This window comes from Chroicocephalus ridibundus, chromosome 2 (genome assembly GCF_963924245.1).
Source record: "Chroicocephalus ridibundus chromosome 2, bChrRid1.1, whole genome shotgun sequence".
In the NCBI taxonomy this organism is placed as follows: Eukaryota; Metazoa; Chordata; class Aves; order Charadriiformes; family Laridae; genus Chroicocephalus; species Chroicocephalus ridibundus.
In genome coordinates, this window is record NC_086285.1 from 121,790,054 (window position 1) to 121,862,142 (window position 72,089).

The 72,089-nt window shown below is 38.1% G+C and overlaps 2 protein-coding genes across 5 annotated transcripts in view; one reads left to right on the top strand and one right to left on the bottom strand.

The window, feature by feature from the left end:
• The window catches only part of LOC134510759 (cation channel sperm-associated auxiliary subunit delta-like), a 2,145-nt gene extending 1,504 nt beyond the window's left edge, over positions 1 to 641 (top strand). Inside the window, 1 exon segment of the mRNA XM_063323994.1 lies at positions 1 to 641. This exon segment is cut by the window's left edge and continues 888 nt beyond it. The gene's annotated coding sequence lies outside the window, so the exon portion shown is untranslated.
• Positions 642 to 3,212: 2,571 nt separating this feature from the next.
• On the bottom strand, positions 3,213 to 59,499 carry TRAPPC8 (trafficking protein particle complex subunit 8). Of its 4 annotated transcripts, XM_063326776.1 has the most exons (31): positions 59,096 to 59,499; positions 52,391 to 52,585; positions 49,614 to 49,697; positions 46,625 to 46,714; positions 45,137 to 45,311; positions 44,595 to 44,748; positions 43,352 to 43,439; positions 41,604 to 41,851; positions 39,889 to 40,004; positions 38,585 to 38,735; positions 37,176 to 37,276; positions 35,580 to 35,685; positions 33,731 to 33,862; positions 31,388 to 31,612; positions 30,207 to 30,315; positions 29,253 to 29,447; positions 28,930 to 29,060; positions 27,804 to 27,878; positions 26,977 to 27,103; positions 25,862 to 26,019; positions 24,595 to 25,037; positions 21,313 to 21,460; positions 19,904 to 20,000; positions 18,945 to 19,013; positions 18,792 to 18,832; positions 16,855 to 17,040; positions 16,173 to 16,274; positions 9,509 to 9,556; positions 7,942 to 8,087; positions 6,312 to 6,401; positions 3,213 to 4,267 (listed from the first exon to the last, which is right to left on the bottom strand). In XM_063326776.1, the coding sequence occupies exons 1-31, from the start codon at positions 59,250 to 59,252 to the stop codon at positions 4,033 to 4,035; spliced, it is 4,422 nt and encodes a 1,473-aa protein (XP_063182846.1). In that variant the 5' UTR covers positions 59,253 to 59,499; the 3' UTR covers positions 3,213 to 4,032. The 4 variants fall into 4 exon arrangements, with proteins under 4 accessions (XP_063182846.1, XP_063182847.1, XP_063182848.1 ...); XM_063326777.1 differs by lacking the exon at positions 9,509 to 9,556; XM_063326778.1 differs by lacking the exon at positions 49,614 to 49,697 and having other exon boundaries at positions 59,096 to 59,498.
• Between the last annotated feature and the right edge of the window lie 12,590 nt (positions 59,500 to 72,089).

Consider the following 72,089-nt stretch of genomic DNA (forward strand, 5'->3'; position numbering starts at 1 on the left):
TATTTTGAAATTGAAAAGGGAGATTGTTTTACAGTGGCTTATACTTGTTAATCTGTTTTTCCCATTATTTTTTTTTCCCCTCATTTTTCATTCTGAATTTTTCACTGACTATGTGGCTAGTCCTACTCGTTTCAGCAGAGATAGTTTAAAAGTCTTTCCAGTACAAGTGCATGATTTCAGAAATAAGACAGCTTTTAAATTTAATTTTAGGAAGCATTTTTTAAATTAAGTGGACTTCAGGGGATTTCCTACTAATCAGTATCAATCCAGGCTGTGTGACGAAGACCAATTATCTCCAAACTTCCCAACTTGAAGCTGTAACCAACTCCTACAGAGGGCGCAGCTTTTCACTCAAGCTGAATATGAGGAGAAAATCACCTGTCTTAATACCTGTACTGTGAAAGCCCAGCATCCTCTAGAATTTCTACATCCATTGTAAGGATGGATTTTTTTAATGTATTTAAAGTAATTTGGTAGGCATTTTCCTAAGACGACAGTAATAGTCAGTTAAAATTAAACCAGCCACAATAGTAAGGAAATGGGTATTTTGTCTACAAGTTAGACAACAATTAACACTGCTTTTGCTATGAACTATTTCAGACAACTATTTTAGAATCCTGTGAATCTGCAATACCTATGACTTCTAGGTATTCATTGCTAGTTAAGGCCTTATTCCATTACGTAGAATGTTCACACAAGATGTAAATAACGTAGTTTAAGATAGAGACATTAAAGATGGGTTTCCGTCATAAGTAATTTAAGCTATAAATTAAAGTTCAGGTTTTTTTGCCTGTTTCAACGCATAGAAGAGTTTAGTTTAAAAGTTAAGACTGGCGACAAGTTCTGAGAACTCCACACCTATATCGGCATAAACAGTCCTTCTAAAAAAGTTTTAAAATGAAGTACAGAATCCAAGAGGAATATTACATTTAGTATGATTTCCACCATTTTTTAAAAGGTGGACAGGGTTGATGCTTGAGACCAGAAAAGGCACAAGACCGTGCTGTGAATTCATAGTCATCTCCTAGATCAGTAAGAGGAATCACAGAAATCTCCAGGTAACTATTATAACTGAAGCACAAAATGGAGCCTCTTCATGAAGCTTATATAGGAGATTCTGGGCTTTCCTTCTGCCGTACCAGCAGCCAGTCTAATTGCAGGAGTCATTAGAAGCAGTCTTTGTTTGCCCACAAAATAATTAAAGGCTCCGTCTCTTTTAGTAACCACCAATTATAATTACTCCAGAATTTGTGACCGCCAGCCTGAACAACAAATTAAATGGAGCTTCAAGGTGCACGCAGACTTTTAACAGGCAATACCTGTTCACAGAAAATGTTTGTCTCCCAGGGCTTGTCCTTGTGCTGCTCTGCCCGGCTTCTTCCTTTTTGTCTGGCTTCAAGCTGCGAGATCCCATCCTTCTTCCCACAGTTTCTCTAAACCTGCCCCTTTCCTTTTCAATCCTTCTGACAAGCTTCCTTGCTTTCACTAGATGTACCCCAATGACAGCATTCATCTTTTAAAAAGCCAAATTTTGGTCCTGCTTGGTTCAGCAGTTGGGCACATTCCCTTGGCAATTGTTCTGCCTACAGGCACCATCCAGACATCATCCTTATTTTTCATTATGGTGAAGGCCCTTGGTTTTCACTTGGAAAGCTGTGTCCAACTCTGCTCCTCTCTTCCTCCTTCCCCTCCCCGTTGGCTGAGGTCCCCATTGCTCTTTCATGAGACACACTCAGACCGTTCCCTCTGCACGCTTTCTACATTCTCTCTAACTCTTCATGGCATGCAGCTTTCTCAGCACCCTTGTCACACAGTGTCACAAACAAAGCAATTGAAGCTGATTTTTTTGTACCATTCAGGCACCTATTCACTTCTATTACCTCCTGGCAGCATCTAATATTCTTAAGCAGCTTTATTTGTAAGTACTTTGGAGACATGACCGTTCATACGAGCAAAATACCACTAAGTTCTCAGAAACATCAAGAAGGGTCTCCACACAGTATGTCCTTCAAGCCAAGCTACACAATGTGTTATCACATTTTTTTAACCTAGATTAGCACTAACGGACATGGCAAGTATTGGTTTACTTAATCTAAAAGTTAGAATCACTGACAAGTAATATACCAGTCAGCAGTACCAGGACAGCCTGGTAGTTTCTGCGGGTAGTCAAGCCTGCTCTTTACAGCGGTGCAACTTTGAAATCACAGAAGATACCACTTGTCTCTACCAGTTTCTTCTGACAGGCTGAAAAGCAGTTAAACTTCTCACAAAACTCTCGTGGAGACATCCTCTATCAGAATAATGTGACTTGTGCCACTGAGTATTTGAACAAGTCTTAAAAATTCACCAACTGTGACTTAGAATATTGTGGCCTACAGCTGAGTAGCTGAATGGCATCAATGATGGCTTCTCTTTCCCTAAAAAGAGTGCCAAGATGTAAAGAGGACTGCTGACATAGCTTAAGGCTACAATGCCAAGAACCATTGAGAAAGATCAGTCTGCCAATCTGCCCAAGAAAAGAATAACTCAATTCCTGAAGCAACGTATTCATTGTTAGATAATACTCAAGTATTCTATTGATTGGTTACCATGGTCCACAGCCATATAAGTGCGACTATGAAAGGACACGAGCTGTGCATGTGTTCTAAGGCTTTTCAGGAAGTCTTAAATCCCAGAGACAGTCATACAGTAGTACTGAACGAGCAAAAATGGAAACCTTGTCTAAAAAGAAAAAATGCATCTGAAGGCAGATGTACAATATTGTCCTATTAAGAAATTTCCTTCAGCCACAAGATAGAGCAGCCTGTCAGAAGCATTAGGTTTATTTAGCTGCTCAGTTTTCCTTGTACTCAGCTAACCCATCATAAACTGTAACTCCCAACTCCGAGCTGGTTTTGCTGTACCAGATTGCTTCACACAGCCCTCTCTACCTTCAGCAGCTATTACTCAAATTAAAAATCCCCAGCACACCACAAGTAACAGACTTCCCAGACTTCTGGGTTGTACCTGGGAACACCGGATAAGAACTCAAAAGGCAAATACAGCAGCCGCTACAAGTTTTGATGTACACCAACGCTACACATGGCAACAGGGCAGGAACTTCACCTGAGCAGAGAGGGCCACAATGAAGACAGTGCAGAAAACATATGTAACCAGTATCAGCACCTGTAGATTGCCACAGCTGTACGAAAGGAAGAAGGGTCACAAATCTGTACAGTGAATATGGTGTATGTTTTATTCTATTTACAGTACATTTGTTATAAATATAATACATTTCTTGAAAATCTTGAGTAGATTTTTTTTAAAACAGATCAATTGTTATAGTTACATAATAAAGTAAGTGACAATTTAAATGACAATCTCATGGTTGTGAAATAGTGCATTCTGCATTGAGATGAATGAGAAAATACTCAAACTGGTTGAAGAAATTAATTTTTTTTTAAACACCTTAGGTGGGACTTGTATGTAAACCTTGAAAGGTCACTAGCTTCCATAAACATGAGAACTCAAAACAAGATTTTAAACTAAAGAACTGAGAAACAAAAATGGATTTGAGAGACCTTATTGACCGTCACAGTAAGGTTGGGATTTATCATGACTAATGGCTTCAGACAGGAAAAAGCCAATGAGGGTTTCTTCCTGAACCGTATCCTAATACAGCCACAAATATTAAACACACCATGCTGGAAGTTGTAACAGCAGTCAAGCTGCATTTTTGACAGGGCATAGGACATACAAATATGTTCAGATCTGGACTTAAAGTGTATTTTCTGTTATGAGTATCTTAATTACCAGAGAAGAAATATATTATAAAAGGATAGATGTATTTTCAGTCCAACGTGCGTTGCATTGAGAAACAAAGTGACAAGTCGTCTGAATATTTCGCTATTTTTTCTCCTACGCAATCTTTAGTAACAAGTTAGATGTTTGAGGTGCTATTTCCAAAAACTGCAGCAAAATGTCAACCAGCAATATAAGAAAAGAATCCCATTTATTTTGTTTTTTAGTGTGATTTTTTTCCCCAGGAAGTGGTCAGATATTATTGATAATAATCAGTGCAGGCATGGAGTTCTGCTGACTCGTTTCAAACAAAGTAACTTGGTCCGCTAGCTTGGCAAATACTCTGGGGGTTCCGAGATTATAGACACCTGTATGAACAAAGCAAGCTTTCAGCTGCAAGCTATAGACCTCCTGGCTTTTTAGTTGAAGCTTGTACTGTGTTTGCCCAAGCCATGTAAAAGATCCATGGATTTCTAATGCTTCTGGGCTGAAAGAGAAGATAACAACATTATTTGTCTGCATTTGAAGCATATATTACCAGTTTACATCATTCCCTCTGAGCTCCAGTTTTCCCAAGATAGAATGCACTGTGTCCCCCTGACCAGTGCATTACAAAGATATGCTTGTTTATGCTTCCTGAAAACTTATTTTCAGAAGTCAGGAGCTGGGAACTTAAGTTACTATTCTGGCAGCCTTTGGATGTGAGAGTGCCCGCTGCCACTTGTCTTTGATGTCTTGGAACTTGCTGAGTCTTTTTGACTGCTTGCCTACAATAACTTCCCTTAAGTCACCACCTTGCCCAAATGCATTGTGCTTTTTTTGTTCCACACACGCCCCTTATCTTTAATCTCAAAGTTTTTCTAGCAAGACAAAGCTAGATTTTGAACAGGTAACAGTTGTGACCATAGGTATAGACAGAACTGCGCTTAACATTTTATCGAGATATTAAATGCAGCTTCAAAAAAGGTCATGTCTGTACGGCCTCTTTTCTACTGCATCCACATCCCCACAAACATATACACACACTGAGACAGATTACCTAAGGTACCCTTGGTTATCTTTATGCATCCCTACGTCTACCCATCAGCTAAATTTAACTCTGGGTCCTTACTTATTACCACATACTTTATGTTCTCTGACTCACACTTAACATGCTCATTGCAGCAGCTCTCCCCTTGGCTCAAATGAATCAGTACAAATCTTTACAGCATTTATTTTGTTCCTAGTATACTGTATGTTACATACAGAACATTACTTATATGTAGAATGATGAATTCCAGTGCATTCCTAGCTTTCTACAGAACAGGCACATAACACTAACAATAGACATCGTAAAAAGATCCAAACCGTCAGTTTTAGGAATTCCTATATAAGGCATTCTTATGCCTGTCCCAAGAGTTAGAGTTAAATCAGAGTTTATGTCACACAGACATTATCAACAAGGATATACACTTCTTCAGAGACGTTGCATTAATAAGCTGTGGGGGTGTTGGGGCTTTGTCTGTTTTTAAGATGTTTCAGAGCACATAAACTACAATATCCTTCCAAAGACATGTTTTACAATGCTGTTATAAAACATCATTGCCTTGTGAAAAAACACCAGATCAGTGAATACCTTCCTATTCTTAACAGATAAATAAACCAGAAGGCTTAAGTCTTCCGTCCTCTGTTTCTGAACCTGTGTTCAGAAGGCTCTGTGCTTTTAACTTCTTACTTGCCTGGGTGGACTGTTGGCAAGAAGCCAATGGTCCCCCATGACTAAGCCTACCTGAGTGTCTTCAAGAATCTGCCTCCCTCCCCAAGAATATTCAGTCAAGAATATCACAGTCTGTTCTGTGGTAAGCAGATCAAGTAGCATTATGTCTACCAGGGGCAGAAGGCAGGGAAGAGGAGATGCCACCTGAATTACACATGAGTTTTAAAAGAAGCAGAAGAATTTACAATGGTATATCATGGTACTGAATTCTCTCTCCCACCAAAATCCTTAGTAAAGCTTTTAGAAGCGATTCACAAAACATTTCCTCAGTGCTAATATTTTTGCACATAATACTTCAGTTCTAAGAAAAAAAACTAGTCATAAGAATCAGCTGATAAACCTAGGGGAAGCATTAAAAATACCTTTGGCTTTTATACTAAGACAAACTGCAGTAGGATGTACTTGTTTAAGCTTCAAAAGTTGTTCTCTACAAATTACTTGATATTTTAAAAATGAAAACTCGACAATGTATGTTTAATAAAGTAAGGCTACTGAAGATCAAAAGCATTTCCACTTTCCCAGAAAAGCTCTGCAGAGTTTAACTATTCAAGAGTCACAATTCAACTAGCAGTAGTCAGAACCAAAGTAAAATTTGAGCACTGACTGAAGACTCCCATTTGACTGTATGAAGTCTTTATCACCTTCCATTCTTTCAAAGAAGCCACTGTTGAAAAAATCCTATTCTAGATCTTTAATATAGTTAAAACATTAAAAGACTCCCCAAAACTAAGAAGCATTCTCAGAAAGTATTTCTAAATTAACATTCATACATTACCTTGCTGTTTTATGCCTCAAATCAATCATCACATCTACAACAGCCTGGGAACAATTGGAAAGTAGGAGAGTGACAGGTACCAGACAGAGGCTGCAACGAGAAATAGTTCCATAGTAAAGGAAAAATGTCTGACTCTGGATAGTCTTAATTATACTCTTAAATAGTTAAAATAAATTCCAAGTATGATAAAATTAACATGCAGTTTTCTATTACGCAACAGTCAGTGTACACAGCAACATAATCACTTACATTGACTAGAGCAAATTATAGTAAAAGCTATTAGTTGAGGCAAACAGCATTGGCTCAACTGAGGCAAATGAAGTTACCACCCTCCTTTGCCCAGCTGAGAAAGGCTAGCAAAAGCATAAATACCGCCTTATTTTACAGGAAATCTACTGTTATGACAAGAGACATTTCAGAATGAGATAACGTGGTCTAGTATGCTATTCTCTGAACTGCTGTTTAGTACATTTTGTCTAGATACTTTTCTTCTGCACAGCCTCTTGTAAAGGAACTGCCTAGTTTTAGCCAGAACAGTGCCCAAACGGAACAGACAGCACATACACATTTAGTGTTAATTTAAGACTTTACCCTGAATAAAATTAATACAGTTAGTTGATATTCAGCTTGTTCACAATTAGTATGATTGTTTTTAGAAATAATGCTGCAGCAAGAAAGACCGCAAGATATTCACAGGCAGGTACACAGACTACTGCAGCTGCACCAGCTCTATGTATGCAACGAGGGATTGCCATTGCTTAACAGTTTAAATATCCTAAACTTGACCAACAAGAAAAGAACAATTACCAACTTCAACAAATAAGATATGAACTTGTTAATTCATGCTTTGTAACTGACATTAAAATATGCCACGTTATAAAACATTTAAATGATAGGTTTTATAAAGAAATCCCTTTCTTTTTGCAACTTACTTATATTAACTGAAATTTCAGAAAAAAGTTAACACAGTAGAAGTTATCAGATAAATCAACTCAAACATAAATAGGTATCTTTATGTTTTGAGTCCAGTTCATTTCATATCTGGAAATAAATCCAGGGGGCTTTGTTCATGTATTTTAATTTTGAAAGATTAGTGGATTTTACAGGCCCCAACTAATTCACTCCAGCAATCTACTTTTTTTACAAAGGTTAATTCTGATATTCCTCCAGGTGACAAGCCCCAGTGATCTGATTTGTTACCATCTTTTTTTCTGACATAAATCAGAACCACGTGCAGCTAATCTTGGCAAGTCAGATGCTGTAGACATAACAGTTCTTTTGACTTAAAAGTGCCTCTTACTTTCTGTCTAGCTTCTCAGAGTAGTCACACTGGTTACTCTGACACCAAAAATAAACAAAGGCAGCAGAGTATTTATTTTTCTTTCGGTAAGTTTGATAACATTACTTGTTAACATTAAAACTGTGAACTGTGGTATTACAGCCTGTTTCTCTACACGAAACTGCCATTTTACCTATAAAATTCTGAAGAAGTGAGCTTAAGAATTGAGCAAGATTTCATCTTTGCATACCAGACTTATCTTTTGTATCATAACCCACAGAGCATCTCTCAAGAGGACTTATGTCAAATTAACAATATTTCAAAAGTTTCTAAAGAAAACATTGTACTAACCTTTTTTGCTGAAAAGAATGATTGAAAGACTCTGGATAATGAAGACTTGTCTTGATAAGATTAGAAAGCTGCTCTGGTGTTGGTCTAGCAGGTACTGGTGTGTTTTCTGGTCGAAAAAACTTTAGGAGAACCATTTCTGGTAATTCCTGAAACACAAATTCAGAATGACATTTAAAATACTGATATAAGGTACGGTGCAATGCAACACAAGAAATCCAGTCACAGAAGCCACGATTTTCCATTATGAACTATAACTCCAGGGAAACAAGTCTACAGAATCATGACACTTACAGTTTTTTTCCCCAATGTGTTTTGTATTTAAGCATGCTAGATGAGGAATTGATATGACTTATCTGTTACCTTATTTTCAGACAGATTTCACAGCTGCTTGTGAAAACACGTCCATGCAAGTTTCACAAAAGCATGCTATTGTTGCAGTAGTTTGTTAGTGTTTGGTTTTTGTTTTGCCTCTAGGAAAAAGGGATAGCATTTACACAATTCCCTGTTCAGCAGCTGTACCTAAAATAACCCCAAAATATCCATCACCTGCCCTGGGAAGTTCACAACAGGAAAACCAATGTCCAAGTTTCCCAAAACAGATACAAAGTAAAGCAAACAGAAGTTTATAGGAAGATGCTAGCAACGACAGAAGGATTTAATGCAGAGTATCTTAAAAACTGTATAGCAAGCTCTTGCAGATATGGAAGTTACCTTTGTCCCCAGCTGAAAACCCAAGTCAAGCACTGACACACTACTTGGGATTCATCCTAACCCCGTGGGCAGAATCAATCTCTGAAGCAGAAGAAATTAGATGATACAGAAAGATGCAACACCAAATGAGGCAATCAGGCTGCATTTGGTCCAGCATTCCAGCGCTACTGTAACTCTGTCCAACATCATCTAATCTGTTTTGCAAGCAGGATTTATTCAGGAAGGGACTGACTTTTAGTATACCCTTATGAATCTATTCTGCAAAAAGTACACCTTTAGAAAAAAAAGAAATTTGCAGCAATAAGCATGACTGACTACTAGAAGCGTGTGAAAGAATATTTTAAAAAGCCATCAATAAGTCAGTACAGTGTAATAAACTAATACTTTTCATTTAAGGGTGATGGATTGTACCTTCTAAATTGAAAAGAAATACTATCGGCAACAAAACCTGACTCAAAGTAACAGACACACTGGGTATTCTGCAATATGTATGAACGTCTCAGTCACTGTTCGCCTGTGCTGGTAATACCAAGACAACATCAAATATTTTATCAGGTTTGCAATTCTTTCCTCTTGAAAGAAAGAGTAGTTTTCTTAAAAAGTAATTTGAGAAGAAAAAAGATATTTCACAGTAACAATGAAATATATTTTAAGCATTGAATGAATATGGTATTTCCACCCTACCCTATGGTTATCTAACTTTATGAAAATTGACAACATGAAACACCCGAGAGATGAGATTACAGGTTTTCATTTAAATTATCTTTCTCCTCAAATTACAGTCCAACCAGTTATTCAATGCCCTCAACCACATATCAATATCCTACGCACTGTAGTTTGCCCTAGAGTCAGTTACCTGTTCCAAGTCCTCCCAATCAGAATTCCCGAGTATTTTTTTAAAACCCTACAAAAGACAAATACGAAGGTTTATCTCTACAAATAGACAAGAACATCATGAAATGCAGCAGGAACATTTACTGGTGAAAGTACCAGAGTGCCATTAATATTTAAAACCTTTAGTTCTAATATCACACCTCTGTTGAAGGACTGGAAAGCAGTAAGATTAACCATTTACCATCATAGAGCTAAACCTTAATTCCAGTCAGCCTCTGGGTGTCAGATTCAGAAAAGATATCTGTCTCTCCAAATTCAGCTGCTCAAAGGCTAGTTTTTTTGCAATTGTGTACCTAGAACAAAGGCTAAAACATGACATTTAGTACATGATTCTCTTACCTAATGGTTCAGCACAGAATTAAGCACTTCCAAATACAGCTGTGCGTACAGATCAGGAGCTAGAGACAGCTAATAAGAAATGCTAAGTTTAAGGATGCATAAAACTCCTGCCCTACTCTGGAGCTTGGGAAATTGGATCAAGGCTTCAAAAACGTGTCCATACCTACTTGGGCACCTGTATCCTCCCTTCAAGAATATGCACAAAGCAGGTAACAGCCTCAAGTCTTTAGGTTATTTACGCTTAGAAACAAAATAAAATAAAAAAAACAACTGAGAAGTAAACAGATAGCATTTTGTTGCTGAACTCCTAGAATACCAGTCCAAAGGGAGTACTGCCTTTTTTAAGCCAATAACAAGAATTCCGACACCTAAAGTCTGCTTGTTGACCCATTATGGTTCCTTCCAAAGACTCCAGAAGTGCCGCAGGTTCCAATAGACAGCAAACACCATATACAAAAAGGCCAAAACAATGGTTAAGATGTTCCCTTTAAAAAATTGCTTAAGGTGTAATTTGAAGGTCTCATTCATACATAACGGTAGAGGTACAGATAACTTGACTGGAAGAGCCTTCATCATAAGAAGAGTTTGGAAGAACTGTACACGGTGGAGTTACTGTTTTAAATTTCATAGCTGCATTTTTATGCTTTTTGGTTTTTGACTCAAAGCACACAAAGGGCAGCAGCACCAGAACCACACTACTCCCACAGTTGCTTTCCAAGAGCTACATACACACTGTGCAACTGGTGCTAGGAAAGTTGTTTCTATTCTTAGAAAAGTTTTTGCTGCCCCTAGCCATTTACAAAGGCTAGCTTCAAACAAATACACTTAAAATTAGACACAAGCCTACTGTTCCAAGTAGAAGAGTCTCCATATCTTCGCTTATTTCGTAGTTACAAAAAAGCCTGGATCTTTAGAGTCTGATGTTTAGCTACTTTGAAACAAAGTTACATACTATCACTTACACTTCTGAAATTACATATTAGTCATTCACACTGGATTTAGATATCTCCTGCAACTGCACTAAGCTAAAAGTTTGAAAAGTCAGAACTTACACCATTCAAAACATCTTTTGCATTATCTGATAGATGCAATAGACAAGTCTGTCTATAACGTATTCTTTAATATCTTAGAATGCACTTTCAAATTGAAAAGTTCTTCCTTTCCATCAGATGGATGGAAGTGATGGTATCTTTACGTGCAATCATTTTAAAGGATTTTTCTACATAATTTTAGACAACTTGAAGTTTTCAATTTCAAAACCAGTCTTCTCAATGACTTGGGCAATGTGCTCTTAAACGTACTAGGAGAAATTAAGCACCACAATTTGATTTCCAAGTTATATGGAAATTCAGCATATTTGCCCTATAAATCACAAGTTACACGCAGCCAAAAGGATTATTAACATGCTCAGTCAAGTATGAAGGACCAATATGCACAGCATACAAGAAAATCTACATAGGAAACTCTGGAACAACGCTAAGCATAAGTAAAAGCAGAATATATGAAGGCAACACATAAGACAGAGATCCCAAGTGATGTGTCTTTCTCCCTCTCCTATTTTAGAACAGAGAACTTCCATTTCAAAACCTCAGTTTTAAGTCGGTTTCCTTTACCATGTAACTCATCTACATTTATTCTAGCTCCTAACTATAGAAACGACGACTCCAGGAATAGTATTTTACTAAGACACCAGTAATAATGCATCTGAAAGCATAAATATTGTCATCAGCTCTGCAGTCCATCAATGGGTAAAGCATCAGATACAATTTTTCGCCTATTTCGAATATTTCATTCATGACAATAACGTAAGCCAGTCCTCACAAAATCGGTACAGTAACTGGTACATTAATTCAGAGTAAAAATGTACACTTCAGCTCTTGATGTTTACTCTGAAGAATTTTGCTTTCCCCCCACTAAGCCTGTTTAAAGCTGTGTTTGACTCAAGTATCCCTCCCCATGAACTCTGTAAAACAAAAAAAATATGAACTAGCATAACATGTCACTTCCAGTAATTCACTGTTAGGAAAAGCAAAATTATTTAAACCCTACCCTCTCCTACCTTTCAAAATTCCTACTTCCAACTGAACTACTGCTGCCTCACTAAGTTACATCTACATTAAGAAGCAGTGTTACCAAAAATAATCATCTCTCAAATGCAATGCTGACAACAAGCCTGCATCCGTGCTAAATGCATTTATGGATTTTACTTTGGGCTAGCACTGGTCTAATCCCCAGGACTGACTGAGCAGCACAGAAGCACACCATGTGCAGTCCTGGAGCATATCTAGATTAATTCTGCCTGGCAGCTCTCCACTTTGTGCGTTACAAGACCACTTCACAATGAAAACAGAGTGCTGTACATGGGGACAGTCTCTTAAAAAAAAGTATGCCTGATCTAAAACACACTCGTAGCCACTTTATCTCATCTAGACTTCAGTCAAAACTAAGTTTACACTCACATGCTAATGTATTTCAGAAGTATGGACACAGTATTCACAGTATTCACAACATGCCAGCATGCCCAAGTGACACGCCTCTACTAGATTGCTTCTCACCTTTCATCAGTGTGAAGGCTTTGCCAATCCTAAGCGTGGCAAATGCCCCAGCCCCACACTACTACTTCCATTCCACCGCATTACACTGTGCTTTTCCTTTTGGATTGAATTCATCAGATCAGAAAAATATGGAAGACAGCAATAATATTGATCAACAGCCCTGAATGAACAGATGTTTAAAGTATCTGAAATTTTAGTCCTTTTACTAAGTTATGGTAGAGAGGTCAAGAACAAGAGACAGAATAGCTGTAATTCAAGTGCAATCGCAAGTTGACCTTCAGTTAAAACAACCTGATTCCTGAACGCAAGTTTCAGAAGAGAAACGGAACCCATAGCAGTATCAGTGTCAAAAAAGAACAGCCATTGGTTACAAATACACAGCTAATTTTTATTAGTGAGGCTTTTACTATTTGGACTCTAACAGCTACTGCTAACACATCTTCACACCTATCCACTTTAACAACTTACGTGATTTATTCTTCACACACCATTGCTAGTGACTGTAATGTATCACTTTGTGGCACCTTTTGTGGTTTGATTCAAGGAAATAAACTATATTTAGCATTTTTCCCTACCTTTAGCAAAAGGCTATTTTTGCAAAAAAAAGTGAGAGAAAGGATAGGAAGATAAATGTAAGGTTTTCTATATGAAGCTTTTCAGCAAAAAATATGAAGCTTCTATATGAAGCTTTCTATATGAAACAAAGAAATGCTTTAACAGAGTCAATATTCTTTAAGTGTTCCTTCAGCATACTATGTGTTACAATTCCAAACTTCTAGAACATAAAGATGCAAGTAGTTCATCACATCGCTTGATAAGTCTACTGTGTCCAGTAACCTATGCTCAAAAGCAATGCCATGGAGTTAAATAAAAAAAACACATTGTAGTGTAAAAGAAAAAATTGTATTCCATGGCAGAAAATTAGTAAGCTTCAAAGTCACAGTTATCATTGTCTCGGTTAGAATGAAAAGAGTTCAGCATTCACAATTCTGTTTTGAACACGGGAAGAAAAAGAAGCACATGTATTTTGACCTTCCAAGTAAAATCGTATAGAATTTTACTGTTATTTTCTTTCTTTTTACAGACCCACTGCTCTTCTACTACACTGCTTTCCTGCAGCTTTGTTTCCCTGAACAGTTCTAGAAGCTTCTATAAATCCAAACTAAATCCTTAAAAGCTGGCAAAGAATTTGTCACAGAGATACCATAGTCAAAGCAGCAGAAGCCAACCAGTACATACAATTTAACCAACATATAAAGCAAGCTATCTTAATTTGTTCAACATAGTTATTTGATGAATTCAGCTGAGAATTGAGTCATTTCTCAGAGAGCTAAAAAAAAAAAAGAGAAAGGGGATACAGAGAGAAGTCTTGTTTGTGTTTTCTCCATGTCTATTGTGAGACTGTTCTTGGCTGGGGATGGCTATATTGCCAGACAAAAATTCCTTTCCTGGTTGCAACAGCAGGAAGTAGAAGCAGCCCAAATCAAGAGGAAAGTTGCTGAAGAGAAATACATGGAACAGACTCTTGCATCCTAGGTGACACCCTATTCATAATCTGCAAATAAATCTATTTTTTCAGATCTGAACAGTTCTTTATCATTTAAGAACTGGTAACCAACATGTGTTGGTAAAAAGCATGTATCTCCATCTCCCTCTGCTGTCTAGAGGACAGAAAACAACTTCTATACTGTCATCACAAGACATTCAGGAACAGTCTAGAGTTTCCAACCCTGTTTATGACTTAGAGAATAAATACAGATTTACAAGACAAACTACTTGAATGTGATGTTATAAGTCTTGAAACTATATATTGGAAGTGTTAAGATAGAAGTAACTTTTGGGATTTCCCCCCCTCCCCAGCTTTTTACTGCTTGTATAACTTTAATGAAAGAGCACGGTAATTCAAAGGCAATGTGCAGTCCTTAATACAGTAAGTATATAATTTTCTCTAGCCTCATTTAATCCTATTTTGGGGGTTCTTTTAATTTTTAAGTGTGCACAAAGTAAATGGCTGCGAGGTCTCAAATCACTTTATTTTTTATACCTCACCTCCCATCTCAGCAGAGTTTATCTACTCTCCTCACAGTACAGAGTGCCAATTAAAAAAAGTAGTACATGAGCATATGAAATTTCTCAATTCTTAGCAGTCCTGAGATTACGGGCTCTTAAAATACAAGTTAAATCTGGGCTTTGGTTACCATGGGGACAGACTTTATGCATTTATTAAAAACAGCCACCATTACTCTTATACCAGATTTCAACTGCATCACAACACAGATGCATTTTTGCTTCAAACCCAGGTACAGAATGTTTCAAAGGAAGTATGTTCCTTATGCTGAAGTAAGTTAATACAATAATCAATATAGCATCTATTTAAATGTAATTATAATAATAATAGATGAGAAAGATTATAGACAGAGAATGCTAATGTAGTAGCATGTTTTCCTTAAAACAAATCGAGGGTACAAGTGGATCCTCCTTGCTGCTGGTGGCAAGATTCATTTCTTTTAGTTTGAAACTGAATTTCATCCGGACAACTAGATTGAGCCCACATGTGCAGCAAAGGCTCTTTTTTTTTTTGGGGGGGGGGGGGGGGGGGGGGGGGGGGGTAGCAGTGTTAGGTGAAAAAAATAATCTTCAGACATTAGAACTTGAATTGTCCTATTTTTCAGTACCAAAGAACACCAGCCAGTTTAGCTCAAACTACATGTCCCTTCCCGTCCATTTCATAGCACAAAGAACCAAATGGAAAAGTCATCTTAATGATGTAAAAACACTTAAAGGCTTATGAACCAAAGCCAAGTGCACAGCTTCAGAGTAATTCACTACTTACATTATAGCATGGTATGTATAGAAACATAAATTTGTCCTACATTGTTTTCTTGACAAAATTAATATACAGTATTACCTGCTGCACTTTTGAGTAAGAGATCACTAAAAGCTATATATGATGTTTGCAACATTGGCAAGAACATCACAATGGCACCAAAGCAAGACGGAACAGCAAGGTACTGCTCAGAAGACTAAACAAGACTTGTTTCTTTTTATTTTGCACATTAGTCTTCTTCACACGCATAAATTGCATCTAGTATAGATGTTTTTACAGAAACTTATCTATAGCTTCCATAGTTGCTACTGATTCACGTACCAGTAGACATCCACCAATTTCTTACAGATGCTATTTTCTTTGAACAATCAAATAGGCTATAAAACTTCAAAGTGAAGTAACATGCTATTAATTGATCAATTCTAATGGAGCTTTCAATATCTTTTTAACTGCTCCAGTGTTTCTGCTGTTCTAACATTTTATGCTAAAGGTCTTCACTTAAAAGTTGTGCATAGAAGAATTCATAAAATTGATTTTGTAACACTCAAAAATAATTTCACCATTTTACTATTAACCTTGTTATGAAACAGTTGTTAATTTTGACTTAGTACCATTAATAAGCTCCTAGTTCTACCCTGAAATACCACAGAACAGTTTACTTCAACAACTGCACAGCAGTATACTTACTCATATATGCTCTTCTCATCTTTAAACTGAGCCTAGCTATTTCAATACAGATGACTAATCAAAGGTGAGGTAAGTAAATCTGAATTACTTAGCAATAACACATATCTGATGTTAGATTGTACAAAAGCACCCAAAGTGATTCCACTTATTTACAAGAAAACACATCAAGTCTATTTTGGGAAACAAGCAATTGTAAAGGACACTTCAGACCAGATTACCTGCTTCTGAGGAAACGAAAAAGCCTCCTTCCCAACTGTATTAAGGGCAACATGATGCTGGCCCTCCAAAATAAGCTGCTTGTTGTCTTCCACAACATATGCCTACAGAACACAACACAAAGACATTAGCAGACCAGAGACCGTCATAAGCTTCGTAATACAGAACTACTGACTTCGCCCTAACTTAAGTGAAAGATGTTGTACTGTTCAAAACCTAAAGGCTGGCATGACATATTTATTTTATGTTTATGCATCCAATTTTGAAAGCACAGACAACTACTGAAGTACAGACTGCCGATTTCCACTACTTAATATTCACATTCTGGTAAATGAGATCCTCTTCTTCAAAGCAGACTGGGTTACTCTTACAGTTCTATGATAAAAGCAAGCATTAACAAATCTTAGTTTAAGATTTCAGAATCTTCTCTTTTAAGAGGAGAACTTGTAAGAACTGGGTGCATCCAAAATAACGTAAAACCACTTAAGCATACTTATTACAGTAACAGCTACTAAGACTGTCTTTGCTTCTTGACACCATTTTAGCTCATTTGACTGCTCTCTAAAGAAATTCATCCATAAATTTTGTATGAGTACTCCGGAAATTCAGGATGCCATATTAAATTTTTTTTCTAACAGTCATACTTCACAGCCAAATTACTGCAAAGGCCACAACCATACATACCTTCCACAGTACAACAACATTCAAATCAACTTCACTGCATCTTTGTATCAATCGGACCGTCTCATCAAATGATTGCTTCACAGCCCTTTGAGAAGCATGAGTATGAGACTGCACATGTGTTCTTTTAAATTCAGATGATAAGCTTTGAAAAAAAAAGTCTGCACAAGGACTGGCTGAACTTATTATCTGCAAGAAAAAAAAAAAGCAAGAAAGACTGCTCTCAGAACAGGATGCAAGCTAACACAAGTTACTCTAACACAGCTCATTGCTGTAGTACTTCAGTTCCATCATCTTGCTCTGCTTCTCCTTGCAAACCTACAGGATGCCACACATTTTGGTTTCCATACTTGCCCTGTTAGAGATCAGCCCTACCTAATGAACTGTCTAAGCGAAAAAGAGCTATAGATTATTGGCCCAAAACTACAAATAGCAGAATTGGAAATAACGGCTTTGATGATTATCACCAGACAGCCTACTGTGATGTATCAAGCATAGTGGAGAGAGCTGAAGTGTCCAACCCACAAAATAAGTCACATACAAGTCTTTATTGCTTATTAATATTTTCCTCGGGTTAGCTAGAATTATCAAAGTTAGGAACATACATTTTGCTAGCAACAGCGAAGGCAGATTGCATAGCATATTCCCCATGTACAAGTGGCACAGCAGAAGCACTGTGCTGTTTGTCAAGTTTGTCATCATTTATGCTGAGCTTTTCCAACACCAAAAGCTTGATAGGAAAGCAGTGGTTTTAAGACTGACAGCAATGATACTTGGAGACAGCAAGATAAGTAAAAAACAAAAGACTTTAGCTTCCTAACCCCTCCCTTTCAAAAACGTTCCCCTTTCCAGAAGATGCTGTTGCAGAGCTGCTAATTGTTGCATTAGCAGAATACTCATACCCAGGGAGACAAAAATCTGCTTTTGGAGTAACTGTCTAGAAGGGAGGTCCCCCTGCCCACCCCCCCATTACAGAACATTTTCTTATAATAAAGCTGAAGTTCATGCAGTTCATCCAACTTTGAAAATGCAAAGAGGGATCATCTACCTCAGATTTTTAGTCCTAACTTCAAATTTATACTCCCAAAAAATGAAGTGGCACTGAGTAGGTTTTCTTTGGCTTTTAAAAGCTGGATACATATATGAAAAATGTACACTCAGCATAAGGCAGTCTGAAATTTCATAGGCAGTCTGAAATCCAGCTAACTAAATCCACTATGCTGATGTAAATTTCTGATCTGATGCAAGTGGCCTACTTTCCTCACATTTTGAGAAAGCATTCACTGTACCAAGGGCATTTACTAAAAGGATTCTTCTTCAAACAACACCTGTATGCTTAAAAAGATTAAAAGAGCATGACAGTTTAGAATCTTAAAGTGTTGGGTTTGTTTTTTTTTTTAAAAGAAAAATCAAAGAAACAGACTCCTTGAACTGCTTGCAACCTACATCAGCAGTTTTGAAATTTTGGTACCAACATTCATTAGAGGTTTCCAGATTATTTTTAGAATAAACTCTAATTAGAGTTTTTAACTTATCTTATAAAAATATAATTAAGAAAAAAAACAATAGAACAAGAATCTGATATCCGCAGATCTCTACTAGAAAACTAGCAAGCTGGGAAATATTCAGAAGAACTGCTCTGAAGAGTTGGAAAGGAAGGAAAACATTAGCAAAGAAATTAGCATTGCAATGCACTAGCAAATTAGTTCAGCTGTGGAGTTAAAATTCCAGGCTACCCACTAGCCTATGCAACCTTACCTTCTCTTTGCAAAAGAGTTGACCTGGAAGACCAACAGCTTCTGACGTGCAAAACTCATCTTCCCAACTATTAACACACTGTTCCCATTTTTGAATTTTAGAAGAGGCTTTCACTGGGATACTTGCACATGACAGGGATACCTTGCACAAGACTAAATATGCAGTTGCACCAGTTCACCTACCTGTTCATTTCCAAAGACAATGTCTGCAAATGTGTAATTTTCTGAGGGATAAAAAGAGAAGGCATTGTTTCAGCATCACGAGAAGTTACTTCAGCATACAGCATCCAAATGGTATTTTCTTCAAAACATTACCGTATTCAGGAGAAAACCTACCTTCCGAGTTTTTGCACCTTACTGCTTTAAAGCATAACTTCGCTCTCTCTCTGCTAGCAAGTTTAGTATCTGAAAGAAAAAGATTGCAAGATTTTTTCCCCCTCAGCATAATCAGATTCCCTCCTGATTAGCCAAAAGTCAGCCTTTAAAATCCACAAATAAAACACACACTGATGATACTCAAGAAGCACAACTAATCAAGCAGAGCAACTGCGTGGTAGTAAAGATGTTATATTTTCTGTGACTGTAAGGTAGTAAAGAAGATGCGTCTTCTGCTGACCCCTTCCATCTACTTCTAGAGCAGGAAGTGAGTCATAATACATAAAGATACAAAGAAAGAAGGAACAGAAGACAAAAGATTCAGTTTTACATAAATGGTTCACCCTCAATATTAATACAAGAGGAATACATGCCTAGAGCAATTTTGATGTACATAAAATGTCAGCATACAAGTAATAATAACATTTATCAGATACAGTTACAGCACTTTTTTTTGTCCAGGATAGTTAGCCTTTTCAAAAATTAGCAGCTTGTATTAGTTAAGACAGGACACAGCAGTAGCAATTCTGGTATGTTTCTAATAAGTGACTAGAGCACTTATCAAATACTCCGTTGCTCAGTTAAATCTAACACTGATATAAATAACTAAAAGTAAAGGAACACTGAAACATATTTCTTGTGAGGCAAGTTATAAGCCAACACAGACGTGGATTTCTCTACCTCACAGAAATAATTTATCTGTAAGTTAAGCCTATTTTTAAAATTAATGATATCTGAAAGTTATCTGTCAATATACTTTTCTTGAAACACTAACAAAAGAAGGGCTGTAGTATGTTTGAAACAAAGTTTTTAGAAGCAAGTATTCTGAAAGCCAAATTGAATTCCTTGTATGATTCCTTTAACAGTCCTTATCACACAGAAGCAAGACTTGCCACCCTTTTGGTGATAAAGATACACACCTTTGTCTTCAGAGATGTTAACAGATTTTTGAAGCTTCCAGTGCTTGCTATTACTTGAAACTTGCACTACATGAAATTCTTTAACACCAGTCTCACTCTAAGGAAAAAACAAAAGTTATGTCAAATAAGACCAGTCACAGTTGTGATGTTCCACAACACATTAAGTGTTCATTGCAAGGTGGCACTGTTAGAATCTTAATTTAACTCATTATTCACACCATCCATAATACAATACTAAGGAGAAATAAGGAGATTTAAGACCCACTGTAAGGTTAAACAACAGTCCCAGCTCACAGCAACTTCCAACTCCAGTAAACAAAGCCACACAAAGAGGAAACAAAAGATCCCCCAGAAAAATACCCACAAGCTAGTATTTTAGATTAAGACAACTATAAAAAAACCTAGGCTTTTAACTCCAATGCAGAACACTGTCGACAAGGCCACTTAGTTTTTAAGATTACTTAGGAACATTGCTAGCTGGTAAATCCCAGAAATTCAAGAACTCTTTTTTTTTTCATATATACACAATGAAAAGTAGCTTTCAGTGTTGGTTTCCTTCCTCAGAAAGGGCAAAGTGGTAGTGGAAAATTAAGTCTCAACGTAATCTGATAACTTTGTAAGTACTTTATAAAACATCCCTTCCTCCTCAAAGGAGGATTGGACAACATTCACTTTCATAGCTGAAGAAAAAATGCCGAGTGCACACACCTTTGAAACAAAATGACAAATCAGGTCAGTGATTCCACTACCAGCTAAGTGTCTAGGAATTCTTTAAGCAGAGGATTCAATTACCTTGCTTTGAGCTTGAAAAAATGGGAGCAGGTTTACCAAAAAAATGAGTAAATTTAAATTAGTGTGGTATGACAGAATGAAGTATTTTAGTCTGCTTTGCTAAGTCAACAGATCACAACATATATGGATACAGACATATCTGTATTTGGATTATATTTGCAAAAAACATCTTTTAGAACTTGGTAATACATGTAAACACAGAAGCTTCCTTCAACTTGGAGCTTAAATTTTTGACTTCACAACACCACTTATTCCAGCAGTGTTTTCACTGAAAGGTTGCAGGGGGCACACATCTCGTTCAGAACTATCTTGAAAGCTGTGATCGTCAACAACATTCATTAATTTGGAATAAGTCTTCCTAAAAGAAAAAAGACTCCGGGCTACAGTACTGTAATTCACTTAGAACAGAGACAGTTATAAGCAGACTTCCAGAGAGTTGAGATATAACTTAATGTCAGTATTCTCTTCCCAACAGTAACTGGAATGATTAAATATGCAAGGTTTACTTAGCATTTGCAGAATAGTTGTAAAAAACCTTTTACTTAAGTCTTGGTTCTAGTGGTGACATTACACATCTGCTGAGATTTAGAACCGTATTATTAAAAATAAGAACTTACAGTATTGATATTTTCTACATCCACAAACACCAACATACTGTCCCCTCTGCCTTCTTCATCTTCAAGTGCATTACTTCTGCAGACAGTAGCTCGAATATGCAGAGACCGGCTAGTACAAATAACTGCAGTGTGCCTTAATACCCTATGACTAGGAAAAGTGGAAGAAAAAAAAAAAAAAAAAAAAAAGAGACATTCTGAACAACCAGGACTGCCATACAGAACTTGTCATCAGGAAGTTTAGCTTTTACGTTTGCCTTCAATACTAAGGCCATTAGACAATTTATTCCTTTTAACCAGAGACACTTTTTAGGTTCCTATCAGAACTACATTATTTTTAATAGTCATGCTGCATGGGTAGTGCTGTTCAAACATGCAATCTCTTAGCCACTTTGAAATACTGGAGAAAGGTTCATAAGTTACCATGATAAAAAATACACCAAAAATATTTCTGGTGTAAGGTAACTGGCACAGTGAAAGCAAACAGGCATGTATTGGGAGAGGGATGTCACTGAACTATTTAATGCCACCACATGCTTTTTAAAATAGAGTTTTTGAGTAAATAAACCATAAGAGGTCCACTAGTTAGTCACATCTCCTGCATAAATATTTACTAAAAAGCATTTAGACAGAATACCACTGCATTCAACAAATTCCCCTGAACTGAGAATCTTGAAAGTTTACTTCTAGAACCATCACTACTCTGCCCTGCCTTTTTCCAGACAAGCTCAACTTCCAGGCCAGCAAGCCCTTTGTAAAAGTTATCTTCCTGTTTTTCTAATGATGAATAAACTTACATTCTTGGACACCATCAAACACATGAGCTTTTCCCATGTAGAAGTTTGTGTTACCATAACTTCCACTTGGAAACATTAAAGGCATGCAAAAGTTTGACACACATTACCAACTAAATATGCTGAAACATCATGTAATACTTGTTTTGGGAGGGGAAGAATCAGTGGTTTCCTAAACTCTACTCAACATAACGTCGCAATCTACAGGATAAACTTAACAGTTTCACAGTTAATCTTCAGAAAGATACACAGATGTCTGTGTAACTTTCAAGTGTCCCAAACTAAATCGTTTTTTGAAAATTTAAAAGCTATGCTCAGTCTACAAAGAGTAGTGTTAAACAAGACCACATCACTTAAGTTTTCCTGGAAACTTCAATGTAGTAGGGAACAAATATATTCCCCAAACAACCACCTTCCATCTCTGAAACACCTTGCTTTCTGAATACTATGAACTCAGAGGAGAAATAAGTTCTATTCTTAAAAAAAAAAAAAGGAAAGAAAAATAACTACATTGTAGGGGAACAAATTCCCTATTCCTACAGACTAGTTTAAAGCCAAATGAAAAGTTAACTGGCTTTTCAAAAGCTACAGAAAAATCTAAACAAAGGGTGCATTCGCATGGCTTTTAGTTTAATTTCAAGAACATGCCACTGATCCACTGTCTTGATCAACTCACTTTGCTTTGGTTTACATTACAGAGCAGTCTCACAGCACATGAACTTGGTTTCTTTCTCAGAACTAGCCTGGAAAACAAGCTCCAGCCACAAGCAGACATTCAGTCCATGCAACTAGAGCTTATCTGGAGTAGCCCTGCTCCCCACCATCATCCTGAATATGTACAGTAAAGACACTCAAGTATGTTGGTTTTGGCTGTAGTAAGAGTCCAGTTTCTTCACAGTAGCTGCTAAGGGGCTATGTTTTAGGTTTGTGCTGGAATCAGGGTTGGTAATAGAGGGATGTTTTCATTATTGCTGAGCAGCGCTCACAGAGTCAAGGCCTTTTCTGCTCCTCACACCACTCCGGCAGCGAGCGGGCTGGGGATACACAAGAAGCTGGGAGGAGACACAGCCAGGACAGCTGACCCCCACTGACCAAAGGGATATTCCATACCATATGATGTCACGCTCAGCAATAAAACTAAGGAGGAAGAAGGTACGGGGGACATTTGGAGTTACAGCATTTGTCTTAAATAACACATGATGGAGCCCTGCTTTCTTGGAGATGGCTGAACACCTGCCTGCCAATGAGTAGTAGTGAATGAATTCTTTGTTTTGCTTTGCTTGCGTGGCTTTTGCTTTACCTATTAAACTGCCTTATCTCAACCCACAAGTTCTCACTTCTACCCTTCCAATTCTCTCCCCCATCCTGTCAGGGGAAAAGGAGCAAACAAGCAGGCATGTGGAGCTTAGCTGCCAGCTGTGGTTAAACCACACCAGGTCCCCAGCTCTGATTACAGATCCACTCTGTCTGCACAGCTTCTTAAGGTGGGCAGAGACACATTCTCCAGACAAACAAATCTAGCACATGCAGCTCCATCATAAATTTCTCTCCCAGAAAATTAAGTAGTAACATTCATTAAATCTGTGGCCATTATTCTTAGTGGGCTAAAAACTAAATCTAGACAAAGCCTGTGGCAACTTTCTCAGCTCTAGCTATGAGCTCCAATAGCTGTAAGGTAGCAATGCAAGAACAGTATTTCCAGAAGAGTGAAAGAGAAGGGATAAAGAGACAGTTTTCATTTCTGAATTTGGCTGTTCGCTAGATTGCTACACTAAGGCTTCCTGAACACTGATCTCCACTTTCTGAACAAAGGCCTATTCAGCCCAGAATCTTTGAAGAACAGGTTTCTCAAAAAAGTTATCTTCTGAGCCTTCTTAGCCTGGGACATGAGTGGGATTTGGGAATAAGCAAAACAAAGTCAACTTGCTACCTTTCAAGTTAAGTTCAAAGAAAGCACTATTTGTTAGCTTGTGGTGTCAAATTTGACTGTCCACTGTCTCAAAATGGTCTAAAAAGGAACAATACAACAGCATGCAAGTCAAACTTGGTATTTAAACTCTTCAAAGAGAATAACTTTCATCATAGTACAGTTACTAACCACATTCTAATGAAGAGCAAGACCTTTTGTTCAAAGTATACAAGATTGTTTTATAGCATGCAGAAACACTTAATGAGTTTTTCCTCCCTATGCCTCAGAAATATGTGCTTCCAGAGAAATTAAATACAAAGAGTTTGTATTAACGTTATTCCATTAATCCTCCTTCTACTAAATAATTTTAGTAATTAGCACTTCGATAGAAGTGTAGGCTATGTAATTTCATACGGAAATTAGATCCTATAGTAGAAAAAATTATTGCTTAGAATAGCAGATAACCAGCCACATTTACACCATCACAGCAAATGAGAGAAATTCAGTAAAATTTACATGTATGCTTACAACATTTATAATGTGTCCAATAAGCATGACAAAAAAGTAGATAAAAAAACTTACCACATTTTTGAGTGTCTTTTAATACTTTCATAGTAAAACAAAAAGTTAATTTCATGAACACCTTCCTCATCTGGTCCTCGTAACCACATTGGCAGCTGAACTGAAGCCCCAGGAAGAAGAACAGCATCAGGAAGTGGGACGTGTATTACTTCAGGCTGACCTCCTGTGCCAACCCCAAAGTCTACAGAAGAAGCTGAAGATAGCAGTGCTGTACGCACAGAGGTAGGATCCGTCACAACAGTCTTGTAAGCACTACAGTTTTCAGAAGCTGAAGGACTTAGTGGCGTTAGAACAGCAGTATTTCCACCAAAAGTAAAGAATTCTGGATGCTTGGACACAACCTTCAGTGCGGTAAGAGGACACTTGCTTACATTCACAAATTCTACGTATGCTTTTCTGATTTCTCCACAGAGAAGCCCTGTAGGAAAATTTATAAAGAACACCTGTATGGGAGAGAACAGGAGAAAAAAAACCTGAACGCTGAACCACATTGCGATTGGGCATGAATACAACAATGAACATATTTAAACTATATTGCTCTCTACAGCTTCCTGAGGTGGGCAAGTGGAGAGGGAGGTGCTGATCTCTTCTCCCTGGTATCCAGTGATAGGACATGTTGGAATGGCTCAAAGCTGCACCGGGGGAGGTTAAGACCAGACATCGGGAAGCATTTCTTTACCGAGAGGGTGGTCAAACACTGGAACGGGCTTCCTAGAGAGGTGGTCAATGGCCGAAGCCTGTCATGTTCAAAAGGCATTTGGACAATAACTTTAACATGCTTTTACTTCTGGTCAGCTTTGAATTGGTCAGGCAGCTGGACTAGATAATCATTGGAAGCTCCTTCCAGCTGAACTATTCTATTCTGTAGAGTGTTGTCATTAACCAGTTAATCAGGTCATTTTAACAACCCTCGTAAAGAAAACCACTGTGTTTTAATTAACCGACTTGAAGAACTATTCTAGATGAATGGGAAGCAAACAGAAAAAAGCTTCTTTGCCTACTCCTTCTCACTTTGAAATTTGGCTACAAAAGCTATTGCCAACTAAAATTCAAAATGGAATATAACAAATTCAGAAGGATATTAATCTGGGGGCTTCAAGCTTCACTTGAAAAAAAAAAACCCACACAAGATTGGCGCTGACAGATCAGAAATTAACTGGAAAGATTCAGACATAAACAAAGTATAAGACTTCATTGTTAGAATTACATTTATAAGCTCTAGGTTCAGTTATTTGCTCAAAACTGCCAACAGAAAGTAGCTGCATACCTCCAACAAAGGCATTTCTTCCGTAATAATGGGATCTAAACGTCGATCAGGTCCATATTTAATAGACGTTTTTTCTTCTTTTGTGTTATTAAGTCGAGGCCCTTGGATTTCTAAATCTTGCCGTCCTCGTACAGATAACCCATTGGAGACAAACTTTCCTGAAACAATTTTTAAAAAGGTTGATTTTTTTTTTAAAATAATTCCTAACTTTTTTCTGAGAAGTGATCCAAAGCTCCCTACCCAATCTCAAAAATCATTTTGATTTTTCTGTTATTGGGCACATGCAGTGTTCATTGATTAAGCAGCATCACTGACAAAGAGCTATTCAAAGCTTACTGTCACACGTAACGCATTGCTGTTGCAAGTTCAGACAGCCAGTTATCCATTATCCAACCTACTCTGCCCTTTTATAGAAGGGTCACCTGAAACATTTTTATTTCCTTCAAAGACAGGCCACCACCCTCCAAATGTTTTTTATTCCAAAGGTTTACAGTTTGTAGATAGCTAACCAAGCTTCATTATTTCTTTTAGATGCTGTCAAACATATGCTTTAATGCCCGTTTCTCCCCACAACTAAATTTTCCCTGTGAGAGAGAGTTGCAGATGAGTGACTCAAAACAGATCAAGTAACATGCAATAAGACATTTATATGATAATATAAAGGAAAGAACCAAAAAAGTCAAGATGCTAAACAAATAATTATGCCAGCCAAATTTAAACTTGGGAATCTATGCAAAGAACTTCATTTAGACAAAAGTTGAAAGCTAACAAAGCAAAAAGATTCAGAAGAAAAATGAACGGCAAAGGAATCGGTGAAAGCTGTTATAGATTCAACATAGCATAGATGGTATCTTTAAATTCTGATTATTTTTTTTAATGGCTTCAGAATTTCCAGATTTAAAAGGAACAATAAGTATGGTTTGGCAGAGGTTACTTTCTTTCTAATGGGATTCCTACAGGTGACAATTCATTCTTTTCCTGTTCTAGTTGTTTCTACATCCTTACCTGAAGGAAGGCCTTGCATCATGATATTCAAACGTTAAACACTAGAATTTAGTTCTATGCCATGTCTCCCCCTTCCAGAGACACAAAGCTTAAGGGAGTAACGCACTTACCTGTCTGTAATCCAACAGAAGGATCTATCCCATCTAATGTCACAGCACCCTGAACAGTGCCAAGATTATAAACGACTCCCAGAATATGTAGCTCCCCTGTTTGATGGGGAAAGAGCTTTAGTCTTGCCTGTGGAGATATGTTAAATTTTTGTTGTTGTTGCTACTAGAAAAAAGTATTATCACATTTAAATGTCCCAATTGCTAAAGACACTCACAGCTGTATTTACTTTATAGTTGTGTCAGATGTAACTGCATACAATAACTACAGGTCATTTACTGGATTCAAAGTTTCATATACACAGAATTTATCAAAGTCCACAGCTAAGAGGTGCTCATTACATTAGGAAAGAATCCTAAATTTTAACAAAAATTAACATTAACAGAGGCAGAATCAGAGAATAGTTGAACTTGGAAAGGACCTCTGGAGGTCATCTCGTCGAGCTTGCCTGCTCAAGTAGGGCCACCTAGAGGCAGCTTCCCAGGACCACGTCCAAATGGCTTTTACCATCTCCAAGGATGGAGACTGCACAATCTCTCTGGGCAGCCCTTGCCCAGTGCTCAGTCACCATCACAGAAAAAAACCAAACTGTTTCCTGATGTTCACGGGGAGCCTCCCATGTTTCAGTTTGTGCCCACTACCTCTCGTTTTGTCACATCCTCCCTTCAGATGTTTATAGACACTTGATGAGATTCAGAAGTTCTAGTACTTCATGTATCAGTAAAGTCTTCCGCAAGTTTAGCATTAAGTTCAGATCATAACAAGTCTGAACTCCACCCTGAAGTTCCACACTGAAAAGACTATTTTTAAAACAAAGTATAATACTTACCACTTTTGTCTCCTCACTATTAATTAAAAATTCTGCTATTGCTTCAGTTCCTATCATATCATCATCGCACGTTCCCTGAAAAGAAGGAACAGCTTTTTCAGATACTATTACTCCTAGGCAGAAAGACTGCCATAAATATTACTTCCCACACCTTTTCTAAAGTGCTTAAGGAAAAAAAAAAAGCACACAAGTTTCAAACTGCAGGCAGTTAGGACCAGTAAGTGTTGTATGCCCAGTTTCTCAGGCTTTTTGAATTAAAGAAGCAGCCAGACAGCTCAGTGAACATTTACTTGAGAGAAATTTAAGATTTATCACTGTAAATTGGAACCATTCCCAGTCAATTTCACTAATGCTCACAGAATTATTTATTATACCATTAAAGTAGCAGTTCAGAGCAGAACAGAAGGGAAAGAGTATGGTAATCCTTGAGGCTTATTTATATGAAACCGTATTCATAACTCTGGTAAACACAGCACCTTTAGAGATCACTGTTCCAAATGCTTTTGGCCAGGAAACCAAAATTTACTGTAACATTCAGTATTAGAACACATTAAAACCTTAAAAATATGAATGTGAGAACAGCCCTTCAGAAGGAAGTTTTGGCAATATTAGCTGAAGTGTTAAATTAAACAGTAGTATCTAAAGTATTCAAAACATTAGTTTTTATTACAATAAATTTTTGTTTTTCTTCTAATCAAGATACCACGATGTTCCTATGTCATACCAGACAGTCTTTTTCACTACATACAGTAGCTCGAATAATAAAAAGGTATTTGATAATATACCTATTGACACTGTAAGTCATTTCTGCTGGTCAAGGCTAGCGTGACTCAAAATAGATGTACTACACATACAATGAAATGTTGGAAGTATTTTGCTTTGCATTAAGCTTTACAATACTCATTACTGTATGTTTGTTAACTTGATTGCTTTGTGCCCTATGGATCTAGGAAAACCTAAACAATGCATAAAGAAATTCAATAGCTACTCTTTTTTTGCATTTTTTTTTAAATTTACACTTAAACCAGCTGTTTTCATATTACAGATTTTTGAAGACTTAAGTTCATATATACTCTAGAACTGTAGCTGTATGATTTTGGTTGGATGAGGATGAACCTTTCCTTACCAGCTCTTTTGTTTCTCCATCATGCTTTGCATTGAAGTCTTTAGGTTGAAATTTCCACAGTAATGAAAGGTCAGTCAAAAGAAGTGGAACTTTCAGAGGGTTTCGGAAGGACACTTCAACAGTTATTGGTTCTATTAAAAAAGTGCAAGAAAGTAATGACAACAGGCTACCCTCACCACAATCTGAAGGTTCACTTAACTCAAACCATTCTTGTGCAAACAACTTGTACAAGAACATTAGTTTAAGTCTACAATAACACAGGAAATACCGTACATATTTATCTAATTCACTTTATTTCTGAAGTGTATAAATCTTAACTTTACCTTCTATCACAGCAAGTGGAAATCTGGAGTTATCTGAGTAGCGATTTAAACAGAACTGTGTTGGTTGAAAGTTTGAAGGTATTATTCCTTTGTTTATCACAGAAACAATCTGCTCCTCGAGTTCCTTCCACTGTTGTGATGATTCCGAGTCATACTCCTGATCCAGACTTACATGCGTAGCTGCCTGCTTTTCACCTAGTATGAGTAAGACAATCTTAGAAGATGAAAACAGTGGCATGTAACAGTTGCAACACAGGGCTGCACTGGCAATTTGGTAAGTATTGTTAAAATATCTTAAATTCTCAGTCACTGTCATTTTTATGTTACAGTTGACTTAAGTCACAGAATTGCAAGACATTTTCAAATATACACATGGAAGACAATAGTGAGGATAATTTGAGTATAGTTCTATTTGCAAATTTTGGAAACCCAAGATTTTAGCATGCTACATGGTATACTCAGTTTACAGATTATTTTTACTTTTTGACAGAATACAGACCCACAGTAGAGCCCTGGTTTACCTAAGAATTTCCACTCAGCTTACTTCACATTCAGCAATCACAGAGTTTCAAACATTTCATCCAAGAGAAAGTTAACTGTAAAGCTAATTTCTAGCATTGGCAATAGCATCTAGCATTTGCTAGAACATTAATAACCCCTTTCATGAAGTTCATTACAGACTTGCATTGAAGCTTTCCATCTATGAAAAACAGTGGAAGTCGGCACATCCATGAATGCAGATTTCATATTTACACTGTAAGTCTGAAGACATCTAGCGAGTAGGTACTAAGCTTAAGCTTTTCTTTTGAAATCTGATTTAAGAAGTTACCTTGTCACGTTAATTTTACATAATGATAGATATTTTATTATTTTTTTTTAAATGACACCAACTCTTGCATATATTTTGTTTCCATAAAAAAGGGAATTTAAGCTGTTTACATAAAGTTTTCTAACCTTCTGCTGGTCTTCGATCATGCCCAAAGAAAACACGGGTTGCTGAGCTGTTAATATATGGTAAAGGAAGCTGTGGCAAGGGACCATCAGGTGATAGCTGGGTTACGTTCTGGAGCAAAGGAGGAAAACGGTGTCATGCCATTATACAAATACATAATGTCCATGCTGTACATTACCAATAACTGAATGATAAGGAAGCCAAGTTATAAGCAGTCAAAGTTTGAACAGGTGGTATTTTTAAAATGGAATTAATCATTTCAATTAACTGTTTTGATAGTTTCTTCTGGTTTGACAGACTGAAGTGGTATTTTTTTCCTTCAGTAAGAGTTTAAAGTTCATGAAAACTTTATGGAAAAAGGAGAATAATGATCTAATCAGTATTGTGGCTGCATGGCTGTTACAAGCTTTATTTGATGCAAAGCTTGACTCTCTAACTCAGAATTCGATAAGCTATGTTGACTACACCACCACCATTACACAAGACTTACCACAGCTAAGCTCTGGACTCAAACACCAGCCTCAAGTAAGGTCTACCATAACTTGTAAAGACCACAGAAATTCTGTTTACAAGCTTTAAAAGACAGTAAGTAACTATACAGCTGCAAGTTGTGTGGTGAGGTGATATCAGCACTAAACACCCAATAATGTACATAGTATACTGCAATCCAGAATCACTCACAAACTTACAGCCAACTTGATGAGTCACTTCATCTATAAAAACCCATACTAATTAATAAAATTCACTACAACATGGATGGAGAGTACTTTATAGTACCAGAAAAGGTGACAGAGCTAGCCAGTCTTATTAAACATTTATTATAATGATTTTTGAGGCTTTTGATAAATTGATCAAAACATAACAGATCCAATTCTTCTGAAAGAAACAACTATCACAAACTGCAATTCGGCCATGACCCTCAAAAGGAAGAATTCATTTTACTGTAATAAAAACACATAAAAAGTACCACACTAATATGCATTAGTGGAAGTACACTTAATACACACTAGATGCAGAATATTTGGGTTTTTGAAGCCTAAAGTAAAAAATGAACACATTAACTAGATAAAACGACCCTGGAACAAAGCAGGTATGACAAAAATCATTTAATGACTTCATAAAGAGTTACTGGTAATAAACTTACTGATTACTCAAGGAATAAAGACAATGAAAAGTCATTTACCTTATAAACATAAAGATATTCTCTTAAAAAAGCTCCTTGCTGAGCTGGAGGTTGTTTACTATCGTTGATCAAAATATGCCTGAAGGCAGACACAGCATTGTCAAGCTGACGAAGTGTAAAGGACTGGCGACCAATAGTGAAATTAATGTGGTCTTCTGCAAGGGACCAGCCTTTCCCTTTGTAAACCTGCATGGCTTGACAGTAGCAACGTAAGGCATGTTTTTTCTGCAAGAAAAAAAAAAGATTATTTCTCAAATAATCCCATTAGCCACTCATTGCAATTTTAACATTAGGAAGATTGAACATTAAGTCAGAAAAAGCTACTGAAGTTTTTACCACCACCCTCACTATGCTAAGAGTAATGTTTGCAGATCTGTACCTCATAGCACGTGGTCAACACTAATCTAAGTACAGAAGTGTTGGTTCCTACAGTACAGAGCCTAGCCTGCAGATTAAATTCACTTTTTTCAAAGACTAGTGTAACAGGCAGTAAGTTACAAAAGCTAAATCACAAGAGAAGACTCTTTCTAAAATAGCATTCTGCATTGCTTTAGGACTGACTGCTGAAGTCTACATAGCTCTACCGCCAAGCCTCAGGACATAAACTAGATTTAACACATTTAATTTCACTCCATAACTGAACTTCCAGTGTGACACTTCTAGTCAATTGTTGCTCAGTAGCCAGGCTACAGACAAAATCCATGCAAAGCAAACCAACAAAACCACAGCCTTATGGTACACAGAAGACAAAATTACCAATCACATCACCCATTGGGAGATAGATGCTCTGCTCCCAGTCAGCTCCACAGTTCCTTTCCTGTAGCTACATTGGGACCAGGGCATTCAGTCACAAGTCTAGGTATTGAACATCTACAAAGACATTCACTGTACTGGCAAGTCTTAGCTTCTAAAAAAAAGGTAACAGCATTCCCTTATTTACAGCTGTAATGGGAAAAATCTAAGATATGTTCAAATTGGTATAGTGATGACACCAGAGTACAAGCAGTAAATCCTTAACATCAGCAGATATTACTGACACTTTAAAATATGGTATTACAGTATGCAGCTGATCAGCCTGCCTGACTTCCCTTCAGCAGCATTTAATATTTTGGTGTCTCTAAGGATATGGCAGGGGGGGACCCTACATTTACTGTAACACTGCAGAAGTATCCCTTGGAAACCAGAATCCCTACAAGAATTAGACACAAACAACAAGAGACCTGTTACATGAAGACAAAGTCAAAGCTTTACAAAATGCACGCGCTTTCCCAGGCAAAGGAGTAAGACATAAAAGAATAAATAAGAAAACTGTGATCAACAGCTCCCTGTCAGTACTATTGTCATAACAATAGACAGGGAAACTACTACATGAAGAAAGCCAAGGAGGGGGGGAACATTCCTACTATTCTTCACACATGTGATTTTAAATACAGAAGTCAAGAGTACAATACTTTCTGTGGTCCTTATCAGGGCAAAAACAAGATTAAAGTAGAATGGAAAACATCCCCCAAGACCACAGGGCTTTGTTTCAAACTGAATTCTGATGCCTGGGTTCTCCTGTATTACCAATTCGCAATACAAACCTGTTTCTACCACAGGTTCACAGCTTATCAGTAAACTGAAATTGACTGTATTCAGGAACAGCCCCATAACTGGACTCCAGTGACTACCCTCAGCAGGAATCAAGCACAAGCTATCTTTAGAGAGTCTATCCCAAAACTGTGGCAGAAATAAAGCACACAAGTTATGTCCAAACTTTTGAGTTTGTTTACCAGTTAGAGCTGCCTGCGCAGCAATGTGAATGGAAGTAAAACCAATCTGATTTCTATTGGTTTAATTGCTACTTAAGTCTAAGCAGCCATAAAGAGATGCTTTAGTTCGTCTTGTAGTAACTGTTCATACACCTGTGCCTCCACTAAAAAGCCCGTGGTTAAGGCACCAGGAAAAACAGATATCTAAATTTTGCTATTATTATAATAAATTAAAAGTTTAACAAATCTTAACTCCTACAACTCACTCTTCTCTCAAGAGCAAAAACACTCCTTTGCCCAAACAAAAAGCCTTATATTTCACTGTCTATAAGACTGAGACCCAGAGATGCAAACACACATCACTTCAGTTTCGAGTCAGTGATCTTCAGCATTACTTCAAAAACAGAAGTAAAAGACTATGCTGATCAACACAGAAGTCATTTTCAGAAGATCACACAGCTGAATACTTCTGACTAATACAAAAGTGTCAGAAGCCAGGCATCTTTTTCCAGACTAATGACACATTTAACACGTTTTTCAGAATAAGTATCAAATACTGAGCATATTTTCCCTGTGGAAAGATAATACTTACCTGGCCTGCTTTACTAAACCTATGGCCAGCCAGTATCATATGAAATGCAAATTTTCTAACCATCGGACTTCTCATGTTTATGAAGCAGTGTGCTGCCTGCTCCAACAGAAGTGCGCTGCGAAGATCTGAATCCTATTTAAAACCAAAAAGGAGAATTAACCTCAAAGTTGAATACAAACATGATGATAACAGTGGCCTTTTTTTAATGCTAACAGGGAAAATAGGCTGTAACAGTGCTGTGAAGCTGAAGATTCTTTTATATAAAAACATTTATGTATATGTGTGCAGATAAAAGAAAAAAGGCTAAAAGTATTTTTCACTTTGTTATATGTATAGTGTTCAATACCAAACACGCTGGTAGTTTTTCCCAGTGAAGATATTTACATATCAACCTGTTTCAGTATAAGTGACAAGCGTTCAAGGCCAGGCTGGATGGGGCTTTGAGCAGCCTGGTCTAGTGGGAGGTGTCCCTGCCCATGGCAGGGGGGTTGGAACTAGATGATCTTTAAGGTCCCTTCCAACCCAAGCCATTCTGTGATTCTGTGACCAAAGAAATATTTTCTGCTTTTTCAGTTACTCATGCTACTGTTTCTAACACTTAACCATTAGCTCTAAAGCAGTACCTTTTCCCTCTCCCTCCCCCTGCAGAAGTTAAGGCTAGAAATAAAAAATAAGAGCTTTACTAGGATGAAGGAAAAATAGAGGGAGCAGTGGAACTTAGTGAATTTGTATCACAAGAAGCAGGATGATTTCTTAATAGTGTACAATTTCTTATTATTACGCCCTTCTCTTCTCATGCCAAGGCACAGCTGTATTCAACCAATCAGAACAGAATCTACTTGATTTTACCACAACTGAATTCCATGCTATCAGTGTGGTCCAAGTATGTCTCTTGACTACAAATACACTCAGAGATACCTATATAGTATCCTGTGAAGATTTTCCTTGCAACTGCCAAAAGGCACCACAAGCATAATACATATAATTTTAAGTTGTAAAATGATTGCGCAGAGCCAATACTACTTAAATTCCTTGCTTAAATAACTTACACTGTTCATATAAATTTTAGTAGCAAGCTTAAGTTGAAAGGGCAAGAATAAAGCTACAAAGGCACTTGATAGAGAAACTTACAGAACTAAGCAAATTTATTCGATGCTTAATCTATCCCAGGAAAAAAAAAATCTCAGAAGCATCACATCTGGTGCAGCTGGCCACAAAGACAGAACTAACTGCCAGTTAGACTTTCCTCTCAAGCTACATAGAAGACACTATACCTTTTTGGTATTACATTTGTTTCACTCTTTTTCAAGCAATACCCTTTCTGGGCTATTAGAAGTTAATTCCATGCTTAATTTCCACCATTTAATATTACAGAAGTGTTCAGACTAGCTTTCACTTACACAGTTAAGATTTTAATGATTCATAACAGCTGAGCTCCAGTAATGCCTTAGTTACTTAAACTATACAGCACTTCTGATTATATGTGGGATAGTACCCATTATGGCTCTGGCAAGCCACGCTAATACTTTTAACCTGTGAGTTCTTAAACTGAAAGTATGCCACACAAGAGCTAAGCAGATGTCAAAGAAATCCAAAGATAACAAATGCACATTTGGATATGTAAAGAAGTCAAGCAAATCATTTGACTAGAAAGAAAAAGAGTAACAGTACTAGTTTCTTCCCTTGAAGCGTAAACAGAGTTTTCTTCGCTTCATGCTTTACAGCAGCTCATTTGCTACCTTGGGCTAGCAAACATCACAGAACAAAAATTAGAATGTAACCTAGAAGTGCTTGGGTAAATAAACAAAGGGGGAAGGGCAGGAGTGGAAAAAGCTACTAAGTGTTTTACCTCACTGGTTAAACGAATCAGAAGAGCAGCTGCTTCTGAATATTTGCTTTGACTTTTTAAGATTTCAGCACTAAGCAGCACACAACGTTCAGCCAGAACCATGTTCCTAAAGCAAAAAACATAAATGTGTTAATAAATATTTATCAAAATAAACCATGGAAAACTTTTCACCTCAAAACTGACAAATTTTCTCCACATCACACCAGACTGATGTTCTATGGTTTATCCTTCTTAAATTAAAAGATATGAAAGTTCATCCCCTGCAAAACAACCACATACAGGTTGACACAGTTTCTTATCCTACTATTACAGTAGCTTTTCAAAAGTCAAAGCTAGAGAGCATTTTAGAGGACAGTACTGTATTTATAAGAATACCAACTAAAATGATCAAACCAACTAAGCGATCTGATAAACAAGTCCAATAGCCAGAAACAAGCTGTGCTGGGTTGACCACACTGCTCTATCACATCCCCTCCTCAGCAAGACTGGGGGAGAAAGTTACATTAAAAAGCTCATGTGCTGAGATAAGGACAGGGAGATCACTCACCAGTTACAGTCACAAGCAAAACAGACTTGGTTTGGGGAAGACTAAATTAATTTATTGCCAATCAATAACAGAATAGGATAGCAATAAATTAAAAACAAAACTGGAACACCTTCCCTCAACTCCTCCTTCTTCCCAGGCTCAACTTCACTCCCAACTCTTCTACCTCATCCTCCCGCCAAGCAGGGCAGAGGGACACAGAAAAGTAGTTGCAGTTAGTTCCTAACATTTCATCTCTGATGCTCCTTCCTCCTCATGTTCTTCCCCTGCTCCAGTGCGGTGTCCCTCCCACAGATAGAGTTCTTCAAGAATTGCTCCAGGACGGGTCCTTTCCATGGGGTACAGTCCTTCAGGAACAGACTGTTCCAGTGGGGGTTCCCCATGCATCCCAGCTCCTGACAGGAATCTGCTCTGGTGTAGACTCTCCACAGGCTGCAGTTTCTTTCAGAGCACATTCACCTGTTCCGGCACTGGGTCCTCCACGAGCTGCAGTGTGGATCCCTGTTCTACTGTGGTCCTCCATGGACTGCACAGGGACAGCCTGCTTCACCATGGTCTTGTCCACCAGCTGCAAGGAAGCACCTCCTCCCCCTACTTCCTCATTGACCTTGGTGTCTGCAGGGCTGTTTCTCTCATTTCTCACTCCTCTCTCACAGCTGCTGCTGTTTTTACCCTTTTTTAAGTATGTCACAAAGGCATCACCAGCACCACTGACAGGCTGAGACTTGGGCAGCAGCAAGACCACTTTGGAACTGGGTGAAAACTGTCTCTGTCCGACAGAGGGGCAGCTCCTGCTGTGTTCTCCAGAAGCCACCCCACTACCAAAATCTTCCAAGTAAATCCAATACATAAGTTCAATAAGCACTCTGTTCAGAACAGCACAGATCCCCTTCCAATGTTATCCCAGCTAAACTAACACATCTTACTCTATAAAAAGTTACCATCATTCTGTGATCTTTTAGTCATCTGGCACTATCACTGTGCAGGGGAAGAAAGTTGAGCCACCAGGTCTTTCAACCTTCATTGGATCAGTATGAAAGTAAACAACATACTTGCAGATATCTCGATAGGTCTGAATCGCTGTTTCCATATAGTGAGCAGGATACGGTCTAGGAGCTCCAGGCTGAAGAAAAGCTGATACTGCTGCCATTTCCTACAAGTGAAATTCAGTACTGTCACTGTAGTTTTTTCAAAAAAACTGTAAGCCTCAAAGTGCTGAGGAACATGTTTCCGTTACTCATTCAAGGTCATCATATAATCAGTTACTTGCATACAGAAGTGTATCCAACCCACTATAACTGATAAAAGGTTTAATAAAATAGCCTATTTATGGCTCTGCTTGTAATTAACTAGACAGCAGTAAAAGAGTTATACACACTCACAGAAGTGTTTTCAGTTGATGGTACCCTCAACACTATGCAGAAGCATTGATTCAGTACTGCCTTACAAGTCCAAGAGGTAATTTCATATTGCAGGAACAATCTTTCTGATAAAGTAGCACTATTTTAAGATGAGGACTGTTTTCTGAGTTTTGCTTAAATGAAGTTACATTCTTAGCTTCCAAGGAAACACTTGTAAAACATGCACTCTGAAATTTTACTTCTTTACTTACGGGGTGAAGATAGGATAGCAAAGTTTTCCTGCAATAAGACTAAGACTTGTAGGTTGCAAAAATTCATAATTAAGACCTCTACAAACCATTCATTAAGAAATTAAGATAACTTTTCAGATTATCCAAATGCAGAGCAACTCTCTGTACTGCAAAAATAGACATTTACGTAAAGGTTTTACATCAAGATGGGACAGTGTATACAAGAATGCTTCCATAGCTCTACAATGTAAAGTTTCAAATTTAATCAAGCTAATCAGACTAAAGCCTACAAGACAGTTTCTAACAATTGTTAAAACAAGCTTATTTTCCCCCAGTGCTCCCATTTATCTTATTGAAAATTATTTTAGTCACATATATCTTCACTCTCAAGAGAAATCAATGAATGAGTATGTGTTTACAGTGAAGTTCAGTAGTGACAGACTCAAACTGTATCACTGAAGAGTCTTAACCAAAAAGAAGGTACAATACCATATTTATAGTGACATAGTCTTGACTTCCTGGCAAATAAGTATTTTGCCGAAGTCTAAAAGAGATATTATAAAATCATTTCACACCTGTTTGAGTTATCAGACTACAAGTTTAAAGATCCATTTTGCTGGAGGTTGCTCCTTTCATATTTCACATTTTAAGAATTAAGTCTTCAACTTTTATTCACACCTGTACTCCGTTCATAAAACGGCCAATAGATTTGAGAACACATTAGCATTTCCTGAAGATATGCAGCAAATTTGGCAAGACCCTTATAAATTTGGAGGTGGAGGGAAGAGATTGAATTTTGTTACCTTCAGACAAATATTAGAGATTATTAAGAAAAGTTTACAGAATGTTTATGTTATGTGAAGTACCAACCAGTGCTCCAGCTGCATAAAGCATTGCCTGATCATTTAAGAAGTCTTTCTTTGCTGTATGGTAACAGCTATATGCAAGTTCATAGTGTTGCACCAAAAAGCACAAGTCTGCCATTTTCCGGATTTGAAGCTCTGGTGCTTCTGGTGGATACCTATAAATACAAATATTTAAATTCAAAGTCATAATTTTAATAAATAGAGCAAGACATGCTCTATAAAGTCTTCCCATCTCATCTTAATTTCTATTCACAGAGTAGGAATAAAAACTGCATTGCTTCAGCCTCACCTAAAAAACAGCTAAGAAAAGTAAAGCTGCTTCCTTTCTACCACATGTAACTTGGTTACACACCCTACTTTCTGATTAATGAAATTCACTGCTCCACTAACATTGAAAGCAAGCATTTCTCTTAGCTAAGAAATACTGAAAAAAAGTATGCAGCTATCACTGAAACTGCTCAGGAAGATTAACCATTAAAGCTAAACAGAGCTTTGAGAAGGAAAAAAAAAAAAAAAGAGGACTTTGACTGTTCATCTAGATGTAGCTGTTATTTCTCACCATTTCTTTTGAAAGAAAAAAATCCACTAAAACACTATGCAAGTTCCTGTCCTCTGCAAGCATCAGTCTATCTTTTGATTAGTCAAATAGATAAGAATCACTTCAAGTGAAGATCAAATACATTTTCACAGACACTTGTTAGTCAAACTTTGTAGGAGGCAAACCATGCTTGCAAGTTCAATACAGGAAGTTGAAATTAACAACATTCTGATTATGAATCCAAAGACATACAGCACACAAATTTAAAGCCATACATAAGTGTCAGGGACATTAACTTTGGCTAGGTAATATCTAGAGCTTAATTTAGCTCTCAAACACTTTTGCAAAAGCAATAGACTTAATAGTCAATCAAGCAACTGCAGTAAATGGTGTTTCGCTTAAGTAAGAATAAAAAAAGCTTGTAGAAATCTAAAAAAAAAACCCACCCCACCTTACAGCAGACCATAGCTTCTTTTTATTATTATTACTCTTAAAAATGTACATTATTTGTAACTTAGAAAGTTACACTGTAAATATAGCAGGCAGACGGGTCTGTAATAGTTTGTTTTATCCCTTTTTCTTTAAGTTCTGCTACTGCGTTATTGTACAGTTTTAGGCATAGTACTTTTCATGATTTCTCCAATTAAAGTCTTACGATATTGCTGATTTACTTCACTTCGCAGAACACCAAATAAACACAGGCTTTCCCTCCCCAAAAAACGAGGTTTATTTTCGGTTTATATCTAACGGTATGGACTGAAATTACTTACAGCAAACCAGAAGTATTCTTCAGTTCATTTATACTCTTCTCTGGAACCTTGCTGCCGCTAAACCATTTTTTCGTAGCAGAAAACAGTGATCGACTCAAGCCTTTCCTGGATATTAACTGCAAAGAGACACTAAATTAGAGTACTACATTGCAAGAGATACACTTATATAAAAGTTAAACTAATATAAAAGCCTCAAGCTCCATTAAGGCTTTCCAAATTCTGGGTTTGTTTTTTTTTCATAAAACAGAAATAAACAAAAACAATAAAATAACCAAGAGCGCACTCCTTTAGAATGAATCACTGAAGTTGCAATTAATTTATTTATTCTATGTCAGACACCTAAACTTCACTATTGTTGCTGCAAACTGCAGACATCTCAATACTAAAAACTAAAACATTTGATGTATCTATTTGAAATCTAAACATATTATCCAATTTCTGGTATCAGTCCAGCCTAAAATCTAGATTAAGTACATAATTCAAGACAGAACTTTCTCCCCTTCATCACCCACCCAAAGCATCACCATACTGCAAACACCGATTTCAAGTGTCAAGGGTACAGTCATGCCTGCAAGCAACATTACACAACTTTATTCTTATAGATGATTGCCACTAACGAGGAAACTTCCACATGGAATTATCATTTCCAAGATATAGGGCCAACTACGTCTCTTTTTAAAGATAATTTTTAAGAAAATGTAACTTTTCTTACCACGACTAGGAACATATACTACATTCCCAATGGTAAGGCTGTTTTCTATGCTTTATGTATGCACTTTTTTTTTTTTAGGTGGCTTCATAAAACTTTTCAAGCATAAACATGGTCAGCATATAGAAACTCCCAACTGCCAATTCAGGGAGAAAGTGTTCCTTACAGCATGTGATACTTCGTATCAAAACCCCCCATACTTAAAAGTATAACCTGAATGGACAATTCAATCAAATTACAAAGTTCGGATAACAGACTAATATTTGGGTCCAAGTCTAATGCTAAGTACTGTAATTTGATTGTATTACCTATGTCAATCCATCTCTCCAACTGTTTAAGACCATATAAAAGTGAAACACTCAGGAAGGACCTTACTGTGATGGAAATAACTTTAATGCATGTCCTTGACTTAACATAGGCATGATAATAACTATAACTTCCAATAAGTTTGAGAGAAGAATATTCAGTTGCAAAGACTACTGAGATCAAAACAGAACTGCATGATTTAGGGTGTCCGTGCATTTCTCCCCCTATCAAGAAGCAGCGGTGGAAGAATGTAGCTTTTTGGCAGACAATTATTGATGAATACACATTTCTTAACTTTTGCTGTGCATTCTAATGTAGAAAAACAAAAGGTACATTTTGTTCCTTGTGCCAGAATCGTCCAGAAGCATAAAAATACTAAGATTTTAGGAGTGAGGACAGATAACCCTGATAACAGTTCAGACAGGCTTTCACCAAGAAGCCACCTTGCACTGAAGCTCTGTTGAAACAAGTTGGTTTTTTTGGTTGTTGTTTGTTTTGGGGGTTTTTTTAAAGACAAATTGAGCAAAAGATGATGATTTCCGTTATTTCTCTTCAATTTACTTACAGTTTTCAATAACATCATTGAATCATTAGATGTGTAAGGAAGTAATAATTTTAAAACAGATTTTTGGATAACTGGATTTATACCCCAACAGTTTTTCCTTATTACGGCACAAAGTATTTTTAAAAGTAAACTGACCTGATCATTAAGTTGCCGAATTGTCTTCTCTATATGTGGCAAAAGTCCCCTAAATGTGAATTCCTGTATGAACTGTCTAATTCGATCGTGATCTGTGAGTGTTAAACAAGCACCATGAGGCGTGCCAGAATTTGATTTCTTCGAGTCTTGCAATGATGCAGTAGCCTTCATGTAATCCGTACTATCCAGACTGCCACTGGGATGATCCAGTTGAAGGGGGTGAGTCTTAAAATTATTTGATAGGCCATCTATTCAAAGATTGAAACAAAAACCCCAATAAGTATAAAGTTACTTAAACATTTTGGTTTTAAAACACTATTTTTACTAGCCTACTTTAAAGCTTTCATTACTTAGAACTCTGTTAAGCAAAGCTATTCACCAATTATTCTGCACTACAGATCAATGCTAAGCAGACAGCAGCAGAGCACTACTTGAGTATTACATCACTCCTGAAATTCTTCAGAAACCTCAGGGAATCTCAGGAACTCCAACATGGCTAAATAAGTAAATTTTTGGTTCTCAACTACATGGCAAAGAATCCCCAAGTATCAACAATACCACAGGAAAATTATGAAAACATTAAAACCAAAGTCAAATGTTCTCAAAAAGTTGGAAATGCAGCAGTTACTACAACGGCTCCATTGGATCCGTTCACTCTTTTCTGCTTCTGTTCTAAGGTTAAAAAAACCAAGCTGATTTTCCATGCCCCTCCAATCAATCACGATGTAAAATAACCTCCTTCAAAGTCCTCTTAGTTCAGTGAAAAGAGCTGCTGACCACTACTGCATCTAGCTATCCAAACTAGACAAAGACAACATTTCACCCTAAGATTTAAATAGCTCTCTTATTGATTAACTCCTTTCTATACAAGAAAATCAGCTTGCTTTATCTAGCCCTAGCTAGCACTGAGCTGTGAAAGCAAGTTCTTAATGGATTTTACTCATGAAACGTAAGCCAGGGTATACAAAATTCAAACAGCAGCTTGCAGGCTACATCTGGGCTGTAATGCCCTACAAAGCCGCTTTTGTAGACAACTGCAGGTTCCCCTACATACGCAAGGTCTCCCCATGCCTTTCAAGTCAGGTCTGAAGGGTCTGGACTGAGCGAGGCCAGACAGCGTGGGGTACCTCCACTTCTTCCCTATTTGATGATGATTCTCATCTGAATCCTACATAGCTGCCTTAAAAATTTAAAAAAAAAAAAAAAAAAAAAAAGGCCAGGCATTAATTTGCACTCAATTTCATTTACTGTCCTCTGCCATCCACGAGTTCAATTGGGAGGCAAGTTCTTCCAGCCAACTTACAAAGTGAGTCACTACACTCAGTCATTTCCAGATTTAAAACCAAAAACCAAGAACAAAAAAAAAAAAACAAACAAACCCAAACCACTGCACACACCTCAGCTTCCAAGCTACATCAGAGCACACTAACTGGAACTTTTATTATGATGAAAATAATAAAAAGTAACATAGGTTTACATGTTTTAATTGTTAGAGTTTGCAGACAATGTGCTTCATCTTACAGAAGATGAGCCCAATACATCAATACCCATCTACCAATTACCTCCAATCCAGTACATCAGCATCACAGCATTTTTCTTTGTGGACACCAGGTTATATCAATTTTGAGCACTTAGAAAGTTATTACTTTGAATTCCCCAACAAATCACTTAAGTGATTATTGTCCAAGACATGAGACAGCTGTATAAATGCTATCACTTCAATATTTTGATAGAAGTTATAAAAATACCTTTAATTTCACTGTCTAAGCCATCTGATATCAAGTGATCAGTATTCTTGTTTGAAATGACAGTATAAGGACAATCATCATAGCAATCCTGTGAGGGGGGAAAAAAAAAAAAGGAAAAAGTCAGAATTTTAAGAATACTGGAGCGCACACAACAGTCAGTCAACAGTACTTGATAACTTTAATAACAGTTAACTGAATTATTAAGAAAGCATGTTTGTTTGTATACATTCATTTCTTAAGTAGTTTGTAATGCCTTAAGAACCCGTCATATTGTAAATATGGAAGTTATATTCACCAACAAATGAAGCAAGTATCTTCTGTCTTTTTCAAATAGCTTCATGGACGAATAAAGCAAGCAACTTCAACTGCCTACAGCAGTGAAAATACACTCCCTAAAGTGATTCCTGAACGAGGTCAAGAAAAAAAAAAAAAAATCTACATTGGACAGTCAACGTGGGACAGAAAAAACAAAAGTTTTTTCTTTCAAAAACAAACTAACTAGTTTATGGTGGAATATTACTTACTGGTCCTCTTAGTTTACAGAATACAAGATTTTTTGACTTCCCAGTGCCAGCTAGAATTGGTAAAGAACTATGATTCCACAAACCAACCTTCTAATCAGATGCAGTTAAAACTGCAGGTCAGTCAAAAGCAAATTCAAGAAGGAATATTTTTGGACCTGAAGCCAAAAATACAGACATTTATGGCCAGCTGAATTCAAGACTCCGAGCTAAGACACACTATCATTTGCCATCTTAGCAGATGACAAACCAGAATGGACTGCAAGAAGTTACCAGAAAAAAAACCCACACATACCCCCACAAAACAACACACCCACATTGTTCAGTGAAGTACAGAAGACTGGGAAGACACACAAATTTTACGAGTAAAGAAAATTAATCAAAGCGAAGGTAGAAAGTTACTATTAATAGGACGCTTCTGAGGTTACTTGCTCTTGTCAGTGCATAAAGCATGTTTATTATTTCAGTGCTCCTGTCACTCTCTTTCTGACAGTCTAGTATTTCAGTGCTCCTTACTGTTAATTTAAGTAGCATAGAGGACAATTCTCTGAGAGGGCACTCATCTTATGCTCTCGCAAAAAATCATAGCTATGTTAGAAGTATCCTGACTGCATATTAGCCCATTCTGTAGAAATACATACGTAATACTAAGGAAAAATTTAACACAACTAAGATGGTCTTTCATATGCACCTTCGAAATTGTTTTTAGAATACTATAATACCTGGTTCTGGATAGTGTTTTTCTGAAGGTACTGACTCCAAGGATCTGGTATCTGTTCATCTGTTCCTCTATTAGACACCCGAGAATTTATTTTCAGCAAATAGCAACCCTGAGTTCCGTATCTCTGCTTCATCTCTTCATAAATGGAGTCAGCTCTGAAAGAATAAAATAACATTTACCCTGCCTTGATATCAAACCAATTCTACTCTAAGTGTGTACTGCAACAAGCTATTTTGGACTATCATCCATAGGGATTAAAAGGAAATTTCTCCTATTTTTAAAGCGGTGAAACTGAGAATCTTTAAGAATTAGTTCAGCGAGCTAGCAGAGAAAGCATCTACCTCCAGAAGCTAGGACTGATTGTTTTCATTTTAAATGAACGCAAAAAGTAGATTTAAAAATAATACTTGACGAAATCTGCCTTGATAATAGCCAGCATACTAGTTAACAGATCCTGTTACATGTCTAATCTCAACACAATTTATAAATGCAAGCATTTCAGTCAGAATTCATCCATAAGTTCACTGAAGGCAGAAGGCCCACCTTTGTTCCTCTCCTGTGCTCACATCATGCAGTAACACATAGTATTTGAGCGTGTTTGGTATAAACCACTTGGGATATAAGTATTCGTTACTATGCTGAATTCGATGTTGTTCTTGAGACAGCTTCAGAAATTGCTCCACAGGCTCTGGTTCACTAGAAGAAACTACAAGCATACCTAAATTCAAGTTAAGGACATTTACCAAAAGAACCCAGGAACAACCACTGATCATACAATAAAACAGGAAGTGTATAAAATAAAATAGATGAGTACAATCTTTAAACCTGTAAAACACACAGGCACAAAAGTACGTACAATTAGAATTTGGCCTTAGTCTCAATAAAAAGCACTATTTAAACAGTCAGTTAAGAAACATCTATAACATAAGATGAAACAGGATTTTGCTCCAATTCTGAGGTTGAATCCAAGTTTAAACTGATACATTATTAGCTAATACTTCATCTAAGTTTTTAGATACAGACCAACTGTTCACATATGAAACATACAACTGAAATTCACCCCCAGAGTACTTCAGTTTTCAACTTCCAAGGAGAGCTGGGACTTTATGGTATCACCTGAGCAACAATAACAGCCAGTATTCATAAACACAGCAAAAATCTTCTGAATAAAAATGTTCAGATTTTTACCTCAACTTAACTACAAAATCATTAATAAGGAACATCCTGCTCTGCTACATCTATTCACCAAATCAAAGACATTAATTCAGAGAAGCAAGAAAACAAGTTGTACTTCAAATGTTAGTAAAGTTCAGAAGTCTAAGCCCAGAATGAATATTTTGCCAAGTTAATTCTGCACAAATTTGGCTACTAACATACCTGTTCCACCATACTGAAATGATAAAGTACACTAAAGAGTTAGGAAGAGAGCAAGTGTTATGAAACCTACAGCATTATGATTATCGTAAAGCTAAACATCAGCTACATCATGAAACTGTGCATATTTTTATTCTCCCTGTAGACAAGCAAATCAGCCCTAAGTTTTAGTTTAAAAAAAAAAGTGAAAGCATTTAGGCACCTTTCCAGACTTCTTTTTGTCCAAAATAGCTCAAAGTTCACCAATTTTCCAAAACACCCGCCCCCTGCTCCATCTGACACAAAAAGTTATAAAAAGCAGCAGGTGCATCACAAAAACACAAGCCTCTGTTGTACATAAAGGACAGTCAATAGATACCTAAAGAGCTACACCTGAAAGCATTTTAGGATAAGGAAGTGTAGTTTACAGGTATTAAAGCTCACTTTGACACAAAAAAGTGTGGTTTTGAAAAAACCAAAACCACACAAAGAAAACCCTGACCTCCTTACAAAACTAGTCTAGTATACTAGTATGTATAGTCAGACACATTGAAAACATTTATTTCAAATCATAATAGCAAAAACAGTCATTGCAAAATTCCAAAGTCTCCTACATTACGTTTCTGCAGCCAGCTGTAACAGACTCCACTAGAGTGGTGTGTAACACTCAAAGGATACATGCAACATAGTGGTTTAAGAATTCATGATCTGATGCAGGCATGGACTGAAGAAAGCACTCTCTGTAAGACTCAAACCAAGGAGTAGTAGCTGGAATACACAATAAGATAGGACAAATTAGAATATTCAGCAAAACTCTGTTTACTCATTTATGAAAAGGAAACATGAAAGACTACACCTAAAAGCAAAGCTTGCAAACTCTGACGGGGTTTGCATGGCAGAGGAAAGAAGGGGGAAACAGTTTAAGGAGAAAGCATCTAAAATACACACAAGTGAGAGAAACAGTAACATTTTGAATCAAATCCTGTGAAACAGAGTAGTAGTTTAAGCACCAACTTCCTCAAGATTGTAAGCTTACAGGTATTCAGTCCTTGTTAGAGTAATCACTCCTTACCCCTTTAAATACACACACGCACACACTTAGGAAAGAAAAAACAAATCAAAATTCTCTTAACTGTCATTGAATTTGCCTCAGCTAGGGATGTGAGAATTGACCAAGAAGCAAAATTAATTTGAGCATGTAGAGGAACTAAGGATCACCAAAACCCCATCCCGCCAGTTTGCCCAAAGTCTTTTGCCAATGTTGTGTCTCGGATTGACAATAGTTCCTTCCACTGCCCCAATAAAATAAACAGTCCATCTGTCAGCTGGCAAAGCTGAGATCCAAAAAGCTATAAGCTCAGATCCAAGTTGTGCCATTAATGCCTTATAATGTTAACCTTCCACGTTCAAATGCCCATTTACAATAGGGATTTCCTTTTTCTAAGGGTAACAAACCAAGGGAAACCAAATACATCTGGGACATCCAAAGAACATGTGAACTTAAAAGTCTTATCTGTTTCTTTCCACTCCACCTATCAGTCTAGCAATGAAGTATTATTTCTTCTTTGAAGCCTGTTTTACACCAGCTCAATTCTGCAACTCCTTCCCTTGAGTGGAAAAAAGATCCCAGAGCAAAAAGTCAGTCCATTTCCAATAACCTGATTTCACATTGAAGTTAGCTGGAATCCAGTGTAAACTCACCTGCAAACTAGAAAACAATAGTAGTAGAGAAAAAATGCATTAATAAGAAATCCTGAAGGTATTTTCCTTATATGGCCTCAAGAAAATACATTCCTTGATTTAACTCACATAAGATTTTCTAATGCTTTGTAAAATTCCCCTGCACCCACCTGCCCCCACCCCCAAAAATCCACCACCTTGATTTCTTAGCTGACTTTAGGAAACTGAGTTTCATTTTTATGTTGGAATTATCTTTTAGTGCATTACATTAACATATTTTGTTTAATCCTACCTTGTCAGGCCATCTCACACCAGCTTCATCCACTCAGATGTCAGATATAGTCATACTTCATAACTGAACTCAGTCTAGCAGTCAGCACATCTCACAAAAAAAAAATCAATAGGAGGCAAACTTCTAGCTTTTGTTTATATCCTTTCTAGCAAATGCTCTCTGAGCACTCGTCAAGGGTATAAAACCCTCTTGGCTTTACTAATTCCCATGTGTAAATATACCAACTATTTAAATCAAGGAACACATAGCTTGTTATTAAAAACAATATGCATATTTTTCACAAGTATAACAAAGCTTTATAGTAACTCAGGTTCAAACCAGAGACAGAAATCTCAACTGCATTTTAGTTTCAAGGTCTGATTTCAGTTTTTCAATTTCTGTTCTACAGCTGAATCACAGCAAAAAAAAGTTTTTTAAAAATCTAAGACAGCTACAAACAGGGAAGAACTACTTTGTTTTGCAGGGTGGATTTCGGTTTTCTTTCCCTTCCCCTTTCTCATTCAGTCTATTAAGAACCTTGGAAGTGGCTACAAAGGCAACTGGATTCCCTCTACGCAACCATGACATAAGTTAACAGTATCCATTCAAGGGCATTTACAGGACTGTAATCATTTATAGTAGATACTTAAAATAATAAACACACACCATATTCAAAACAAAAACAATACCTGAAAAGCTTTCACAGATGTAATATTTCATAACACATTATAGCAGTGCGTAGCAACAATGTGTCATTTAAGTACACAGGTATGTATGTTTTGCATTTTTCCAGTAATGTTTCCAGTATACTATACAAGTCAGAGTGAAGTTTAAGCAAACTTGTTGATGTGTTCAGAAATTGTTAAGAAAAAAAAATGGTAATACTACTCATACATTACAGCTTAAGAATAAGAAGTCTACTACTTCATGACGTTTTGTACTTTTTAGCTACTTGACTGACCGAGATGAATTTCATGGATACCAGTACTCTAGCACATTGAGAAAGGAAGGCATTTAGCAGCATCTGAACAGATGCTATTGAAAGGATAGTTATTACTAACCAAAGGCTACTACAAATTACTAACCAAATATCTAAAACTGAAAAAAATCAAAAGCTGGCTCTTCTAGACCACAAAACAGAGTTTCACTGTAAGTTGAGAGCTCAATAACTAATGCATTTTGGTAGCAAAAAGTCTTATAAACTAGGCAAAAATGTATTACAAAGCTTTTTTTTTTTTTATGAGATTCACACTCCAGAAAGAACATCAGTATAGCAGAGGCATACGTGCTCTTAGTACAGTCAGCATTTTAGTTCCAATTTGTAAAGCACTGCTACCCCCTGAGAAGCAAGTTCTATAGAGAAGCAGAAAGTATGTACATTTGAAATACAGAACAGTGACAGTATACAGTTCCTTAGGCCCAAACAGGACAGTGGTTTTACAGCATCAGGTCCTTTCCCACTACCTCTCTGCATTTATTGACTCCATGGAAAGACCAAATGATTTGGATTAACAGGAATAGAAATGTGACTAAAAGAAAAATTAAACAACCATCACCAACAATTTTTCATTCAGGGAGAAAAAAATGAAGGAACACACATCTACGCCAAGAAAGGTGCTAAACAAGTTGTAGCAGATGGTAAGGAAAGGTGGATGGGGCACACGGAAAAGGAATAAAGGGCAATTTGGTAAATTGGCACCAATCACAAAAAAATACCTGAATAAAACGTGGATGTGTTCAGTTCCATCAGTGTCTCTTTCCAATTACTGTACCAAGGAACACTAGCTTTAACTGAGCGATCTGATAGAAAAAACATGGTATTATTATACTAAAAAGGGTGAGGTCCAAACACACTATTGGCTTTTACGCTCTGGTAGCACAAAGTAGAAAATCTATACCATGCAGGCCCATCAGGGGCTGAAGACATTTGATTCCAGGTAACCTTAATCATGAACATTTCAGGCTCCTCAACAATTGACTGTTTAGTTTAATAGAATTCAATATTAATTTCTGGTTCAGACCAAATTCTGGGCTTGAACAAAAATGGAAATCTATAAAATAGTAGAGAATTCAGTTATATTTAGATATTATTTCCATTTTTCTAGTTGGAAGATACTATAAGACACTAATTTCTGAGATTTCTCAGCCTGTAGTACTACAGTTAAAGTAACTGAAGATGTCAGCTGCTGAAAATGGTTGCCCCAATATTCTCCCTCATCTCCATCATATTGCTGTATTGCTGCATGCCAGCATCAGCACCACACAGCCCTGAGCAAACATAGCCAAGGAAGTGATCCAGCTGAAAACTTATTTGGGAGAAGAAAAAAAAAATAAATTTAAAGTGTTTAGTGGGATCACTTTTCCTTGCTTTCCACAGGCACGAGTACATGGGAGAAGCAGGCACAGCTGAACGTAACACCCTTTCAGCAATCAACCAGGTCTCTCAGCACAAGAAGATTATGGAACTATGAGACTATTAAATAACAAGCATAACAAAGTGTAACAAACAAGGATTACAAACAATTAAACCAATTCATCACAGCAGTTACAAAACTTTTCTAAAAAGAGAGCAGGATCATGATCCCAGTGGATCCCAGTGCTAGAAACATTCATAAATGAACTTCATAATGTCTTCCTTCAAAATACACTGCACTTGCTCATCAGTAAAGATTAAGGAAATATGTTTTAATATTGGCATCCTAGAAAACTAATTCACCAAAAGTAAAAGAGCAAATTAAAGAACAGATTAGAGTATTTCACATTTCCATGCCAAAATATTATGGTTTTTTGCCAGTAATGACTGCTTCTGTGGGTTTTCAGTAAAATACTCTAACAAAGTAGGAAAAAAAAAAAGTTTCTTCATAAATACTCATAGTTTTCTAAGTAGAAAAGGAACTCTACCTGACAAGCTAGGGACTTCCTCATGTCCTCCTACAGTGTAATGGGATCCAAGTTTCATCATCAAGAACACTGTGTCAGTAGTTTGTGCTAAAGCCCTAAAAAGGGGTACCACAAAACTACAAAGTTGTTACGTGATTTGGCCTTCTGTATTATCTTAAACAGATGATGCATCTCTTGTTCTCTCAAATAAGCATATAGCCAGTCTGAATGGAAATAAGAACCTAATCGCTGAGAGACAGAAGACAGTCAAGTATGATAATTTGTACATCTGAGGCTCCAGCAGCAAATAAAAAAGACAAAGTGAGAGTTATTTGCTTCAACACCTACAAAGCATGGCTTGATGTAGTCACTATTTTTCTTCCAACACCTCACTCCTAAGTCAAGGTAGTTAGAAGTGTTATGGAAACATCTCTTCATTGCAACCATTCTGCTTTCTTAGCGTCTTCCAATCCCTAGAATTGAAGCAGACTTTCCCTCTAAAAAGATGCCACAAAAACATGGCAATTTACCAATTTCACAGATAAACGGGGGCACAGAAACTGAAAAACGGTGCAAGTTTCCAATATCTCTCAAAAATCAGAATTTCCAAAAATTGATACTTTTACTATCAATATTTCACATCAAGTTGAGGATGTGGCTTGCAAATTAGGTATCAAAGATGTAGAATTACGCAATTTATCATTGCCGACGTTAAAAAAAAAAAATCAACATACCATGACAACATCAGATACTAATCCTCATGAGTGTTCATCAGTCTTTTGCTACAGCAGAGCCAAATTGCTCACTGCATGTTGAGCTTTACGTACAATAAATTACTTATGTTTAAATAGGGCAATGCACACATGCTTTGAATTAAGTATGTACTCAAAGGCTTTAATGGATTAGGGTCTTAATTGGGAAGAGTTTAATCTTCTCAGCTCTCAAGATCAGGTCTCATTTAGCATTATTCACAATGCCCTATCCCTTGGAGATCTGAAAAATAACATTTTTAGAATATTCTAGCCATTTTGACAGTGAAATATGAAGCATCGAGTTTCATGGCAAAAAAAAAAAAACCAAGACAAGGAATCACACACCTTTCCTCAAAACCCTTTTATCCTTAAACTTTTTATGACAACTTTATGAATTCTATGCATTAAGCAATAAGTAAAGAGAGAAACAAAAGAAGCCAGGAGGACTAACTTCAATGTAAAGTTGTACATTAGGGCCAATATTATAAATAAGTTCTGATATTTATTCAGACAAGTGTAACAAGTTAGTATGTCAGTTTTGTAACAAGAAAACCTCTCTGATGAGCTATTAACGCAGTCAAATCACAAGTATTTTCTACATTAAAATAATATGATGATTTATCACAAGTTCAGAAGAACTACAACATTAAGAAACATTAACTTAATAATTAAGTTCAGCCACTCTTTTAGCATCGTATTAAACCAAAATTATTTGATAAATCTGAATCAGTAGAAACAATTACTCAAAACTGATCTACTCTCAGAGTAACCTTAATATATGCCACAAACTTGAAGTTAAGGTTAGAAACATTACAGTAAATTCCAGTTTAAATTACAGAAAAACACAATATCATTACATACCACTAATGTTGAGATCATAGTCTCCAGCTGTGATCACATTAGCTACTAGTCCTTCAGCAGGCTGACTGGCAGACACAACGTCATTCAACAGTTTTCGAATGGCACCAGGTTGAGGTGGGTGAGTAATAATGTTGTTGACAGCAATCTTCAAATTTTTAATTATGTGAAGCTGATTATTAGGATCTCTCATGTGAACTAAAAAAGAAAAAAAATAGGCTTTATTGAGGAGTACAACAGAGAGTTAAAACAGTTACCATAAATTAGTATTTCTTCAAAGGATTCTTCTTTTTCTCTACAGATTTCTTTCTTCACTAAACCTCTCCATTACTAATTTTAGATCACAGACCATAATACTTGAGTATCAAAAATGGAGTGGAGGAAATGGAAGAACAATAGATTACTTCATGTTCAACATTCAGCTCATCTAGGCAGATGATTGATGAAAAGCTAGCATGGGATCTTAGCTTATAAGAATACCCACTCACAGTAAAAAAGTACCCAAAATGCATGCCCTAAACTGCTACACCCCCTTCCTTGTGGAACATACTCAACTTGCACAGAAAAACTATAGTAACCATGTAGGGATGTCACATAACATCTTATATTCCAAGGGGTCCCTAGTTGCCAAGAAAACCCCAGTACAAAATAACAGCATTCAAAAAAACTTGACAGGGACGGCATAGTATTAGTTCATCCAAAATTAACATATCCTTTCGTTTTTAGTACTACAATGTTGTTATCTTTGTTTTGTTGTTGGTTGGTTTGGGTTTTTTAAATAAATGGTTTTAGAATTCCCCTGTTCTACAAAAGGCATCACAGGATTTATGTTATTGAAGTTACACTTCTTGAGTGACAAACTTTTGGTAAAAATTAATCAACTAAAAACAAAGTCAATGTTAGTAACACCAGCATTCCTGATTCATTTTTAACTGTTTGTTTAAAAAACAGAGAAAGTCTTATGGGTATAAGTACTGATTTCAGAATTAAGCATGAGAGTTTTGCCTGACAAATAGTGGATTATTGCATGCAGCCTCAAAAAAAAAAGTCCCCAACAGTGCAGTTAAAGTGTCCATGGACCTAGTGCCTATGACAGAACTACAAACAGCTGGCAAGCATCTAAGTTGTTGGCATGGAGAGGCTGCTTATTTAGAAAGAGTGAAGTAGAGTGTTACCAATTATAAAATAATATTCAAAAAAAGACACAGATTCATTATTAGAATAAGCCTTTTAAAGGGTGATACCAGCCTTATGTTATTAGCACACAGTAACTTATGCTGTTTTGGCTTTTTGTTACTTATCCAAAAAAATATTTTCCTCTCATTAACACCAACTTCTCCAAGCAAGCCATCAGACAGAAAACACCACTAAAGAAAGAGTCCCAAGCCCATGCAAAGGGGTCCATACTAAGCCTAAAGGACAAGACAGCAGCAAAGTCCAGCAAGATGATTAATGAGCAACAGTATTTAACTGAAAGTTAAAGTTGAAAATACATGTAACTGTGACAGCTATACATAGGGTGCCTTTATTTTCTATATGCTTAAAAAAATAACATCACAGGCAAATTTTACTTTTTTATTTAATGATAGATACGTGATTCCTTTTATCCCCTAAGTCCCTGATTTTGTTTTGCTTTGGTGGTTTTTTTTTGCTTTCCAAAAAAGCACGTCGCCTGAAAAGCAAAGAAAATGATTAATCACAAGAGAACTACAGGTGTTTTACACTTATGCGTACTGGATCACCTTCCTACTTACAGTCTAGCTCTGTGATCTTTTCACTAAAATTTGATTGGGCTGTAATCACTTTTGTATCTTACAGACAAAGCTACACTTTACCATAATCACTAATTTGAGCTCCACATGACTCGGAAATGCAGAGCTCGCTTTGTAGAATCTTTGTGAAACTTGTTCCCTCCAGCTATCTGCTTTTAAAAAAACCAAACTATTCATGACATTTAACTAGACATTACAATTCTGTATCTGCTTTGATTTTTCATGTCATTTTCCCTATTTCAAACCACAAGCACCACCAAGTAAGCCAGACTATATGTGCAGGCAGGACCCACTGAGTACGCCTAAGACACCTGGCACTACCACAGTGCCCCACAGTACACCCCTCAACTCCTTCGCATTTTATTTTCACAAACCACTGTATAGCATATAAAGGGTAGCAAAACAGAAGATTCTTTGTGTTGTTCTCATTTTGCAACTAACCGCAAAATTCACACCGTGAAGGTCTGAAACCGAGACTTCAGCCCCCTCCAGCCTGGAGAGCACTCCACACCTTTTCAGAAGGAACAACTACGCAACCCAATCCAGACCACACTAGATGCGCTCACAGTCCATCTTAGCTCTTAAAACAGATTTCCATTGCAGTTGGACTGGCGTAGTTCTACCCTCCTCGGTCACACATCCACTCCCAGCGTTTAGCCTGAATTGAAACTCATGAGAAAACAGTGTGAAGCAGTTTAGAGAACTGATCCTGTCCAAAACAATCTAAGAAAACAGGAGTTTTTTTCAGCTATAAATTTCAGATTGAACTGGTTCATTATAAGGCTGTAACAACACAGAGGAGTGCAATTGTGCTGGCTAGACTTAATTGATCCAGTTTGGCATTTCTATCAGAACACTGAAGGGCGGAATTCCCACCCCCCCCATTCTTATCATATAGGTAAATCATCAACCCTGCTGACACATGATTACTGAAAAGATCAAAAGTAAAGGAAGTGGGAGGGACAAACAACTAAGAAGTCAGTTTGCCTTCACCAGTGCAGCTATAACACTAAAACTCATCCTTGGTGACTCTCCTAAAATATAATAGCTATAATAATGAAGAGCAAATGTATTTCCATACAGGACACATGACATTTTTGGCATATATGCAATGTTAAGGACTGACATGAAGAACATACTTGGAACCCCACAAAGCTCTTGCCTTAATCCCTAATAAAAATTTTACAGTGATACACATTTCCTTCAAGTATTCGTAACATCATTTCAGAAAGTATTTTGCCAAAAGTGGGAGTGGTAACGTATATCAGAACACAATCTTTCGCATTAGAAGTTGAATCTTCAGATTTTGACTAAAATACTCATGAACAAGGAATTTCTAACATCAAACTAAGCTCATCAAATAAATGCATTGTTCCCACTATACCTCCTTACTTTCAGCACATATTTAAGGCTTAGAATCAAATACAGTTATCAGGAACTCCCCCTTTTTAAGATATATAACACTTTGGTTTAAGAACAATCAAGTCTATCTTAAAGTGACAGTTCCTAATTGAAGTCTACACTGTAATTCTCCCTCCCACCAAGACAGTCTTAGTTCAGATAATATTTTTAAAGATTCTTAAAAACAGGATGCTATTTTAAAGAAAACCTACCTATACAATATATACATTTGTTAAATTAGGCATCCATCTTTACTGACAAAACCAATAGTTAATAAAGACTGCCATTTTGAGAATAAATATGAAGGTATGAAATCCACAATATACATTTGGTTTCCTTTATCAAAGGAAAAATGGAAGTTTGGGAAGAGTTTTGGGTTTGTTTTCCTCTAAAGTAAAGACTTACCAGGACAGTAAAGTTGTTCTCTTGCTATTTTAACCATTCCTCCTTCAATAACAAGAAGTGACTTATGAAAGTCAAGAAGCTAAAAATTACAGCAAGGAGCACTTTGAACCTGTGCTCAGGATTTCCTACCATCACAGTTTGCTATATTACAAGGATATTTTGGCTACACCAACATTATCAAGTCACTGATAGGCAGAAGTTAATGAGCAGGTTAATACTGATTAATGCAGAGGCACTACATCCACATTATGTATGTTTGTGGGGTTCTACTTGAAATCAGATATGATCTGGCCTCCTTGGACTGAGCAACCACAAGAAGCACGTGGTTTAACACTACTTGAATAATCAAGCAGTGGTCTGGGACTCCACATCTGTTAACATGTGAAGCATACACGCACAGTAGAAAGCTCAACTTAGCTTCTCTGTATCAAAACTGTTTTGTACATAAATCAGGAGATTCCATTTGTAACTGCACTGCTTCTCTAAATGAGAATGTTGATGAACATGCAGTCTTCAGCAGGCTCATAAACTATGTAAATCCAAAGCTTCAGAGAAAAATCTGTATTGTAACGGGACTCTGAAATCACAAACACAAGGAACAGCTTATTTCTAAAGAGATGAAATACTAATCAACCCAATTTTACATTACAAACTTAGTGGAATAGCCACTAGGTAAAGACACAAGTATTACTAAAAAGATAACAGTATTTCATGCTCCCTTAAGAAAAACTGCGCTTAAAAGTGAAGAGATCAAAACAATCACAAGCAGTGAAACACAGTTGTGGAGGCATGTGCATGTACACACATTCTGCTGTACCATGATCAGATGATTAATCATGCCTCTCTTCCTCTTAATTGGACATGAAAAGCACCATGGAAAAATTTTACTGCTAAGTCTGGTCAAGCATACTAAGGTAGAGCAATTTAAGACTTATCCTATGTTCCCAGGTCTCCTGCACAGGATACAATGAATAGTGTCACTATGCAACAGTGTTGTGCAGACTGCAACAACCATGTTTCCCTTTCATAGAGCTCCATAAATTGTGAAGCTAGAGAAATTGCTTACTGTTACACAAACTCCTGAAAAATTTTTTCACACTGAACTACTCTTCTGCCTGAAGAAAATGCCTAGTACTGCTTTCCCCACCCTCACACATGCTGGCTTTCACTGCAAGAAGTTGCATATAGCATGCAGTAACGTTTTTTCCATGAAGCTAGAAGAGGAAGTCACACTTGGAGTGAAGAACTGCAGTCAGGCTTGCAGCTTGTTGAATCAGAATACACAGATAGTAGTGCAGCAACAAAACCCACTGTACCGAGCTCGAGCTCCAGCTTCTTGGTTCTCTAACCCTCGGGTCAGGTTTTTGAACAGTATGGCTCAGACTGTGAAAGTTAGGCTGCCTACACAGAAAAACAAGGATGCCCCTTCTCAAAGATTCTTCACAATGGCCACAGCTGTAAAATTAGGAAATTAAAACTGTATCATGGGGATTCAGATGCAGTTCATGAGGGCTTTCATTATTACATGACAGAGCTTGCAGAAGATCAATTACAGAAATATCAAAAATTACTACAAAATAATGAAAATTAAACAGTGACGCTTTCCTTCACAAGCTTTTAGAAGAATGCAGAAATCAAGGCAGTATCACTCTCTCAAGTAATACGCTCAAAGTCTTACATTATATCAAGGGTGGGAGTCTAATCTTTAGCCATAACTAACTCCTTTACTAAAAGAAGGTGAAGACTAGTTTGATCTATAAGCATCAACACACCATCAAGGTCTGCACTTAGACAAGCAACACTGAGGAGGATTCAGGTTTGTAAATTAATTAACTGTTGCAGCAGCTGGAACAAAAAGAGTTACAACTAAGCGAAAACAGAATTAAGTATTCTTCAGAATGAACATTTCATTTTGAATAGTCTGCCTGGTTTTATTTGCTAGATGTGTTTTGAAAGCCTTTCACCAAAGAAACTAAAGACATATTTAAGTAACTTCAGAATTCCAAGGACGTGAGCTTCTGCATTTATCTCTGCTGCATTCTCACATAGCTCATGAGTGTGGCTAAACAAAGGGAAAAACATTTATTATCAAGTTATGATAAGTTATTAAGACCTGGCACAGAATTAAGGCAAATTTTAACACATACTAGCTTTTAAGTTCACGCCATTTTTTAAGTAGCGGTGCAAAAATCTAACTCAAGTGACAGTACAAGTTTCATTTTCTTGCACTGTTCCCTCAACACATAACATGAAGAGGCTGAAGTCTGAGTTAAGCATCTGTCAAAAACGACATCTGACAAATGTCGCTTCATTGCTATTCTGACGAGCAGTTCCATTCTGACTGCTGTTTTGCAAGCAGTGTCTTAGCTTGCACAGCTTAGCTAAATTTTAAAGAAATTCCAAATAGTCTCTTAAAGCATTGCAGTAAGCTAAATGATTGGGTTCTCTTAAGTGGCCAGTTTCCATTTTTGCTGGTGCTTTACATGGTTATTTCATCTATGCCACATAACCAGCTCAATTGCCACCTTTTCTTTGCACAGGTCCTACTGACAGAAACAGGAAAAAAAAGTATACATGATAAAACTACAGGTAAGGGAACGCAAAGACTTGTGCCTGAAATTACAGTTAATGTTTCTGAAACAGTGACCACACTTTCAACGACTGGGTACTTTGCTAACAGCCTTACCATAAGTGTGAAATCCAAAAAGATCAACAGCAAGAGTCAGGGACAAGTATTGGCCAGATAACAGTAAAGTAATTTTACAAAAAAAAAAAAATCCGTTTAGAAGAGCTAGATTTACAGACTCCTTTCTCCTCACCCCTGATGTCTCCAGGAGCAGCCTAACTTCCAAGGTTCCACAGAGAAGAACAGATCGAATAAAATTAAACAGAGTTAGCAGCAGCCCGGGGCAACCCCGTCAAACGGGTCCCTCCGCAGAGCCTGTCACAGCTCCGGGTAACACCCGTCCGAGCGGCCACCTCCACGGCCCGGGGAAAGGGGGTCTCGCCTGCCGCCTCCGCTGCGGCAGGCCGGGCGGGACCCCTGCCCTCCCCGGGCGGAAGGGAGGGCCACCGCCTCCCCCGCCCCGCGTAAACAAGCCTTGATCCCGGCTCCGCTCCCGGCACCGACCTTCCGAGGTGAGGCGACAGAATGGTTTCACCAGCTCGGCGAAGCTCAGGTTGTTCTTGCGGGTGAGCCTCTCCGCCTCCTCGCTGCACAGCGCGGCCACCAAGGGCACGAACGAGTCCTGGATGAACTCCTGCACTGACTGCACGCACTGGGCCATCGCCGCCGCCCGGGGGCCCGGGCCGGCCCCGCCACCTTCCTCTGCTCTTCTCCGCTCGGCCCCGCCGGCTTCCCCTCCTCTCGCCGTGTGTCCACCCGCCGCTGCCTGCCCGCGGCTCCCGCTCCGGCCGCCCGCCGACGCCGCGGCCACCGAGCGCTCAGCGACCGGCCAGCGCCGCCATGTTGCACCTCAGCCGAGCCCCTCGGGGAGCGCCCGCTCCCAGCGGCCCCCGCGCCCGCTCATGTGATTGGCCCAAAGGGGCGGGGCCGGGCCGGGGCGGAAGCGGACGAGAAGGGGGAAGCGACGGTGGCCGGGCGGGGGTGCGTGTGTGTGATCCGTCCGTCCGCCCGCCACCCCACCCCCTCCCCTGCCCCGCAGAGGGTCGTTGGTGCGTTCCGAGGGGGTGGGCGTGGGGAGTCGTCACCAACGGTCTTCGCCTGGCCTGAAGCGGCCGGCGGCCGGCGCCCGGCCCGGGGGTCTCTCTGCCGCCGGGAAGGCGGTTTGCGGCAGGCCGAGGAGGCCGCTCGCCTCACACACGCCTCTACACCCACCCACCCACACCCACACACACAGATACTCCTCCGCCCCCCCCCGCCCCCCCCCGCATCGTGGCTGGGCAGCTTTTCGTCCGGCGGAGGCACTGCTTATTGAACGAGGTGCAGGAGGAGGGGGGAGTTGGATCGGCCAGGGTTTTGCAGAGCTATTAACCGCCCGAAAAAAAAACCGTTCTGGAGTTTTTATTAAGAAAAAAAAAAAAAATAGCCAGAATGGTTAAAAAGTAAAGAGTTGTTTGGGGTTTCTCTGACAGACCTGTCACTGCATGAAATGAAAATCTTGCAAAATGACTTAATTTTGGAGATTCACCTATTAACGCACGATGTTATACAAAGTCCTGCTTTTACATGTGTAACCTGAGGAAGTAAATGACATGGAAGGAGTCCAACAGTGATGATCAGTGACAATTAAGAATGAGTAATTTTTATTGTGAATGTTCTTCACAAAAGTAGTGCACTGTAGTAGGGTTGGGTTTTAACACTGTCAGGACAGTCCTTAGGACAAGGCTTGTGAACATCACCAAAAAAGCCCTTGTGTCTTTGGAAATCAAGGCTTAACAAGATCATAATAGAGCATGAATTCAACCGTAAGGTTTGGAAATCATTAGCCAGTTTTGGAGTATTTGGCAGGCCTGTCAGAAGCAGGAAGTTTTTTACCAATTAACAGAAGTGAGCCAGGGTAAGTACAAGAGAGAGAGCTTATTCTGAGGGAAGACTTAAAACATGAGATCACTCCTTTCTAAATGCAAATGTCAGAGGCAGAGATGTTATTATCACTTAGATTCAATGGGAGATCGCACATTATTTTTCAGATGCGTGACTTACAAAGGCATAAGAAGCCAAGCCTCATTATTTCTATTAAAAAAAAAGGCAAAAGGAAGATGAGGTTATTTTTGTAGCTGATATTACAGAATTAATACATCCTAATTGAAAACCAAATAAAATTTGGAAAAATAATATCTAATTGTCTTCCCTAACAAATTCAGTAATTTGGAAATTAGTGTTAACTCATTTGTCTACATCAGTTGGGTCAGCAACTTCCTCTGTGAATGAAAAATTAGTTATCCTGCAAATATTTATGTCTTATCCACATTTCAAAATTCCCCAGAGCTATTCCAAAATAATGTTTTCACAGATAGTTTAAAGTATGACCTCCACATGGGCACTTTGGAAGAACAGTGCTTCTCCCCCATTCCTTGTAATCCATTACTTCAGAACAGTACACGAATTACATCTGGTAGATTGAAGTGGATCAGAAGTCCCAATCCTGTTCACATGTGACTTGACATTAAAAATTATTTTAGAATTCTGACCATCATTATGTCTTTCTGTCAGAGATTGAATTTTTTATTCCAATTTCTGGCAGAGATTCAAATTTTGTGTGTCTATTAGCAATCTTTGGTGGCCATTACAGAGTGAGAAATTGTTCATTTTTATTGTAATTGCGTTGTTTTTTTTTAAATTAGAGCATTCTAAACCTACATTTCTGTGCTCAAAACTTATTTTCTGTGTATAGAATCATAGAATCATAGAATGGTTTGGGTTGGAAGGGACCTTAAAGATCATCCAGTTCCAACCCCCGGCCATGGGCAGGGACACCTCCCACTAGACCAGGCTGCTCAAAGCCCCATCCAGCCTGGCCCTGAACACCTCCAGGGATGGGGCATCCACAGCTTCTCTGGGCAACTGTTCCAGTGCCTCACCGCTCTCATAGTAAAGAATTTCTTCCTAATATCTATCCCATTTTCTTTTTACCCAGTATTAGGAATTTCCTCCTTAGAATTTCTCTCTCTCATGGCAGTTCTCTCCCAGTACGACACTGTCCCAAGGACTGGTGCTGTCACAAGAGTTTCAAGCAGCTCTGCCATCTCCTGGGATGTGTAGTGTTTTCCCATGATGGAGAACCTTTGATTCAGCCTCTGACTTGCCTGCCCTACTAAGGAAGGATAAACAACCCCATCGTCAATGAACACGGTAGCTCAGGGTGTTGTGTCACAGATCTGTTGCTAAAAATAGTGTCATCAAAGAGGATTCAAGTAACGTTATCTTTATTTACAAGGCAGAAAGCACATTAGAAGGAATATAATAGATCATCGCTGATTACTTGTATCATTCCCAAACCTGGCTATGTGTGCACAAAATTTTGCTTTCAAAGTCTGACGGTGTACAAATAGACAGGACAGAGAGTGGACAGAAGTACAAAGGGATAATAAGAAGTCATGAATCCATGCTTTAACCATCTGAATTACTTAACTGAAAATACTGTTTTTTACAGAGGGAGGGATGGATCAAAGGAAACAGCAGGCGAACAGAAGTGAGATTGTGTTGTATGGGGTGGGACAGGGGAGGCCTAGTCAGAGGGAATAGGAAAAGAGAACAAATAGTGAGAAAAGTATCTTGAATAGACCAGAACAAAAATAGCACTAAGGCAGAAAAATATGTCCACTGTTTTGATTGTAAAAAAACAGAACATGACTGTAAAACTTGGACTTGAAAGTGCTTATCCTCTACCCCTCTGCTGCTTGCTTGCAGCTGCCAGGAGTGCTCTCTCACTCCCTCGGGCTGGAAGCTCCCTCAGCTTACAAGTTCTGTGATTCCTTTGTGCAGATGGCCAAGCTGGAGAGCGGGAGCTTTCTGCTGAACTGAGCTGCTGCTGAGGAAACGTATTTGAAAGATTTTTTTTTCACCTGTTAATAAAATACTATTTGTATTATTGTGTAGGTTTAAGACAGAGGAAAAAGAATACAGAATTGCAAGTGCTGCAAACTCAGGTTGAACCCAATGCTTTCATTTGCAGTGATTGAAATATGGAACGTGTCTGTTTCCTTGTAAAGTTAGTTACAGGTTAAACTGTACCCTTGAAAGTTCATGTTATGAACTCCCAGCTCCCTGCAAACTTCAAGGGTGCATTTGAGTTTTTGCTCAGTTCAAGCTTCTGCAGAGTTATGGAAGTGATGTTTTGCGCAGCAATTCACTCCAGCATAACTTGAAGGGAGATTTTATGATTTAGCTAAACTCATGCAAGAAGTTACATATTGTGGGAGGGAGGGGAGTTGGTTGCTTGGTTTTCTTTTAAATAAACCACGCTGATACACAAACAAAAGTTAGGTACCGGTGTGGATTTACAGCCAGTTAGCTGTCATGTGGTAACTCCTCAAGGTTAATCCGGGAACCTGATTTCTCAGCTTTTGGATTTGGGTATGGCCTCCACAAGCTTCCTGGACAATGTGATCCCCAGCGTTAGCTGTTCTGCACCAGCGTCGCTGGCGTGGCAGATGAATTTGCTGCCAGAGTGAGGCTGTGGTCCCTGCAGCCTGCCCTGCACCAGTAGCCCTCTGAGCTTCACTCCTTCCGCAGACCAGGAGAAGCTGTGAAATGCCCTTCTGTGCCTTGCAAGACAAACAAAAAGCAACACATGCAGACAGAAGAAAGAACGACTCATCCTGTGCTGAATCAACTCGCGTTTTCCCAGAAGACAAGGAAAAAAACAATTCTGAAGGAAGGTTTTACACACCCAGGCAATAAGAAGTGACAGGGGCCTCAAGTACGTACCAAGGCCATAGGTACCAAGCCATGGTCACCCAGGCAATCCTCTGACTCACAGACACGCTGGCTGAAGCAGAAGGTCAGATCTGCAGCTGCAAGAGTTAAACAGTAAGGTTTGCCCAGCCATGCCTCAGGGTGGGTCATAAAGAGGAGTAGATGGCAGCAGATGGTCAGTCTCCAGCTCTTCTGAATCAATTGGACACTGTCCCTGACAACTCGGGGATCCCGATGGGGGATCCCAATGCGATGCCTTTGATGGGCATGGGATGGGAACGTGTGGTCATGCAGTTCTCCTTCCAGGCACGATAATACAGCTCCTCCTGTGAACAACTCCCAGTACCTAGAGAGCTAGAAAGAGCTGGTAGCTCTTAATGATGCTGCTCTGGGTGGGGTTTCCAAGGTAATAGTTCTCTAGAACCTCTCTTTTGTTCCCCGTAGAAGCAACCATCTACCACTCCCCTGACTCAGCCCAGGATTAACAGCAATCTTTTATTCTTTGCCAGTGTTGCCCCAAGGCTTTTAAGTTAAGAGCCTCTTTTTATTAACAGATGTAAATCTAAAAAGACTCCATAAGAATCAATGTAAGTTTTTCATATAAGTATGGGGCTGGCACATTGCAAAAGAGAAAGAGGAGTAGAAGGAAGGAAAGTAAATGGGTCCAAACTCAGCACCTTGAACCTTAGCTCCAATCACCACAAAACATAGGGACAGGTATAATTCTTCTCAGTTTCCTCATAAGAAAAAGTGAAGCTCACTCGCTCACTCTCTCTCTGCCATGGTTTAGCCCCAGCGCACAACTCGGACCATGCAGCTGCTGGCTTACTTTCCCCAGCTGAGATGGGGAAGGGAATCAGAAAAGTAAAAGTGAGAAAACTTGTGGGTTGAGATAAAGATGGTTTAATAGGTAAAGCAAAAGCCATGTGCACAAGCACAGCAAAACAAGGAATTAATTCCCAGCTTCCCATCGGCAGACAGGTCTTCAGCCATCCCCAGGAAAGCAGGGCTCCATCATGCATAAAGGTTACTTGGAAAGACAAATGCCATCACTCCGAACATCCACCCTTCCTTCTTCTTCCCCCAGCTTTATATACTGAGCACGACATCACATGGTATGGAATATCCCTCTGGTCAGTTGAGGTCAGCTGTCCCAGCTGTGTCCCCTCCCAGCTGCTTGTGACCTCCCAGTCTACTCACTGGCGGGGTGATATGAGGAACAGAGAAGTCCTTGAATATTGTAAACATCACTTAGCAACAACTAAAACCAATAGGTATTATTGATATTGCTTTCACAGCAATCACTAGAAATAAAATTAACTCTATCCCAGCTGAAGCCAGGACACTCTCACACACACTCTGTCTCACACTTTCCTTCTCTTTTCCTAGTGATCTCAGAGACTTCTACCTTAAATCAGCCATCCTTGCTGTATGTTTCTTGAAACTATATTTGTATATGTGCCCTTTGTCAGAGGAATTCCTGTCAATAATGTTAAAATCAAGCAATCTAAAAAAAATAATTCATTGGGGGAATAATTAAAGAACTTAAATGTGTAGACAGCTGGGGATGTGAAAACACATTCTCAAGAGGATTTGTGATTTCAGAACTTTTCATGATGTAATCATGAACATTCAACATCTGTTCACCTGAGATGAATTCCCATGAAAATCCTCTGAAATTAAGGAAAAAATGCTTTTGCTTTAAGTGCAATGAAAGTAAACACTATTTTCTGTCTAACAGAAAGCTCTCTTTTTTATACCATGTTATATAGCAAAACAGTAAATAAATCCAGACCTGAAGCTACCTTTTCAATTTAGTTTGCAAAAAATTTACAGTAAATTAGATTGTACCATGCCATGTATGAAAACCAACCTTCCTGTAAGTCATTGCAAGGCAATTTGTGAGCAAACTTGGTCACCAGCATGGTGCAGGCCTGTTGCCCGTGAACACCATGACAGCCAGCAATGCCATGGCCACTGCCAGCGATGCTGTTGTCTGTGGGCACAGACGGCAGCAGGGAGGGATTGAGAAGCTATCATGTCCTCGAGTTAATTTTAATGTAGTCAGGTTTGATTGTGGTTTGAGACCAGATGCAATATTTCTAGCATATAAATTTTTGTTACTGATGTCCACAGAGAATCTACAAATTTTCACGTTACCTGTGCAAGCTGTGTTGTTAAAAGATCCGAGATACTGACTTTACAAATTTTTGCTATTCAGTTACATTTTAATATTTTCAGTCAAACAGCAATGTGCTTAATGCATAGAAACTTGCAAAGACATCTTAATACTAATTTTTTATCATTTTTTTTCTTAAAGGGGAATGGTGGTACATTACTGTTGTGTTCAACTGGATTTTCACTTCTGCTTTTCAACATATTTAAGTAATTACTCTTGGAGGCAGGAGAAGATGAAAATGAGCCAAACAGTAGATTCTCGCTTAGCAGTCAATATTTTCCTGGCTCACGAAGAGTATCTTCCCTAGGTTTTTAGTTACATAAATAAAGTGCTACGCAGTGCAAAGTCATACAAGAATAATAAAATGCCTTGGGATGATAACATCAGAGTTTTCCATTGTTCACCAGATATTTCTCCAGGGGATAAAATCAATGTGAGATTTCCTGTCTTTTGTATGATTGGAACTGCATCTCTGTCTTTCTGCAAACAGATTTACCACATTTAAGAGAGCAAACACAGCAAAAAAACTAAATAAACTTTTCCTCATCATTTAATGAAATTCAATCTTTGAATCAACAGTGCAGCTTTTCACTGCAAAAGGTATTCAATGCATTAGAAACAGCTAAATAGCCATAGAAAGACCTTCTCAAGCTTGCCGTAATTTAAGTCACAATAGCCAAGTAGATGCAATTCATCTATCCCAACACAGGCTGATTGAATAGAAGGAAATTTTTAAAACTGCCGTTATTGTATGCAAAAAGGTGTGAGAAGTAACATTTCCAAACCAACATTTTGTAATTCAGGTGCTAATAAATAGAATTTGCAGTATTCCTAGAAAGTACCCTGTTTAGACTCTCCGTGACTGTAAATTATCGCAGTTGGCCAAAAAATTGAAGAGCTGGAGAATAGAAGCACTGGTCAAAAGATATTTCTTTACTAATGGCACAATTAAAAATTCAGTTGGAAAAAGTTTCTTCAAGTTACATCTTCCTTTCATTCTGTGTATTTGAAGAGTTTAGGGAAAGATGAAAAAGTCCAAATAGCATGTAAAATCTATGAGTTTTACTCGGTTTAATAATTCTTTCAACCTCAGTGACTGCTGAATAAAATCAGTGATAAAAATAACTTCTGTGCGTTTCTATTTATCTTAGGAGCCATCATGTGGATGTCTACTTAGGGAGTAGTTTCACAAGTAATTAAAGCAAACTTAAGCCTCACTGACAAAAAAAAAAAACAAAACCAAACAGTTCCACCCTCCCCAATTGCTCTCCACTTTGTGCTAGCACTTTGTACCCCCAGAAGTCTTTCTCAAGTCTTTCTCAAGCGGAGACATAATCACCTGGAGCAATGAACTCACACACCTGAAAATTAACTCTATTTTTAAGAAGTGGTCCAGCTTACCACTTGGCCAAAACTGCACAAACAGGAGAAAGGGGCCATGACTCTGGGCTGGAGACAGGACCAGGCCTTTCAAAGGAAAGCTGGGCTGTGAGTGACCTCAGCCATCTGCAAAACCACCCTGGAGTTGATGAAATGTTCCTTAGATGGCATGAACTGGACCTGCAGAGGCAATACACAGGATATAACTTTGGCACTATTTTGGTTTGGACGAGGAGCACGCTTGCTCTCTGCACTTTGGGTTCATATGAAGGAATGGGGTTAGATGTAATTGAACTAGAAAATGCTTTCCATGGACATAGCTACTGCACTCATACTGTTAATGGGAGTCCAGTCCACAAGTTGAAAAGCGTCAGCTGTTACAGCCTATGAAATCCACTCCTTGTAGGATGCACGACTTGCTAATGTAGACATAGACACATATTAACTTCTCTCAGCTCTGTTTTGAGGGTAATTTCAGTCATCTGCTACTGCCTGCACTGAAAGCACCAGAGCTCCTTCCTTCGTAATGGCGAGGCAAAAGGGCTGACAACAGGGAAACAAAGAAGATGTAATTTTATTTATTGAGATTTATTATCTGCTTTAAGTATTCCTGCTGAATGTAAGAAATACTACTTTTATTCTGCAATATTATTCAACTTCTCAATTGCTGTATTATCATTTGAAGCATAAAGGAATTAATTCTGACCTGAATTATATCAGGAGTCACTGAATTTAGTGCACAAGATGTGATTGTTCCACTGGTGTTTGTAGGGATAGCTTGGGAAGAGGTGGGGGGCAAAGGGGAGACAGCATCAGAGCGCTTCCAGACAGCACAATGCCAACACGAGAGAGAATCATCCTCCCTGCTAGGAACTAGAATAAAATGGATTATTATATTTTTGCTGTTTGGGAAAGAAAGGAAATGAAGGAAGGAAAAGGAGTGTGTTAGATTGAGTCTGACAGTGCTGGCTCCCAAATTGGAAAGCCATGACCATGGGATATAATTTCTTTTTCTTCCACGTCTTGTGTCCTGTACCAGCCATGGCAAGGTAAAGTCCAAACTTTCCAACCACTTCCAAACAGCCTGCTTAAATTTTTACGTTTAGTAATTCCATTTAATTAGGAAAGGTATTTCACATTACAGCATAAATTACACATCAAAAGCATGGCATTGCCAAGTCAAAATTAATTTCACAAATTAACAAAAAGATTTAAAACCTTCTCTGAAAATGCTAGCAATTAAAAATATCAATGCTTATATGGCTTGTCTTTTTAGCTGAATTCCCCTGGGACAACACTGTAGTTCCTCAAGGTACAACAAGAAGTTAGAGATTGCACCATGATTTTATAAAAACAACTTCATGGCAACACATGCTGTCATCAGGAACCATGTGTCTGCTTCAATTGACCTTACCCAATTACTTAATGTTATGATTCACTCTAAGAAAGATTAAGACATTAAGGTTTTAGAAAGCTATACCGAATAATATCATTGTCAGAGATTACTCTCTCATATAATAGTTTCACTAAAATCAGGTAAATAGATGAAGGGTCATCATGTAAAGATGCTCACTGAAATTGAAATTCACATTTCAAGGCACCAGCACTGCTGCCTGACATACGTGCATGCTCTGGTGTCTCCCTTTTGGGAGGGGGAAATACTGGCCTCTGTGACTTGCATAAATGACAGGAAACTCATACAAGGAAATCCTCTACAATGTTAGCATTTTTAATTAGGACAAGGGAACAAGGAGGAAAGGCGGCTCGGTGTGCTTTTTTTTGGACAGTCAACAAACATCTGTTGTTGTGCTTCAACAAGTATTTTCAATTGTAAAACCATGGGGTTTGTGTGGGTGGGGACGTGCTCTGCGGTTTAGCAGCAATGTTTATTATACGCACACTCAGGTTACACCAGGGGAAATGTATCCCAGAGCCTCTGCTCAGGAACTGTCGCCCTGCGTCTCATACCCTTCGATTATCCCCATGTCCCTAATGCAATTTTGTGCAGATTATCTGTGGACACGGGCTATCTGAAGTATGCTATGCCTTGAATGAAGTGACAGTGAAGCCACATTAAGGGCCCAAGAGGGAAAACTATTCAGTGTTTTATCATGTTATGATGTTCTGAGCTCTTCTCTCTGAAGGTTATGCTCATATCCCTTCAATGGAGGCTGTGTTTGCTAAATATCATGGCTTCGGTAGCCCTTGCTGTTGTCAGCAGAGCTAATAAAACCAGCCAGCAGGCCGAGCTCAGCCTCTTCGAGCTACTGCCTGCCTGAGCCTTCTCATACAATATTTCTCTCTCTTTCCTTGGGCCTGCCCCAATGACTAATCCCAATGTCACCTTCCCCGTGGGGAGTTCTGGGTGAGGACACCTGGTCCCCCAGCCCCCGGGGTGCCTTGGCAGCGGGTGCCAGGAAGGCTCTGAGTGGGCATTTGGAGCAGCCACAGCAGCCCACAGATGGGGCTGGGACCGTTTCTGGGTGAGGAACTGAAGAAGGCCCAAGTCTCAACAGAGCAGCTCTGTTGTTGGGTGGAGGCTCTAGCAAGGGCAGGCGCCACCAGACAAATTTATATATACACAGAGAAGATGATGATATTGTTTTACCTCTTTGAATCTAAAAATGCATGAATGAGCATCGCTGTCACTCCAAAGTTAACAAACCCCTTCAGGTTTTGTGAGTCTCCAGAATACTTAGTTGAACGATGCTCAAAGCCCTCAAAAACAGACAATAAAGACCTGATAAACAGTGAAAATTTACATCTGAGTACCCAAAGCTGTCTGATATGAATCAATAAATGCCCAACTTTGCCCTACGTGAAGAGTGGCGTACTGCAGCTGTTTCTTTCAAAACCAAGTAAAAAGTGCACAGCACTCAGATAAACAACTACTAAACTGAAGTGTTTAATTTTATCTCTTGATGAAGAAAAAAAATTTTTAGGTGAGTCGCACTAAGCAGAGGTTCCTTCACTTGTTCTGCACTTACAGCAGTGAACCTAATGCAATAAATATCCTAATTTTCAACTTCTACTGTCGTTATCCCCATGAGAAGTCATCTGCCTTCATTGATAGCAGTGCTATCAGGGAAGCGCATGCTGCTTCTCCACCCTGTGGCTAGGTTGTGTTCAGACACTAGTTGCTCTTCCAGAAGTATAGTACACATTTTTTCCTATAGATATATGAGATTGCACTCGACTTTTTGAGATTCACTTTCTTTGAACGGGTTCAATTTACCCTGGAATCCAGTTCACACTGTGCGATGTCCGTTGCCATTGTGATTTATCACTTCATCTGTGCTTTTGGCATCTGCAAATAACAGTCACTTGGTGGTTTTATATTTGTTTCTAGGTTATTCATAAAAATACTACCTAAGGTCAGGTATGTATGTTTTTGATGCTACTTTGTAAGATCTGTCATACAGCATTTCTTATTTCCTGTATATCGTATTGATACTATATATCGTTAACTTATTTTAGTTTGAAGGCCATGAAAGACTAAGTTAAATGCCCTGCAGAAGTGTATTACATCATCCCAGATACAAAACGCAATTATATTTGTTAGTTCATCAGACTACAGCTTGAGTTCAGCTTGCCAAGTCCTGTTTCTAAAACCATATTAGTGAGCATCAATACACTTTTATTGACTGAACTTCATCATCTACATTTTATAACTGATGAGGTCAACCATGTCGTTTGAGTCCAGCATTGGAGGACTTCCATAGTATGCTCAGAATTATTAACAATAATTAACAGCAAGACAGAAAGCTCCTCAGCCAACTCTTCTAGGATTATTGGGTGAAAGTTCTCTCTGCTTTCCTTTTAGAATAGTTATTCGTAATTACTGTGGTTTAATAGTTACATTGTTGTTACAGGCCGGCAAATTATCCAGTGCCCTGGTTAGATATGAATACATCCTTTTTCTCCTTCCCAAATACTGGAGCTAACTGTTGAACACTCCTTTGCACCATTAGCACTCTTCTATCAGTCTAGAAGCCTCAGCTGCTGTTTTACCTTCTTTTGTTTATACTTTAGATTTCCTCCTATTGTCCCTAGTTTTACTAGGCTTGAACTTTCTTTGGCGTCATTTGGTAATTTTTATTGACATATTTGCAATTGCTATCCACTTCTAGCTGCTGTCTTTCCTTCCTTTTCCAGAAAGAGGCTTTAATCAACTTGTTAGTGTTAAGATTTAAAATACTGTGGGACACTTACCATGTAATGAAGTCTTCTGATACACACCCTGATTTTCATTAATATTGTTAAGTTTCTCCTCTAGTATGTTCTCAGATTTTCTTATTTCTTAACTATTTTTTTTTTCTAGGAAAGTAATCGGGCAGATGGAAAATAGGCAAAGGCAAATAGGCAGCAATAGGCAAAATTAGAGTTCAGCCAGTGGTGTGGTATTATTGTTTTCCTCGTGATTTATTTGATACTAAAGAAAACCAGTAACTGACAGAGGAAATTTGTTGACTTGATTCTGACTGACAAGGTTTCACATATGCTGGAACATACTTTGTTGCAGCTTCTATAACAATGCGTACTGCTGTCCTGATTTTTGTGGGTTTTTAACCTAAGATGAGACATAATTCTTCCTAGATCTGCTTTTATTATTCATCAGTGGGGTAGCATATGAGTAAATAGTAAGCACAGAAAATGCTGCTGTCCTGTTGTCATTACATATTTGATTTGGCAAGTTAATAACATGACTGTAAAAGCTGTTTGTATGAGATAATCATCACTGCAGAGTTTGGGCCCAGAAAATGGTGATGTCTTCCTCCAAAACCACATCTGTGATGGAAATTTCCAAGAAAATCACTTTGACGGAGATTACTAGTTTTACTGCAGGCCAGATGCAAACTGAAAGATACTGAACTTGCTGATGCTTTCATCTTGGAGCTGCCAAATCTACTGCGTTTCCCTTTTTATTTCTTACTCAAAAGTGGGTCATACTTGACTTTGCTTCTGTAAAAAATATTAAGTTACAGAAAATACATTGGATACTGGAAAATATATACATATATTGAGACATGCCCAGATATTAGTTTTTCTGATTCTATGTCCAGATTTCCGCAATATTAAAGAAAAAGGTCATAATCTGTCATAATAAAAAATCCAGTGCCCAAAAGATATTGAAACCCGTTCCAACTGTACCTAATAGAGCAGATACAACTTTTAGCCAAATGA

Coding starts and splice junctions, on each gene's coding strand:
- TRAPPC8 (XM_063326776.1), bottom strand. CDS start 59,252: ATGGCCCAGTGCGTGCAGTCAGTGCAGGAGTTCATCCAGGACTCGTTC. Junction 33,863..35,579: donor TGATTCGTTTAACCAGTGAG/GTAAAACACTTA, acceptor GGTTTTAAATAG/GATTCAGATCTTCGCAGCGC. Junction 21,461..24,594: donor AAAAGACACTCAAAAATGTG/GTAAGTTTTTTT, acceptor CACTTTTCCTAG/TCATAGGGTATTAAGGCACA.